The following is a 58,437-nucleotide window of genomic DNA, read 5'->3' on the forward strand; positions in this document are numbered from 1 at the left end:
GAATCTACATCGGTGACCTGCAAGTGATTTGAAGTCAGTGACCACTCTACAACGGAGACTCCTATTACATATTAGTTGACGACAAAACAATTTAATAAAAATATTTTGACCTTAAGACTGTTTCGTGCTTTACTGAATTTAAATATCTAAATAATAAGGTAAACACAATATCGTGAGAGCATAAATTACATTTGTGTATTCACTAGGGCGGCAGAACTACAAACGAAAGACGAATATGTTAAATCAATCAACAGCTTTGAATGGAAAAATAAAAATGAAAGAAAGTACACATATCTAAATAATGTATTAGAGGAAACAACAGTATAGATTCAAATAAATAAATAAATAAATAAATAAATAAATAAACAAATACATCAATAAAATAGTTAAAGCTAAACTTATAAGACACATTTTTATCTATATCTGCATCCCGTCTATCAAACAATTGTACAGATATTATCAACAGCCGTCTATGTGGGCGTTTTACTAAATGACTTGTCCGTCATTTGCTGAAGGCTAGATCATTGTGTTGATAAATGCAACTAAAGTTTAAACAGTATTTATTGGTATATCAGGGGAAAAACGTTTTAACATCGTATCTTCATTCTTGCACGTATATTCAATTTCCGCCAGAGTTTACTCCGCCAAAGAGACAAAGTCAGTATCGCCGATAATGCTTTACAGCAAATACTGGTCCGCCATTTGTCAGTACTTTATATCAAAAGTTGCACGTCCTCTTCATTTATTCCAGGTATTCTTGCAAGAACAATAACCTGGGACGCAAAAAAGTCAAATTTCACCTGAGTGGTTTCATTGTAAGCCATCAATACCAATGTTTTATATTCAATTTCACATTTACCAGGACAACTTCCGGTCCCCCTGCAAAGTAAATCATATATATTAAATTTCGGCATGTGTTACATTAAACCCATAATTTATTCAAATATGTTTATGAGTGTGTCATAATAGTGTGAAGAAAACATGAATATTGTTACGGCTTGAGGCAGACTTGAAAAAGTCATACATGAATATTGTTAATTGGTAGATAATGACCCAAAACGCATTCTAGATAAGTTTTCAGACACGGGTGGAAACTTTGTTTGAACCACTAATCTTCCATGAACATGCCTGAGAATGGAATCCAAAAAGCAGTGAGAATCATATTGTTTGAAAAAAAAGTGTAAGAATATGCTACGAATTTTAGAAATCGCGCTTCACTTTCTTGTTAGCATCTTTTCTCTATCATTTATTTTTTTCTATTTTTTCAATTAAAAGATATATTTTACCTTAAATTTATATGAACAATTACTACACAGTATTAATGAAAACACAGGATTAACATGTGCGTGTGTTTACGTGCGTGCATGTGTGCGTGCGCACGTATGTGCACTATATGTTAGGTTTTGAAAATACATGTACCATGATAAATGTATATGTAAACACGGTATGAATATACAATCACGGGTACTACACTGTGCCTATGGTACCGTCTGTACTGATGAGAAATGTAGGCACTTCGCTTCCGGTACCGCAGATACTTCGCCGATGTTGACAAAACAAGCGAGATCGGTGAGTGATTTTTTTTCATTTTTGACATTTTATTACTGCATGGATCATGTTTTCAAAACTCGGGGAATGTAGCGGGGTGTAGATGTATCTTATGTACATATCCGTGCTAAATTTAGTGGCAAATGATCAATTTCCTAGAAACGTAAGGACAAATAAGTTGGGAATGAAACGTGAATTTTTTTAAATCAGCGACTGTTTAGATTCATTTCTTTTCCCAGACCCAAACCGCATCGTCACTGCCGTCGTAAATTATATCTATAAATGACATGTGATCTGCCAAAACATAAAATGTGTCCAGAAAATTCCGAATTTGAATGTTATGCCGATTTTGGAAAAGTGCCACAGGCACCTCGACGATGCCGCAGCCCCTTCGAGGTTCCGCAGGTACTTCTAAAAGTACCGGGCCATAAATTTGGCCGAAAACTAACTATATCTCCAATAATTCGCCCTCGTACGATCACGCCAAAATGATGTTATATTGGTCAGATGCAGCGCTTCTATTTCAAGAAAATGGTATATAGGTATTTTTAGTTTTTGTCCTTCATCCGCCTTTTTGAGATTTTGCAACAGCACAAAAAAATCAAAATATTTTTGGAACAACCTTATTGAAATTTTTCTTAAACAGATTTTTTTCTAAAATCATTACCAAAGGATATAATTACCTCCCCTACATGACCATGTTAGAGCTATACCGGCGCTTGAAATACAAAATACTTATGTGATTAAGGAACATAGCATTCCCTTTGTATATGCATCCTTTTTCTACTTTCCCCTTCAACCCCCCCCCCCACCCCCCTTTCTGCCCCTTGCCCCTTCCTCCCCCTCTATCTATATTTTGCATAAAATTAAAATGTACTTGTTGGATTTTTGAAGCAACCCGTCTGTAATATTTTTCCGTTACAGCTTCTTTTTGTTGTGGGCCTACTTTGCAAATGCGTGGCTCTGAGGCTGTGTTTGTGGTGCTCTGTGCTTCCGAGAAATCTACACTTACCTATTATCTTTTGCGAAGACAATTACATAATAACATGGACAGACAAATAACAGAGAAGTGCTCCCTATGTGTCGTCCAGCGGACATAATTGGTGAGCTCGATTCATACTAAGCCGGGCTATCCCGATCACGTGACTGGTACACCGAAATGCGCCGTGATGTTTCGATCGGGCTATTTGACATATACCGAATTGGTGCGAGTGCAACTAGCCTGACTGAAAGGAGTACAAATTGGCGAAATTGGTGTACTGGGCGAAAACGGGGTACATAATCGAGCCCACCTAGTATTACATTTACTTACGTTTCATTTGGTATGAATAGGCTTACCTGTGGAACAAAACTGCTTTTCAGTGGCACAACCTACAGTAGATGTTTGTGAAAATGTGTTCGCTCATACTAATGATCGATTGTGTTCCCGCAAAAAAAGATAAAGAATACAAATAAGAAACAGAACAAAAAAAAACATAATGTTATCAGATCAATATATAGATCTAAAACCAACCAATTAGAGCCTGAAAAGAACGTGCAGAGAAGGCTTTTTTTAACAAAAAGTTTAATGTTTTCGGAAAAATACAGTTTGTTTAAACTGATCAAAAAGAATCTGGTACTAAAAAGAGTTTAAGATTACCCGTGAAGATAAACTGACTGCTAAACTAGTTGTTTGATACTTCATCAAATGTATTGGAAAGATGCGTGAATATCATTTAGGCCATACTAAATTAATTATACTTAGGTTCCTCAGAGGTTTTCAAAACAAAAAATAATTGGACAAGCCATCGTTAAAAAATGAAACATTTTCCGAAATGGAAAAAAAAATTAGACCGAACAGGGAAAAACTAGGAGCGATTATTATGTAATTGTCTTCGCAAGTATTTTGTATTTCATTGTATCACTAGGGGGTAACTATATCCTTTGGTAATGATTTTAGAACGTAATCTGTTAAAAAACGTCAATAAGGTTGTTCAAAAAAAATTTTTTTTTGTGCTGTTGCAAAATCTCAAAAAGGCGGGTGAAGGACAAAATCTAAAAATATCTTTATTCCATTTTCTTGAAATAGAAGCGCTGCATCTGACCAATATAATATCATTTTGACGTGATCGTAGAGGATGAGTAATTGGAGATTTAGTTAGTTTTCGGCCAAAGTTATGGCCCGGTACTTTTAGATGTACCTGCGGAACCTCGAAGGGGCTGCGGCATCGTCGAAGTGCCTGCGGCACATTTCCAAAATTGACATAACGTTCAAATTCGGAATTTTCTGGACACATTTTATGTTTTGGCAGATCACATGTCATTTATAGATATAATTTACGGCGGCAGTGACGATATGGTTTGGGTAAGCGAAAAGAAATGAGTCTAAACAACCGCTGATGGGAAAAAATTCACGTTTCATTCCTTGCGTTTCTAGGAAATTGATCATTTGCCACTAAATTTAGCATGGATATGTGCATACGATACATCTACACCCCGCTACATTCCCCGAGTTTTGAAAAAATTATCCATGCAGTAACAAAATGACAAAAATGAAAAGATGCATTCTTCGATCTAATTTGTTTTTAAACATTTGCGAAGTACCTGCGGTACCGGAAGCGAAGTGCCTTGAAGTTCATTTCTAATCAGCACAGGCAGTACCACAGGCACTGTTTAGCACCCGTGACAATGTCATTAAAACATTGGAAGGTTTTAAACCAATATTTGTTACTTTATCAGACATCAAATGTGAATGTGGCTACACTAAGCGAAACCTTTTAATGCACCCTCGATATTCTGGTAAAGTAGAAATATGAAATGTCTATTACACGAAGACAAATATGAAATAAAGCAAATAACCGTTTCATGCATTTTACGACCTTCACTATTTTTTGAAAGGTCATAACAAAACAGATGTTACAGTAATAGTGTGTTTGTTTCATTCCATGAGAACATATAACTAGATAATGCATTTTCACTTTTATACATGTTTGGTTCAATATCAAAACAAACTTAATTTTGTTTCCAATATATAACAGGAAAAAGAAACTCCTTTGCTACTGTCTTGATTTGCCTGTCTTACAAACAAAATAATTTCCGTTTGTAAATTTTAGACATTATTGCGATTGTTCTATGTAATTTTTAAAATGGGTTGAAGTAAGTGAATGATATGATGTCCTTGCAGAATTCGATGTTATTGAAATTGATTTTCAGTATATTTTGAACAACACATTTGTCTAAATGTACAACTGTACAATATACTATACCATATACTAAAGATATTGCAAAATGTTAGAAGTTTTGGTTGGAATATTTTTGATACCGACATAAGATGATAATCTATATAAAGATATGCATAGATAATCGTACAGTTTATAGTATAAAAACGTAAAAAATAAATAAACAAACTGAAAAACTTACACACAAGATGCATGTGGTATGTACTGGGTGGTAGGCTCAGGAGCATACCAGTAATGGAATATTGTCATATTTACACCATAGATGTTCTTCATTGTTGTCATGTTCACATGCTCAATATGCCTGGAACGAAATTCAAAAGTTTTAGCAATACTTCCTTTTAGATTGTAAAAATGTGGCTTTAAATGTTGCTACATGAATATATATCTGTTTTACCTTGGTCGCGTACATTTTACTGCAGCTTCGAAGCTTTTGTTTAGATATAATAACACAAATGATTAAAATGTTACATTTAAATATTTTCAAGTAACTTGCAAGTTCACTGTGAGTTCTTACAGCAAACGTTTTCTTTTACCCAGTCCTTGAAAACTGGCTTGTTATATCAGACAAAACCAGCTTTTGAAACTTCGATTACGATTTCAAATTCTTAAAGTGTCTTCTAAACATTGACTGGGCGCTTCTTTAAGAGTAAATTTTCTCTCGTAATTAAAACTAATATTAAAAATTTCATGCCGTCAGAAATACTAGAGAAATATCAGATTGGAATATAACGTATACGAAGTGTTTTGTCCTGCAGAAAACACCTGCGGAGATGTGTGCCATTGTACTTCTGTAAAATGTATGTACGTCATGACTAAGCGTACTAATGCAGGTTTCGAAATGAGTTTCCTCCCGTCCTTAGCACCGGCTAGACTAGATATTAAATAGGCTCCGTGATCCAAATGAACCAGAAAATGTAACCACAGTCGCAAAATGTCATTTAAAGAATGACATTTTGATAGTTCATTACATATATAAGATGCTAGTTTGGAAGCACAAAATGTAACCAAACAAAATGAAAGTAGAAACGATTTGATTAAATCTGATGAAATATGCGTACACTCTTGCGCCCCCTTGCACTGGCTTAAGTACTACATTATATTGAACTACACTACAAATATTGAATATACCCTCTGATCCAAAATGACCAGGAAATATAACACTACTTGGTTCAAGTACAGAGAGAGTTTGTATAGCCGCCAGATGGCATTTTAAGCCGTGTTTGCGGTAAAGTTTTCTTGAAACTAACTTTTTATGCAGTGTCAGACTAAGTGCGATTAAATCAAAAATTGAAAATATACAAACAAAAGATAAAGGAAAATTCTTAACGATTTGAAAAAAAAAGAAAAATTGTCTGTTATATTCAAAGACAGTTGCAGAAAATAGTACAAAAGGAGGAAAATTGTGTTTTTTTATTTCGTAGAACATTCGAATGCAGTAAAAAATATTTGGCTGGTCAGGTGCACTAAACTTACGTTGCACAACATATATCACCGTCGTCTCTGGTTTGAGGTCCCGAGTCTGTACCTTGAAGTTCATCTTTGCCCACAGCAGCATTGTTGACTTTGTCAAGCATGGATATTTCGGGCGCCGTATGGAACAGACCACTCAACGCCTTTAATAGACTGAGGTCACTGAAAGTAATAGTGTCTAAATTGGAAAGGTTTCAAATAATTATATTTCTCATCTCATTTAAAGGCAGTTCTGCACGTTCGAATCAATTGTTTTTCTACAAATTATAATTTGATTAAACCTCAACATTTTTTAAAACTTCAGGGTAGACAAAGAAAACATGGCACATATAATTATACTTAGTTAGGTCGTCCGCTTCATTCTTTGCTACACTGACTGAAAATATTTAGACGCCATGGAAGGTTTCATAATAAGAGTCTTATGGAAAATTAATATTCTTTTCGCAAAAAGATATTTTACTACGAATCAATGAAACTTTTCAGCATTGTAAATTAATCTATTTTCAATTGTATTGTCAAATAAAATGTTTAGGTCCTTATGCTTAATTTTGAGATCAACGCTTTGAGAGTTACGTAAAATCAAGAAAATTTGGCCGTATTTCTTAGAATTATTTCACTTGTCATCTAACTTATTATCATTCTTTTTATCTTTATAAAAATGTAATGTGGCTTTTTTTTAAAGTACACTCGGGATGACATTTATACATAGGATGATTTTCCCTTCCGTAAGCCGATTATCCATTAATGGAGTTACATGATGACTTCAGGTTAATCAAATGAGTAGAACTCACTTATCTGTTTTTGACATGAAACATGTCCCATTTATTGAATGTCTAACGGAAATGCCTGATAGCCAATATGAACAACGATGGTAATATACAAAATGATAGCATTGATTTATGATTGTATTTCAGTTCGTTTATAGATTACATTTATTGATATATTTCTATATAAATCTTTAAGAAGATCCCCAAAAGTATAGACTGCAACCAAGCAAATCTACTTGGAATTTGTGCGTGAGAGGTAAATGTGCAACACCCTCAAGTCCTCCATAGCACCTGTTTAGCGGAACCCTGCTATTCAAAAACTCTGAATGGACTCTATGATCCCAGTGGATTAGAACATGTAACAACACTGACCCTAAAGTGTGAAGACTAAGGTAGAAAGATACCAGTATATGTTCAATTAAAACAAAATATATCTTTCAAACAAACAGTTCAATAGATACTGGTATATTTTTCCATGAAATCTGCAGAAATAATCTAGTCCCTTATTTTTATACTGCTCACGGTGTGTGTTCCATGAAATCTGCAGAAATAATCTAGTCACTTATTTTTATACTGCTCACGGTGTGTGTTGCATGTATGTGTGACTTCTGTAGCAGGTAATAAAAAACATAATGTCGTCTTACTGCATGATATGAATACAGTTCCTGACCAAATATTTACCTATTTATTTAAGGTTTTATGCAATTAGTTATTTAGTTACAGATTTGGGTATGATTTTTTAATAACAGTTTTCTCACCGTTTAGCTAGTGTTGGGAAATCTTATAATATATCATCCGTGAACAATAGTAGCGAAAACCATATTTCATAAACACCTGTCAATTGTCAAAAAATATTTCTCACTTTTCAAATCATTATACAGATTTTTAATATAACATGTACAGAAAAATATTGAATGATGATCTATAGATAAATAATAAGAACGTACAATTTAATAAAATTATAGCGTGTGATTATGAATAAAATATATTTCAGTTTGGAAGAAATACACAATGTCAAATTCAAACAAATACTCTTCAGCTTATGATTATTGCCACTATTTTTGTTAATTTAACTATACACTGATAAACGTCTAGGAAGCTGATTTCAGCTATAAAGTTGTGCATCATAGCGCACTTAATCATTATGCAAAATAAAAAAGGAGCCATAGATTAATTTCTAATTTACATATTTCGTGATTCTCACCATCCTGCAGCTTCTGTGTATTACATAGATGCATATGAATAAACAAATTATTAAAGCTCTGTTTGAAGTACATCAAAGAACTTTTATCAAAATAGTTCAAAAGAGTTTATCAAAGTTGCTTAACATAAATTATCGCAAACTATTTTAATATCCCGCAAGGACACGCGATAAATGGAGATGAATCGAAATAATAAGTCTCCAAACTTATAGATTTAAGCGACATGTTAAATCATTGTAGTTACAGATGAATCTTTATCAAATGTTCAGGGCCCAGTTGTTCGAAACTTTAACATACTGTTAATCTAATCGCCTGTTAAATTTTGATTCAAGATTCTAGTTTTGGTGGGAAACACTAGTATGATGTTTTAATTTTACTGTAAAGACGTTTTAGTGTTCATAATCCTTAAGTCGTACATTTGTTTTTCTACGTTTTCTAAAATGTTGAAATATTATTTTAAAAGTTAATCGACTGTTAGCTTAATCAATTGTTAAAGTTTCGAACAACTAGTCAGTGTATTTCAAAAAGATACAAAATATTTTGAAAGGAGATGTTGGAGATTATTTTGAAGCCAAAAAGAGAAAATACGTTTTCCACGTGTTCCACGTTGCGAGTTTATTTCTCATTTTCAAATATCGTTTTTCTCAATTTTAGTATATCTGTACACTATTTTTTTCAACGGAAACAGACTTCTTAGTTTAATACTTTAAACCTAAATTAATAACATCTTACCTCGGAGATTCACAAAAGCCATTTTTGCAAGTGCTACAATTGAATGTTGAATGGAATTAAATCTCAATATAGATGAATTAAGAACTGCTCGTACTATCTCTTTTATAGCACGGAAATTTAAAGAATTTTTGAAGTAATGAGATATTGATAACTATATATAACCTTAGATACAAAAGCTTTGTATTATTTAAACTTAACAGCTGACATTCGTATATATTTACTAACCTTTCAAGCGTGCATGTATAAAAATGTACAGAACCTCTCAATGCGTGAATGTATAAAAAAGGTACAGACACCTCTCCAATGCGTGCACATCGTATATAAAAGGTACAGACACCTCTCCAATGCGTGCACATCGTATATAAAAAATACAGACTTCTTCCAATGCGTGCACATCGTATGTAAAAGGTACAGACACCTCTCCAATGCGTGCACATCGTATATAAAAGGTACAGACACCTCTCCAATGCGTGCACATCGTATATAAAAGGTACAGACACCTCTCCAATGCGTGCACATCGTATATAAAAGATGCAGACACCTTTCCAATGCGTGGACATCGTATAAAAGACACAGAGGATCGTTTTCTTTATTACAGTGAAGCCCTCGGTGTCCTGATTAAAGCTGGACGGAATGGTGCAGAAAAGGTCATAGGATGAGGAGGACGAACCCCTTCGAACTTACGGGAGATCATTAACCTTGAGCAAGAAGACACCGGCCACCCAGATCCATCCAACGTGAAAATTCTGACATCGGCGGCCGACAGCATTGAATGCGACAAGTGACATACATTTTCAAGCGGCGGTAAACATCGACAGTACTGCTCAATGTGGTACTTATGTGCATTGAAAACGTGTAAAATGTAAGATGTGCACTGTAAAATGGCATCATCATAACAATAAGGTACTGACCCCTGCAGCATCTTGACACAAATATTTAACTTGTAAAAATAGTATCCACAAGAAATTAGAAAATAACTGTTAAACGTGAAAAAAATGTTGTTAAAATAAAAAAAAAAGAACATTATACTTTCAAAATTATTGTTCACTTAAAATGAAAAAGATTTTTTTTTTTACTTTCACAATTACTGTTCACTTAAAATAAATAGAAATTACTATTATCTTCGGCTAATGTGTTTGGATCAATGAGTGAATTATGTCGGTCACTTGTTCACTGGTATACGTGTAAGTGTTCATGACTAGATTTTGTCATCTGTAATGAATGGAGGGTAAGCCAGTTTGTCAAAGACAGCAGTTAATTGCTTACTGACTGGGGATAGTAACTATAGAACTATTAATTTAGAGTTTAAATCCGTTAAGTACAAACCTGACTTGTAAAGATGTCTATTATTTTACTATTTTAAATTATATAAATTTTGTTTCATCCTCGTTTAATACTTAACATGGAAATAATAAATTATATTGGGCGCCAATATTGTCCGGAGCAGCAAACAACGTTGAGAATAATCAAGAAGTAAATTGTTTGAAATGATTATGGTGTGTTACAAAGATGGGGCTGGTTGTTAATCATTTAATATATTAGCTTCATAAGGACGATTGAACAGAATTCAGAATTAAAATTATGTATGTATGATTCCTTGATATTGTAATAATGCAAAATATTAATTTCATCTAGTAATACATTTGAATCAGAAAAGTATATGTTCGATAAACTTTGCCGCTGTTTCATGTGAGATAACGAAATGCAACCTTGCTAGCTACTTTGGTACGTCAGTGTGTCCAAATAAAAACGTTGAATACTTGACCTTAATCGCATATAGAATCTTTAAAAAACCTAGAATTGGAAGAGGATATATATCAGAAATCCTTCCCACCTTTTAAAGCAAGGACTGTCATTCGATCAACATTCACTATACTATATTTGTATTGGTATTAAGTTTATGTGGCATTTGATTTATGTACAAAGTAAATCTGAAATATGGTCCATTGGTGTAAAATTATCGTAGCGCCAGTCCCGGATATGTCCGCCTTATATTCATCCAATGAAATTTACTTTCTACATTTTACTGGTATCAAGTATGTACGGAAGTTAGATTTGTACAATATTACATGTATATACTCTACATGAAAAGAAGATCTGAATTGTAATGCAGGAAGTAGGATTGGTGCCGAAGCCACCCAGAGACAGTTACAAATACGACGGCCAATCCATTTATATGTATTCATTGACAAACAGGAACGGTAAAATGTGTAAAAAGCTGAATATGAAAGAGATTATGGGACCTACCCTTAAACCAACGGACAATGATTAATTGAAGGTGGTGATATATTATATTAAAAAGTTTAATTCTTTATTTGTTTTTTTTCTTTCTTTCCTTACCTGTTTGTTTGTATAAAATGAAAATTTAATTTAGTAGATGTTTCAGAGTTTTGATAACAGCACAGCTATTAGCAAGTTGTAAGTTGATATTATAATTAACATATGTAAACAGCAAGTTCGAGAGTTTTGGAGAATAACCTAAACAACATGTTATATTTTGTTATTTGTAAGATGTGCACTGTAAAATGGCATCATCATAACAATAAGGTACTGACCCCTGCAGCATCTTGACACAAATATTTAACTTGTAAAAATAGTATCCACAAGAAATTAGAAAATAACTGTTTAACGTGAACAAAATGTTGTTAAAATTAAAAAAAAAGAACATTATACTTTCAAAATTATTGTTCACTTAAAATGAAAAAGATTTTTGTTTTAATTTCACAATTACTGTTCACTTAAAATAAATAAAAATTACTATTATCTTCGGCTAATGTGTTTGGATCAGTGAGTGCATTATATCGGTCACTTGGTCACTGGTATACGTGTAAGTGTTCATGACTAGATTTTGTCATCTGTAATGAATGGAGGGTAAGCCAGTTTGTCAAAGACAGCAGTTAATTGCTTAATGACTTCTGAGCTTCATATGGGGATAGTAACTATAGAACTATTAATTCAGAGTTTAAATCCGTTAAGTACAAACCTGACTTGTAAAGATGTCTATTATTTTACTATCTTAAATTAAATAAATTTTGTTTCATCCTCGTTTAATACTTAACATGAAAATAATAAATTATTGGGCGCCAATATTGTCCGGAGCAGCAAACAACGTTGAAAATAATCAAGAAGTAAATTGTTTGAAATGATTATGGTGTGTTACAAAGACGGGGTTGGTTGTTAATCATTTAATATATTAGCTTCATAAGGACAATTGATAGAATTCAGAATTAAAATTATGTATGTATGATTCCTTGATATTGTAATAATGCAAAATATTAATTTCATCTAGTAATACATTTAAATCAGAAAAGTATACGTTCGATAAACTTTACCGCTATTTCATGTGAGATAACGAAATGCAACCTTGCTAGCTACTTTGGTACCCCAGTGTGTCCAAATAAAAACGTTGAATACTTGACCTTAATCGCATAAAGAATCTTTAAAAAACTTAGAATTGGAAGAGGATATATATCAGAAATCCTTCCCACCTTTTAAAGCAAGGACTGTCATTCGATCAACATTCACTATACTATATTTGTATTGGTATTAAGTTTATGTGGCATTTGATTTATGTACAAAGTAAATCTGAAATATGGTCCATTGGTGTAAAATTATCGTAGCGCCAGTCCCGGATATGTCCGCCTTATATTCATCCAATGAAATTCTCTTTCTACATTTTTATTTGTATCAAGTATGTACGGAAGTTAGATTTTTACAATATTACATGTATATACTCTACATGAAAAGAAGATCTTAATTGTAATGCAGGAGGTAGGATTCGTGGCCTCAACGCGAAACTAGTCTATCTGCTTCTATTTCTATATACACATAGACTAGTTTCGCGTTGAGGCCACAGATTGGTGTCGAAGCGACCCAGAGACAGTTACAGATACGACCTACAATCCATTTATATGTATTCATTGACGAAAAGGAACGGTAAAATGTGTAAAAATCTGAATATGAAAGAGGTTTATAGGACCTACCCTTAAACCGATAGACAATGATAAATTGAAGGCGGTGATAATTATATTTTATTGCAAAATTGGGAGTTTTGGGGAAAACTAAACAACATGGATCCGCCCCCCACCCCCGCGCCTCCCAATCCCCAACATGATTTTGATTAGGTTATTAATAAGATCTTGACGATACTGAACATGGTTTAATAGGGTTTATTCTTATTGTTTTAACTATAAATTTTTGTATTTATTTAAAACCAATATTGCAGATAATAACTACGAATGATTTCAAATAAAGCAGTTTAATGTTTAGATGTTATGAGTGTTGCGGAATTTAAAGCCAAGTGTTTTCTCTGTTTGAAAGGTGTGGCTGCAACAATTTTAAAAATGAACCAGTTATGCCAATTGATGATAGCCTGTGAATCAGAACTGATAAGAACCGAATACTAGGCAAATGCCTTTGAAAAAATCACTGTTCTATGCTGGTCTTAAACGCCATTTAGCCATTGAATGATGCCAGACTTAATCTGACTGAAAATCTGTTTGTATTATAATTGATTTGCGAATATGCTGATATGAGCAACGTTCTAAAAATTTTCAGATATCACAGGCCATATTTTTCTGATAACATAGTTATATATCAAATTAATAAGTTAAACTTAACTGGCATAAAATATTTCAATCTTTTATCACGTTTTTGTGAACTTGAATCCGTTAAATTGTTTCTTGCTGATCGCGATCGCGTAGTATTCATACCCGAAAGTTATCTATTTACTTTGTATTTTAGTATTAATTATTTAACGAAAGATATGAATCTCTAAATGTACAAACATTTTGTTATTACAACAGTCAATATTCACAAGTGTTGCGTTCTGTAAACTGCATTGTTTACATGTTAAGTATAATAACTGTCAACGACGTTATCATGTATTTTATTGTATTGCATTGTATTGTATTGTATTGTATTGCATTTGCATTTGCATTTGCATTTGCATTTGTACTGTACTGTACTGTACCGTACCCTACCCTACCCTACCTACCTAACCGTACCATACCGTACTGTACCTTACCTTACCGCACATAACAGCACCGTACCGCACTGCACTGCACTGCATTGTATTTTTAGTATTGTATAGATAGTAGTTCATTTGGAAGTTACGCATGACTGTTTTATACACGAGCTCTGTTTGCGAAAATCAGCGGCAATTAACGAAAATCAAAGTATCAATATTAATGTTATATATCAAACAATCGTGATCTTTCACCCGATACAATTTGAAAAGATAGAATCGCATCCCGTTTACAAGTTATGAAAGTGTAAACAAAAGCTGTTGGATAACCATGTAATTATTGCTAACATTATGATTTAATGTATCATAAACGAAAGAATCATTTATTAAAAGGGAAATATATCAGATATATATCCAATACTTGAATGATTAATAGCTTAATCCTAAACATAATTCAAAATGTTTGCTGAAGGAAATTAGTTTTGAATTATAAGCTGTAAATTCTATGTTATCAAAATATGTGACGGATTAAGTGGCATAAGAAAAGAAAAGAATGCAAAGTTGTATTATTCTTGACTTTCCAAACCTTGTGCAAACAAACGGCAGTCGTTGCAAAAATGTAGGAAAATCTTTGAATAAATGAATATGATAATTATTCATTTCTCTTATCATATGATATACATAGAACAAAAAAGTATAGATTTATCAAATTGAAACATCTTCTGAAAAAAATGTCTGATCTAGGAAAATGTTAAACAGGGAAATTTTCTTAATAACTGCGAAGGGTGTCCCAGAAGTTCATCGAATTGTTGAAAAACTTTCATAATACTTAATATTTTAAACAAAGAAATCAGCAGGATAATATTAAATATTTAGAAACATAAATATGTAAGAATCAAAAGGTTACAAGAAACATGAATCCTTAAACGGATGTACAAAACCTATCACGCAACACCCGGAGCACATACTATGTCAATGTTTTAACAAAACTTTACATTACAAATTCACTGTTCACATTGCAACACAATCCTCGCCGGTGTTTACACATTTCCGGCCTCTCCTGAAGCATTTCAGGAATGTTTCTATGTATCACACCACTCTTTGTCAAGAGTAAAAACAATTATTTGTGTGTTTTTCATAAGGTCAGAGGCTGACTGTCTTTGACGATATGGTTTTTGACCTGATAAATTTTCGAATTAAACTGTGCTAGCCACTCGGTTCTGGGGTTGTCTTCAACAGATAACCTACCACTACGGAATCGCTAGTGCTACTAGTAAACGAAATTCTTCCCGAATGGTGGAAGCGTTGTCGATCTTTTCATCAGCTTCACGGTTTCTGCTGGCGACATCTGAATGCCTATGTACATTTTCACGACACTCCGTAACTCGACGTCACATATGGACGTCATGCCGATGTTGTATTCCAACAGCGATTTTACTAAAGTTACAGCGAAATTTGAATTGAAATAACTATGGCGTTGAAATTTTCAGGAAATTACGTCAATGCATGCTGTAAACGTCAAGTAATTTCGCGGGAAATTTATCAGCCTTATAGTGATATTAACTGACGAAGTTTTAACAAAAAAATGCCCATATTAAGTTGCTTCAGTTGCTACGGATACTGATATATCGAGAGTAAGAGAAAACAGTTGCATTTTTATAATCGCAAACAATACTTAGTTTAAATATACTACCATCAAATTTCAAGCAGATTGGTGCTTACATTTGAGAACAAGGACATTATTCCCGATGTACTGGGACACCCTTCGTACAAACACAATTACCCTTGTTCTTGAGAAATCTTCCCTACTTCTTGGAATTAAAGGGGCCCGTCTCATCAAGATACGTACGGGATTTATTTGTAGTATCAAGTTAATATTCAATATAGTCCATTTAGTTTATTTAATGAAAATTTAAAAGAAAATCGAGTAGATGTAATTGAATACACTTAAAAAGGTGTATCTGCAATCTGTGTTTAAACAAAATAATTTTTAAATCTGACTATATAAATGAATTGGAAACATCTTCTCCGCTTAAAGGAAGACCAAGATTGGTCTGTTAGTAGATATTAATGAACCACCAACGAGTTTATCTACGTTTCGATTTGTAATTTGTACAGGCCATGTTTATTTAATACTCAAGCATAACTTCCATATGTATTTCTAATAAAAATTATAGTTTAAATAAGTTTTATTGCTTTTATTTCATATCTAAAATTATATTACATGTACTGCATAAAGCATCTACCAGCTTTTTAGATGAGAAATTCAAATAGTCTAACAATACACGTATTCTAAAGTGTTTCTGGGCTTTTTATCTAAACGTCCTCTTTCTTATGAGAGAAATATTTCTGCGTTACCGGAATTCTAGCTGAAAATCCTACTTAAGCCTGTTATCATTATGAAAACGGATAGTAATTAAAATATTTTTTCTATTTAAGTATCAATCACAAATCTGTTTGAATTTCAATTCTAAATTTCATTATATTCTTGTATTAATTGAGCTTAGACTGGTTATAAAAAATAAAAGTATAAACTTTTTTAAGATCAGGATTTTCAGAAAGGTCTTGTTCTATCTAATATATTCTATTGATTTAATGTCATGTATGCATAATAAATACAACGAAAGAGCGATACTACACTTAGCAAGATCTTTATCTTAGGTTTGTAATTAAGAAATGTTATACAATACAGCGGAATAATTTCACGAGAAGGTAGCCTATATGAATTATTCTACGAGGCATATAACTAATTAGGAGTGTTTAAATATGTTGAAATATGGTTCTGCTTAATATATTTTTGATCCTAGCGCGCCTGACAATTTAGGTGTAACCACGTTCTGTTATATATCCTTTCTTGTGAAATGACTGAGTTGTAGCGACACAGTACGTAATTTTCGCCTCCGATAGCAAAAACATTGACCGATATGTAATTATTATTTATGAAGTAATGATGAAACATTTTAACCTGAGCTGCTTAAATTTTATTTACGATATATTTGAATACATTATGTAAACTGTTGCTTAAAATCGGGAGGATTGTTGGGTTTTACAATGTAACGTGCATTTGTGCCCTAATAAATTTTACTTAAACGAGACTACAACATAAAACCTGTAACTTATATTAAATGGATGGCTTCAAGTAGAAATTATCACGGGGTTATATAGACTTGAATCTTTCGATTAAAATGCAGCGGTTTTAGATACGTTTTACATATTCATTCTGTGAGACGCAGGTTCAACATTAGTTTCTTTGGATTCCAGGTTTTGATATTTTTTTATAGTTAGCTGATAAAATGTTATTTGGCAAATGTCTTCATAAAAGCACGTATGTTGAAAAAGCACCTGCATATTTGTCAACCATTTTGAATTGTAAAATGGTAACTCAGTATAACAAAAAAAAAACAATAATTATAAATAAATAAAAAAAAAATATGACAGAGACCTTTGACAGAAATGTGCATTCGGTCGGGTTCTGTTGCCTTTTTTGGTTCCTTGAATTTTCGGATTTCGTCTTTGGCTGACACTGCCCTAATCATGTTGTGTCTGTTGAATAAATAATTGCTTGAGTAAAAGAGCCATTTACACGTATTTGCAAAAACTGATAACTAGAAATAAAAACAAACAAATAAGCTAACTGACTTGTTTGAAAGTTTAGAAACTGATACATATATGATTTTAAACCAGTTTTACAAATATTGTCCAATCTTGTTTTGACAAAAAATCGGGCAGGGCCAATGATTATTTACAAAACACTTGAAAGCCTTCTCTTGAATTTCAATGTAATTTTTAGGAATTGTCTCTTTTGCTCTTAAACTCTGAAGAGAGATAGGGCTATCTTGTTTTGACAAAACATAGGACAAGGTCAAGTGATGCCTATCTGATGAAAACCTTGAAAGTCTTTTGAATTTCAATGTAGTGCGGCCGGACTGAAGTACCTATATAAGCTGGTGAGTGAAAGGGCCATCGTGGTCCTCTTACTTTTATGTAAGACTGTTCTCAAAAAGAGAACCTAATCATCATTTCATGTATATTAACACACTAAGTTTATATACAAAGTAAATGTGGCTAGGTAGCAGGGTACACTTCGAATTTTGGCCCCCGTCAATATTTTATATAATTAGAACTTTGTGGTTTTGGATGTCTGTAAATTAAGGTGAGAGATAATGATTGTTAATTCTATAGGTCAGAGACCACCAATTCAAAAAAGTACAGGGAACTTATTGGGAATGAGGTTAGTGTATACCTGGGAATAAGGTAACGTCTGTGCGTTCTGATTGGTCAGTCATGTAAACAAACCCAGGAAGTGATTATTTTTTCAAAATTGATATTTTTTCACTGCATTTACAGTATTTTATTATACATTTTGACAAAATTTGCTACATTTTATGTGTAATGAAAAAAAGTTGTATCAAATGAATTTCTCCCCCCACGTCAATAATGTAAACAGGGGGTCATCTCATTCACACGAAAATTACTTAAATAAAGTATCACTATTCATATGTTTTTCGTCCGATATTTTGGTAGAACTAAGATAGTTCTTGAAAAAATTGTAATTAGATATACATGTTTGGATGTATGGAAGGCTGTACACGCCATAATGTTACAATGTAAGTCTATGGGAAAACAATTGGTGGTCTCTAACCTTTAGAAAATTTATACAGCCGGCACATGTAAAATTCTGTTGTAAAACTAACTTCTGGTAGCTTTGTATGAATCAATGAGGCACCTTTTCGCGGAAAATGCAAATCACGGAAGGGTTCTGTGCTTGTTAATTTATACTCAGGAACATTTTCGCTATTTTGTGAAAAAACGAGCTGGATGGGCCCCCATTCCGTTTATATCCTGAAGTTCAGTAAGGACTACTAAATTGAGAAATGCAATAAAATTGGCCATTGCTCTTGCAGCGGGATCATTGCAGGCTGTTCAAAAAGTGCAAAATTGATGATTTTGGCATGCTATTTTTCATGGATGGTGTAAAACTTTCGTTCTGATAACTTTCTTTATTCTTGTATGAAAATCCTGATCTTGCCATTAATTAAAAGCACAAAACATGCACGCACTTTATAAAATGGCCACACTGATTCTGCTCATAAGGGAAGTGCAATATTGCGATTCGCGACATGTAAGACTGTCCGTGCCCCAAATTTTCGAATCTAAGTGTACCCTGCTACCCTAGAAGTGTTCTGATCCGCAATGCATTCTATGATAGGCATGTGTTGGTACTAGATCTTGAAAAATGGGAAAGAATACAATTCAATATATGTTAAACGTAACATGCTGAATTATCTTCCTTGGGGTCAAATTTGTTGAATAAAATTTAAAATATGCCTCACATACGCTTTTTCAAAAACTACCGAAAACGTGTGCGCTCGAAATATCTGCAATAAAACTGCCGCCAGAAGCTTCAACGCAGTATCGATCACAAATCGCTTTCTCTTGAACTTTCTCACTATTGTATTTGGTTTTTTTCATGCACTAGTATCAACGCGTATTTGTGAAATTTTCAGTTTAAAATTAACTATCCCCGGTTAACTCAATAGGTGGAGCTAAGACAAAACAGAGGGCCTGTCATATATGCCTTGTAGTTTACACCGTCTCAAAATATGTTGACATGATTAACAAGATTAATCAGACAATATCTCACTTAAATGTAGCTCGTTGGTAACTATCGAAAGTTTGTATGTCGTACGCACATGTAATGGTTTAAAACTTCGTTCATCACCAGATTTCAAACTAAACCGGGCAGGAGATAATTTATTTTTGTGACCGGTGTCAGGTTTTGGAGAGGTAGTACGAACTGTTTGCGAGGTGTAAATATTAGCGTATTCGGGGCCATAAGTCATATGATATCAAAACAAACAATAAATGATATTGTCTTTTATGGCACTTAAACTTCACAAGAAGTGGTCTAAGGAATGTTAAAAATTCAGCAACTGAATTTTCTTGTTTGCTTGCACTTACTAAGGAAATCTACTGTGGACATGAGAGTTGATCTGTCATTGAAATATTGATGAATATGACAAGCAGATTTTAAGCCAATTGTTTCACTCCCCTGAAAAAAATAACACGAGATAAAAATTATTATGCTCAACATTTATTTAGGTTTGCTCAACATCTATGTAGATTTACTTAACATTTAAATGATTTATATGTATAATTATAGCACAAATAAATAAACAGATCCAAACAGTTCCAGAGCACAATCGGGGAATGTTTCATATTTTTCCCGAACATATTTCACAGTCCAATAAAGTCTCATTAATATTCATGAATATGTGCCGAAACCATGCTTTTCAAATAAAACAGGTTCTTCTGCAGCATTTAACATGATCAATCATCTTCATCATTCATAAACATTATCCTTCATTCACATTCATCACCATTTGTCATTATCATTTATTTCTATTACTATGTAAAATATCAATTAAATTAAATGCTAATATTTTAGTTTTTTATATGATTGTGTACATCACGAAAAAAAAATCTTTGACTTTATCTTTTCTAAACCAAAACATTACTTATTTAGTTTTACGGGATGACATAACCGTATTTCAATACATTATTTTCGGCATTGTTACGCAAGAAATGACTGCGTTGTTACGCAAGAGATGACATTGTCATGTGTTACTACAATATTTCCTACTTTGTTACGCAAGGGATGACATTGCCTTATGTTAATACACTATATCCGGCTTTGTTACGCAAGTGATGATGGCATTGCCGTGTGTTAATACACTATTTTCGGCGTTGTTTTACGCGAAGGATGACATTGTCGTATGCTAATGCACTTTTTTCGTTTTTTTTTTAACGCAAGTGATGGCATTTCCTTGTGTTAATACACTATATCCGACTTTGTTACGCAAGAGATGGCATTGCCGTGTGTTAACACAATATTTCCGGCGTTATTATGCAAGGGTTGACCTTGCCGTGTGTTAGTACGCTATATCCGGCGTTGTTATGCAAGGTATGGCATTGCCGTGTGTTAATACGCTATTTCCGGTGGTGTTACGCAAGGGTTGACATTTCCATCAGTTAGTACACTATTTCCGGCGTTGTTAAGCATGGGATGACATTACTGTATGTTAATGCACTATTGTCGGCGTTGTTACGCAAGAATTTGACATTTGAAAAAATAATACTATGCATATTTTGTAATATATTCACAATTACATATAGAGTCATGAATGGTTTGAAACTTAACGTCATTGTTATCATTGCATTTATTTATTTCGTATTTTGTATGGTGAACCTGAGTAGAAATGAATAAAGAGTATTACGTCTATATATATATTATGTGTATAGGTTTCTGTTAAAGGGGTTCGGTCCAGATCGAACAAAAAATCCAGAAATGGTCAAGATAATGAAATACATTTAGTAAGAATACTGTCTGGTCACCTTATGACTAGCCCTAACCTCTCTGACTATCCCAGGTACAGGTTCCTCGTTTCAAACTGTAGCAAAGAACTATGAAGTATAGATGTATATTTTTTGGTCATCGGGGCTAAAAACAAGTCATAATACTTCCAGTCCTGACTAGATATCTTGACTGTACTGCCCAAACATATATTCTTTCTTAATCCCTTAGGGTACCCCATTTAGATATCGGTATATGTCAGTGTAAAAGGGTTTCAATACAGATCGGACATCTATAGGCGTAAAACACTACCAGGTCCGAATTCCATACGGGTATTGATCATTGCTATCGTTAATTACCGCATAGGTACGCAAGGGTCCGGGAAAACTTGTACAGATGAGTTGCGAATAGTTTTCACTGAAACATGCCTTCTGTGAAACATTCTATAATAAAATCTGAAAAGGAGGGACTTTTTCTGAGCAGAAAATTAAGCAAACACAGCTTTTATCTTACAAATCTCTCAGATGGACGCACAGATTCCGTTCATTTAATGCCTGCCTGGAATATCACGCCGTATACACGTGGCATGATAACCCACCCAGTTATATTATACTGACACTTTCCAAGTAAAAGTAAATGTAACTTGAATTGAATACGTACTCTTTTATTACCTTATTTTAAATCAAACGACGTGAAATGAAGCGATAAAATCTGATGATTAACTTTTTCACCGTGAGCAATATTTATATTCCTACTTTGACTCGATAATTTATCTATTACTTCCTTCGTACGCTTGTACAGTATATACTACATGTGGTTAAAATACTTACGTTTGTTTGTACTGTCCGGATATTACCTTAAATTTCAGTGTCATAGGAGCATTGTGGAATTATATCAATTGACTGTTTATAAATTGTTAACTCCTTGGACACAATGCTACATTTATGATATGTTTGGATGTCCTAAAGATTTAATTGAATAGATCTGAAATTCATATATTTGTGCCGTGAGGGAATTTTACTATGAAATAGAAAACTAATAAAACAGCCTCTCGGAGGCTTCTGTATCAATTCTGTAGACGGATTCCATATGCCGCTAAATTATTTTATTTGAACGTTACACTGTCTCATAACGTAACGCTGTATATGTGAAGCCTATATTAGGTCAACATAATCAATATATATGAATGAAGAATGCAACCACAAAATACAAACTATCCTTTCTCAGCTGCAGAATTAGTTAGGAACACGGTAATGAAAAGAATTATTCTTTTAGGTAAAAAAGAATCTAAAATCAAACAACGTTGATATTCCAATAGTTTCGTGGATGTTTAACTTCTGCAATATGTTTACAACTTGGTTCATCCCATCATGAGCGTAAATTTGAAAGTTAGTCTTATTTCAGGTCAATAAAACGAACATTTTGACCTGTCTATGGCAAGCCAATTGTCCAATAATTACGTGAACCATAGTTCACGGTCAAAAACTAGGATTAACGATCGATAAACTAGGTTTTTCGAACGTAAAACTAGGTTTTTCAAATACTAACCTATATTTTCGAATGAAAACATCAGATACCGGGCGTAAACCATAGTTTACGCTGGTGAACCCAGGTTTACGGTCGATAAACTAGGTTTCTCGATTGAACTATGAATTTCGGTCGTTATCCTATGTTTACGACCGTAAATTTGGGTTTACGAACGTGAACCTACGTTTACGAGCGTGAACTATGGTTTACGACGTTATCCTATGTTTTCGCTCGAAAAAATAGGTTAGTATTTGAAAAACCTGGTTTATCTGACGTAAACCTAAGTTCACGCTCGTAAACCCAAGTTCACGTTCGTAAACATAGGTTCACGCTCGAAAATGTAGGTTCAGGTCCGTAAACTATGCTATGGTTTACGGTCGTAAACATAGGCTCACGTCCGTAAACATAGGTTCGTGTCCGTAAACCCATGTTCACGCCCGAAATTCAATGTTGATTCTATAATCTTAATATATCGACCGTAAACCAGGGTTTACGTTTGATAAACTAGGTTTCTCGACTGAACTATGAGTTTCGGTCGTTATCCTATGTTTACGATCGTTATCCTATGTTTACGCTTGTAAACCCCGGTTCACGCTTGTAAACCATAGTTAGTTTACGAACGTGAACCTATGTTTACGACCGTGAACTGGGGTTTACAATCGTGAACCTATATTTACGAGCGTGAACTATGGTTCACGGCGTTATCCTATGTTTTCGCTCGAAAATATAGGTTAGTATTCGAAAAACCTAGTTTTACGTTCGAAAAACCTAGTTTATCGATCGTTAATCCTAGTTTTTCGACCGTGAACTAGGGTTCACGTAATTATTGGACAACTGGCTTGCCATATTGTTACAAATCGGTAAACACAGTTTTACGAAGGTAAAACTGTAGTTCACGGCCGTAAATATAGGTTCACGACCGTAAACATAGGTTTACGGCCGAAATTTATAGTTGATTTCATAATCCTAGTATATCAATCGTAAACCATGGTTTACGTTCGATATACTAGGTTTCTCGATTGAACTATGAATTTCGGTCGTTATCCTATGATTACGACCGTAAACTTGTGTTTACGAACGTGAACCTACGTTTAGGAGCGTGAACTATGGTTTACGATGTTATCCTATGTTTTCGCTCGAAAAAATAGGTTAGTATTTGAAAAACCTGGTTTTACGTTTCAAAAACCTGGTTTATCGAACGTAAACCTAAGTTCACGCTCGTAAACCCAAGTTCACGTTCGTAAACATAGGTTCACGCTCGAAAATATAGGTTCAGGTCCGTAAACTATGGTTCACGGTCGTAAACATAGGTTCACGTCCGTAAACATAGGTTCATGTCCGTAAACCCATGTTCACGCCCGAAATTCATTGTTGATTCTTAATCCTAGTAATATGTCGACCGCCAACCATGGTTTACATTTGATAAATTACGTTTCTCGATTGAACTATGAGTTTCGGTCGTTATCCTATGTTTACGATCGTTATCCTATGTTTACGCTTGTAAACCCCGGTTCACGCTCGTAAACCATAGTTTACGAACGTGAACCTATGTTTACGACCGTGAACTGGGGTTTACAATCGTGAACCTATATTTACGAGCGTGAACTTTGGTTCACGGCGTTATCCTATGTTTTCGCTCGAAAATATAGGTTAGTATTCGAAAAACCTAGTTTAACGTTCGAAAAACCTAGTTTATCGATCGTTAATCCTAGTTTTTCGACCGTGAACTATGAATCACGTAATTATTGGACAATTGGCTTGCCATACCTGTCTCAGTGCTATGATTATTTACATTAAGAACTGCTGTATCCAGTATGTATTCAAACTTATGCTTTATACACACTGCAGTTCCAAACATTTTTCTTTGCCACGCTTGTAAAGTTTTAATAAATTATTTCATAAGCTTCCAGTGAGACAACTGCACTTCCCGTCTATGTCTTCAGTCATTTTGAAACGTTTCAGCAAAATTCCTTGACAGTTTGATGCTCCGGACAAAGTTTCACGAGAAAAAATAAAGCGGAGAGGATTCAAAAAAGAGAGCGTGATATAGATTTGATGCTTGGATAATATGCATTTCCACGATGTCTTTTATCTTTGCAGGAAGTTTCAATAAATTCCTTTTAGCACTTTATGAGTTTGCCTCGGAAAAGAAAACTTTATAAAGAGAGGAAGTTGAAGAAGTTAAAAAGTTGTTGACCTTGTTTAGTGCACGTTCTTTCTCCAAAGGACTAAGGTATAACACTTTTCCTTTCATAGTAAGTGCAGCATACAAGAACCATAACTCTACTTTTTTACTTTTTGAATTATTTCTCTTTAACTAATTTACTTGAAGCTTTTAAAACGAATTCATTTAATTTTCATGGTATTTAAAATAAGTGTTATTCTTGGTCACCTTTTACACATAACATTTGCTTCAGCGGGCGACATCAAACAACAAAGAAAAATATCAAACAGGGAATGCCACGCACCAAAAGCGCAGCCTCCTCAAAACGAACCCCCCAGCACGCAAACGCGTGCACCACACACACACTCAAAGCTTACACATCAGGACAAAACGAACAACACACAAACACACACTCAAAGCCAACACATAAGGACAAGACGAACAATAAGCATACACACACGCGCGCACACAAAGTCAACACACAAGGACAAAACGAACAAACAAAGGAACACAGTGGGGCACCGCCTTGGAACGGATAGCTCAGTGGTTTGCACACTGGCCTTCCAATCCTGAGGTCGGGGGTTCGATCCCCGGCAGCTACTCGGGAATTTTCAGAAACGCTTTTCAGTGTTTCCCACCTAACTAGAGGTGTACTGGTCAGGAACCCAGGCAATCCTTGCGTGTATCAGTGCTATACACTGGGCACGTTAAAGAACCAGGCTGTCTATTCGCAACGAGCTAGGCTAAGTTAGCCGGACAAGCCTGTATCTGATTTCTGATCTCTCTGTCGTGGGGGCTTTGTCTCACTCTGTCCCTCTGGTCAGATCGCTCTGTGTCTGTACTAGTAGAGGATGAATTATGCGCCCTGTGTGGCTGCATTTGAACTATGTAAAGCGCCTTTGAACGTGAAATTGATCATGAAAAGGGCGCTATATAAATCTGGTATAATAATAATAATAATAATAATAACGGTCAGTGGCAAAAACACCACTGGGGAGCTTAAACCGGTTTATGGTGCGCACCCAACCTCACTCTTACCCCCACCATGTTCCAAAGACATGGGACAGTGTAAATAAAAGTAATCCCATCCAGGTGAATCTCTAACACACGTAATGGAAACAAAAAGGCATGGCATGTAAAACACAAAAATGCTCGTGTATAAATATATAAAAAGAAAACCTTAAGAACCAAAAACGTATGTACTCAATGCCTTTTCAGAAGACAGAGCAACAAGAGAAACACCCTTAAGGGCCCGACGAAACAGGCCAGAAGACAAATATAAAAACAGTTCAGTCCTGGTAGGATTTAAAAACTTCTCATCATAGAGTCCTCCCCCTTTTCCGTCAGACGCAATCAAAGAGGGAAGTCTAACATGACTCTTGTATCTTTTGCATTCTATTCTTCTTAATGACAATGAGAGAAATTTAAGTTCAAGTAAGACTTTATTGTGTTATACAAATGCCGTTTATCAAACTGATATCAGATAATCACTGAAACAAAGACAAACTATTTCTTTAAATGATTATATTGTACGTTAAACATTGCTGTGGACAGCTTTCTTTCATAGAATACAATTCCGTTTTAAATGCCGTTAAAAAGTTTCTCGCATAGACTAAAATGAATTTAATATGAAACTAGAATAATGTGGCGGTACTTTCTTTTCAGAATAATATGTAAGGGTAATTGTTTAAGTTTATGACAGGTTGTTTTACAACACAAAACACGTTTTGGTTACTGAATACTGAACTGTCTTATGACGCTTTACACGAGCAATACCCTGGAACAACAAACAGATCAAATTCCAGTTTTTTCTTTGCAACGTTGTAGGTCAACAAGGAGTGGGTAACTGGCTCAGTTGCGCATTTACCATCACACTTTCCGCCTTCACTGTAATAAAAAACAACAATGCCATTTAAACATATTTCAGATACAATAAAGCAGTGTGCGCATGGACTGTTTACTGCTTGTCACAATTTATAGATTCCTAAAGTAATGGTAATATGAGAAATATATCTGTCTTCAATGTACTTTTGTATGTAAAATCTCTGAAATATTGTTAATAGTTATAAAGCGTATGAAAATTGCTACAATTTTAAAAATCTTTTAAAACAAGATACATATGGTTGTTTCTTTGAATAAAAGAAAGAGTTATATATAATTTTTAATAATGATATACAATACACCATATACATGTAGTTACATGTACTTACATACAAAATCCATGTGGAATGAACTGGTATTTTGGAGGCGTGTGAATAATATACTTTGTCTCTCCATACACATTTTCCATCGTCCAATATATGAAATACTTAATCTCCCTGAAATATTCATCCAACTTTATAATGCAAATATAAGGCAAGTACTGAAAGAACGAAACATGCACAATGAACACCATTGTTGTATTTTTTTTTTTTTTGTTCCAGCAACAAATTTGGAATTTTTATATAATTGTTACATATAGTGGTCAGTTTTTAAAACCGCATTTCATCTTAATTCGACCACTCCATTTACACAAAACAACCTTAGCATAATTTAAACTTTTTAAAATTATTAAGAATAAGAATAATTTAAATTTAGACTATACTTAACAAGAAGAGACAAGAAGTGTTATTTCAAAAAGAGATTAAACAGCTATCTGAAAAGATGTGTATATTTGAAATAGAAAACAAAATACAATAAAATATACTTTTGTTCAAATATAACATGATAGTTTTAAGTTTATAGCCAACTTTCTTTAAGATACCATGTCTACAATTCTTGAAAAAATAGCGAACGAATATATATTTGTTGAAAAATTCGCGAGGTTTTATTGGATTTCTCTCTTACTTACAATATACTATGATACTAATCACTTTCAGAGAACTCAGCTTTTTGTTTTTGAGATGAATTATTTTTCGCCTAAAATGTGTGGTTAATCCCTTTAAAATAGAAGTTGTATCATTGATAACATATCAGTACTGCCTTCCACGTGTAATGCAAAACAATAAATTGATCCCGTGACCAAATTCTAGTTATATATATAGTGGTACAAAGTTAACGTATTGAAAAAAGATTTTTACAAGACATTCTAGTAAAAAACAAAACAAATCACGAAGCCGGTAATAACCGTTGCAACGCTTTTGTAATAATGCAAAGTTTTTACATTTTTCATTTTTGTACTAATATCCTACTTTCATGTGCAGCTAGATTTTCATTTTTCAGAGTCATAAATATATTCTGTACTAAACTAAGTGGGAATGAACATATTGAAAAAAAATCATCCAATCTTTGGGCGAATAGCTCTTAAGCAAAACAAATAATTCAAATACAAGTAAGAAACATTGAAATTATAAACAAATTATCTTACGTAGGGCAACACACGTCACCGTCCCCTTGCCAATGTGGATTTGGATCAACTCCTTGTTTTTTAAGATATTTCAGTCTTTCCCTCTTAAACTTCCCCTCTTTCTCTGCTATCTGTTCCTTGGTATAGAACAAGCCAGGATATCGCTCCAAAATCTTTCCGTAACTAAACAAATACACGAATCGAGTACAGGTTTGTACTGGTGAAGAATCCAGCAACACTGGCTAGGCTAATTGCCTGACGTTACATATAACTGAAAAATTGTTGAAAAACGGCCTTAAACCCAAAACAAACAAAAACAAGCAAGTAATGTCCGTAACTGTTACAAAATGTATCTCGAATATGTATCATAGCTTTTCATATTTTATAAACATAGTAGAAAGTATTATCGAAAAAATGTGAGCATGAGATCACGACCTGTGTTCAATTTTGTACCGCCATGATCTCAACAATTAAATCAAAGCCCTGAAATGACTGATAGTCAGTGCTTACTGAGTGATATTTCAACCGATACACCTGAATAATCAACATTTCATCGTGCATAGACCGGTCATGATATGAACAATGTTGGAAGAGTTTCACTATATAATGCTACATGCAAAACATCTAAGCTCTGTGCATTGTGGTTCAAAACAAGAAGATTTTATATGTTTTACCTAAACTCTATGTAAGACTAAGTTTACCTCAGGTTGGGCCCAATTTCAACACTACCCCTAATCCTAAATCCTAACCCTAAACCCTACCCCAAATCTTTCGATTGTAAATATAAAGTTTCCAATTATTCTAGAATCTGTCGCTGCTTGTATTTGTTGTATAAAAAGTAGTCCTCAGTTGCTAACACACTCGCGTAATTCCAAGATTATGAAAAAAAATACCGGTCTATTTATACTCGTCCAGAATATTTGTGTGATGCGGTCACAAAGAAATAGAAGAACACGAGGTTGATACTAGATAACTGATTTAGTGCTATAGCCAGTTGCTAAATCACTGGCTGAAAAGAAGATTAAGTGTAAGCAAGGATTAATGGACATGTATCTCTGACCGTGTTGATAATTTAGATATAGCTGTTAGTCACTGACCGAAAGTCACTTTGTATTCCAAGGTATAAAGTCAATATTGTTTTGGAAAATGGTTTAGCAAAGACTTAACGTAAATCAAGATCTCGATGATAACATGAAATGTATTATTGTAAGAATCACTGTAACAGAAAAACATGAACAACGCCGTTTAAGGTGGTCAGTAACATTGTAGCAACATGTTATTACATTTTCAGTTTCCATATATGACAAAGATTTATTAAAGAAACAAAAATACCCACAACAAACAGATAGATTCCTAGTAGAAATGTACGTTTTACTGATTTTTGTAAGGTTCTGTAATTTTCTCCCTTTACATGAAAGCTTTCTTTTTTTCCTTTTTAAAAAAATCTGGGCTTTTCAGTTCATTTTTTAAAAATGTAATTTCTAGTTTTACATTTTCATTTGAAACATATCGGGATATTTCAACAATCCGACCCAAATGGAATTTAATGCTGTGTTCTCCACCTGAATTCATTTTACTCAATCAATCTTGGTTGCGCAACCAAAGGGAAGTAATAACAATTTGTCAAACTTGCATTTCAAATGAATTGCAGAAAATTGTTTTTCTAATGAAATGCAGCAAAATGTATAAAATGTATTTACAGTGTAAATCTTTAACACATATGATACAGGAAGTCTTGCATCAATGTCATTTTTTATGTAAAATATGTTAATAAAATTTAGACTTATGCTAACATAATTCTATCTTGTCGGGCAACCATGATAGGAAATACAAATTTTAAAAGTACTTCCGATGAAAACCTCAAATGTATTAAGCACTGTAAGAACATAAGTAATTACAAAAGAGCAGATGTTGAAGTTTCAAACAAATTCGCTTCTCGGCTATATCTGATCGATCACCTTAAAAGATAGACGAGCCGCGCCATGAGAAAACCAACATAATGGCTTTGCGACCAGCATAGGTCCAGACCAGCCTGCGCATCCGCGTAATCTGGTCAGGATCCATGCTGTTCGCTTTCAAAGCCTATTGGAATTAGAGAAACTGTTAGCGAACAGCATGGATCCTAGCCAGACTGCACGGATGCGTAGGCTGGTCTGGATCCATGCTGGTCACAAAGTCACTACGTTGGTTTTCTCATGGCACGGCTCAGATAGGCACCCTTTTCCGCTATAATTTTCACCAATCTGTTTCTTATTCAGAATGAAATAAAACTAAATGACTGTTCAAATAGGGGTCTCTAAAACTGCCCTCGCAGGTCTTTCCATATTATTTACCCCTAATGTGATGTTTCTAGATATTTCAGTATGTAGTGGAGACTGAGTACTATCTTCGTTTTGTTCTTCTTGGCTATTTGCTGGAAAGTTTTGCTGTTCACGTGTTGCATTGTTCATTGATGACTGTATACGTTCATTCAAGGTTTCGTGATATTGCCTCCCTACTGGATTATTGCCAAAAAGTTTTGTATATGACGGAGGCTGAGTAGTATTTTCATTTTCTTCTTCTTGGCCGTTTGTTAAATTCCTTCCACTTAGGGTATTATGATATTGTCTATTTTCCACTGGGTTATCGCCAAATAGCGCAGTATATGATGGAAGCAGATCTTCTTGGTTTGTCTGTGTCATAATTTCGCTGTCTGTTTCAGTTACAGCAGTAGATGAGACAGTGTACAGACCTTGGTCTTGTGCTGAAGTATCCTGTGAGAGAGGGTATGAAGTTTGGTCACGTGATAGAAAATCGTCATGACGCACTACAGTGTTTTGAATTCCTTCCTGGTGAGAATCTAGATTCTGAAATAAAAGATAGCTGTACAAGTTTATATAAAATTTATCTATATTCAGTAAGAAATATACGTTCAAAAGTTTAAAAATCATCGATACTTCTGTGTGAACACTTTTACAAAATTGCAGATGAAAATACGCCTAGGAAACGCTGGCTGATCGTTCAGAGTTGAGATTAGAGAGCGTAAAAATGACAGATTTATGTCTTAAGATTTGGGTTTAAATAAAAGAAAATCTCAAAAACAACAAAATAAGAAAAATGCTAATCCATATTGCGACGTAACTAAGTTTAGACTTAATACTTATCAACTCAAACAAAAACGCTACCTTATCAATTGGTTCACGAAATACCATGTTAAACAAATGTTCTTAGTACATAAATGTTTACAAACTTGCTGTTAACAGTTGTTAGCTTATAGGACCTCAACTACATGCTGATAAATGTAGATACCTCGATCGCATAATCATAAGTATGTAATTTTGAAGTAAGATTTCTTTTGAAAATTAAAATAATTTGAATTAAAATATCAAGAATATTGTATCCAATTTCCCCAAGTAGTTTTAAGCTCAACGATTTTCTTTGCAAGTAAAAAGGTAAACGTATATTCATTGATGATGAGATATATGAAGCGGAAACGTCGGGCAACCAGGTTTGTTTTTGTTTGTTTGGTTTGGGTTTAACGCCATTTTTCAACAGTATTCTAGTTATGTAACCTATCCAGTGTTCATGGAATCTGTTCCAGTACACTGTTCTTCGTAAGTAACTGCCAGCCTTCCCACATGAATCAGTTGTGGATGACGAATGATTTCAGACACACCGTCTTTTATCGAATCGACACGGAGAACGTACGACCCGCGCTCCGTGGATCCGCGCTGTCCCTATTGAGCTAAACGGGGGAGTACTTCTAGCTTGTAGTCTGATATAATTATGTTAAATTGGATCATATTTAATTTCCTTTTGATGAGCTTGTTTTATTATTCTCTAAACAGTAACATAACTCACCAGAACTTTTTTACATTCATGTCTCCTTCTGTAAATACAATACACCATTAGGATGATTAAAAACGTTCCACTGGCAAGGGAACCAATTACTATTCCAACAATTGCGCCCGTGCCAAGATTACAACCGGAACCATCACCGCACGAGTCATAGCCATTACACGCGAGGTCTTCATCTATACATCGAGAGTTGACACATTCATGGGCATAACGTGGACATGTGTCTAACGAAATGAAATGAAAGTACGAGTATGCATAATGTTAAAATTTGGAGACATAAAATCGTATCTATTACACGAACTTATGTGAAATTCCTACAGGATTTTTGCAGTGAAAAATATCAGATATCTTTGTTTCATAGCATTCAACACAAAATGGTTACAAATTGGTTAAACAATTGAAAAGATATGTGTTTGTCTTTACATGAATGATTAAAATATCAAATCACTCTTGAACACCAGACTTTACATATGCATTGCCACACCTCTCGTGAAAATATTTCATATGATGTACGCTATGTTTTCTTACACTGAACCGAACAAATACCATCTATATGTATTTAATATTCTTCGATCTTGCAAGACTTTATTAAAAGCTTTGTTATTAAAAGTTCCCCTATTGTTCCCTATTATCAAGCATTGTATATTCGAAGTCAATAAAACCCCGCTACTTACCTTCTCTGAAAGCTGTAATGATTACTGAAAAGACGTCTAAGATCTGCTGACCCTTTCGAGGGATATATTTTATTTTTAAAAACCTAGTGTCCACTGTAAACACACCTTCGGGTTTGTTTAGTCCACAGACGTCATGCTCTAATCCTGAAAATAATATAAAGGAATGATGAGTAGTTACATTTATTGTAAATAAATCTGTTTATCCCTTGCCCTGCCATTTTTCTAAAATGGACTGGTCCATTTTTCAATTTGGGCAATACCATTTGTTATTTGAAGGGATGTTCACTAAAAATTTACTGACTGAACAGCGAACAGTGCAAAACCATGATAAGACTGCACGGATCTGCAGACTGATCTTGGTCTACACTTGTCGCAAAAGCAAAACCACTTGCTACCAAATGCATTCTAAGATAAATGATAACAGAATATTCCAATGAAGATGTATTCGTCTTTTAACCATAACAACTGGATAATAATACACTCATGGTGATATGTCACAAAAAAGTGATAATCAAACTAAGGTATTGTGATATATCGACGTGATTGCATGTACATTTTAACACTAAAAACTGTTGCAATGTCACATGTATCCTTCACATTTGCGAGTGTATTATAATGGGACAAAAGTGACGAGCACAGCCAAACTGCGAGTTGAAACTTCCCTGTGTAAACCACACTGAGCAGGTTTAAGACATGTTTAAGAAAAAAAAAACATTCGACATAATTAAAACAATTTTAACAGAAGACTATTCATAGATACGTATATGCAAGGTTTCATATTTTGAAAAAGAAAATCTCCAAAAATCAAAAGCTCTGTGCTTTTACTTTTTTGTAACCTTTTGTTTTGATAAATCGTTTGATCTGATTAACCTGCTTCTGCTTTTGTCTACAACTTTAAAAGTATTTCTAACGTTTAAATTTGAAAATACCAAAGTACCCGCTTTGAAATGTAACGGATTGTTTATGTTTCAACATAAGTCGAACTTCGTTTACTCCAACCCGGATAATTCGAACGTCACCCACACTTGGTCACGTCGTCATGTCCCAGCAAAGTCGCTATATATTAAAAGTATAATTTTCGATGGCTCGAACTATTGATAACTCGAACAATTTTTGCCGGTCTCGAAGTTCGACCATACTAAGTATTATACATGCTTATTCAATATTTTAGCAGGATTGAAACGTATGTGTAAATAATTTTGTTTAATGCTCTCCTGTTGTCGTAATAATTTACACAATCCACGTTTTTTTTTTTCAGCTTTGAATTTTATAAATGAGAAATTCTAAGCGTACAATGAAATAGCCAAACACAAAAAGTGTGATCTTTTAAGCATTTTTGCGAATCTGCATGAACAAAACAGCCTTACCCGTTACTCTCGTGTCTTTGTTCTGAACAACGAAAAATTCAAGATGACCTTCGCTACAATCTAGGTTCAGATTTTCAAAATTGAACATAAGTTTGTGATAGGTGTTGTACCAAGCTTCTATTTTTAGCTCACAAGATCCACTGCCTTGATATGATGATCTTCGGCGGTCGTATATATTGTCGTCGTTCAGTTCCATCTTGACACCTTCTCACTAACCATACTAAGTTTGGAATTGCAGTACATGTCGTTGTTCATGAAATCTGCCGATTAAAAAACAGTGACTTGAAATTGATTTTCTTTCTATTTTCTTTTAAACATAAAGTGGTAAGAATTGTTTGCAAAATTGACGTGGACAACGTTGTCAAATATTCGCAGACATTCTCCGCGCAGAATTATTGACAAACAATCATCCCTGCTTTTCAACCCCACCAGGTCAAGTTCGGGCAAAATGAATCTGAAGCCGACAAAAAACAGCCGGATATTGGCCGACATACAGTGTCACTGGCATACCAAAAGGGCTTCTACCACTCAAAAGGGAGTCCAACCCACTAGAGTTCATGTGGATTGACTCAGAAAGCGAAACTTAGCGACCATATCTGGGACCACAGTCAGTGTCCAAGTTTGTTCATCGGTCGTCCATGATGATCACGGGTATAACAAATATAACAAAAAAATTGATTGGCTGACTAACTCGTGGGAATGAGATAGCTATGTCGTGGGAACGAGATAGTAAGTCGTTCCCACGACAAAGCTAACTCGTTCCCACGAGTTAGTAAGTCGTTCCCTCGACATAGCTAGCATGCACTACTCTTATTTTATTGCACTATTCTTTTTTTTTGTATTACACTACTTTTTTTATTGCCCTACTCCTTTTTTTAATGCAATTCTTTTTTTTAATCGCTCTTCTCTCTTTTTTTATGTCATTCCCACGACTTAGTAACTCGTTACCACGACATACTAAGTCGTTCCCTCGAGTTAGTATCTCGTGGGAACAAGATAAAAAAGAGAAGTGCAATTGAAAAAAAGAGTAGTGCATGTCACCTCTGCGCCACCGTACATATAAGACCAAGTCTTTCAGCATGATTTTGAAACTTTTCTGAAACATCTGATTCAATTTCCATGTAGTCCATTGAGCCGCACTACGAGAAAAATAGCATACTGCATTTGCAATAGCCTTTGAAAGTGAACAGCATGGATCCTAACCAGACTGCGCGGTCTGGATCCATGCTGATCGCAAATGCACTATGTTAGTTTTCTCATGGTTCGGCTCATTTGCGGATAGTCTACCTTATTGATAGAAAAATAATCCCCTATTGTAATCGGATTAATACTTCAACAATTTTTCTGACCGTAATATAGTTATAAAATACATGTATGAGATCAGAAAATGTTTTACGTCTAGTATAAAAATCCACATCCACTATTTAAGCTAAAATTTAGACATGTTATCTGTACCATATCACACACAAAATATAAAAACAAGAAAAAAACTCTTTTTGGACAGTATTTACGTTCAAATTTGAAATTACAGTGAAATGACTTATCTCAGTATGGCATGTCAAACGTTGCTAAGTTTGTTATTGTTATTCAATGTCTTGTCATTCATATTCTAAAAGTCATTATTGTTATTCTATATTTCGCTATTCTTATTGTATCTTTTATATTGTTATTCAATGTCGTGTCATTCATATTCTAAGTAATACCATTGTTATTGTATATGTCCTTATTCTTATTGTATGTTCGATATTCTTATGGTAAAAGTTATCATTGTTGTTCAATATCTGACAATTCTATTTACAAAACGTGCCATTCTTATTCTATGTTATGTGATTGTATAATTTGTATAGCGTCGCTGTGCTATTTATATCACGTGTGCTATTTATATCGCGGGAAATCCCACATACAATAAGAATATCAAGCTTACAAAACAATAATGAATATACAACAACGATAACGTCTTTTACAATAAGAATATCGAACATACAATAAGAATAACGACATATAGAATAACAATGGTAACACTTAGAATATGAATGGCACGACATTGAATAAAAATAACAAACATACTATAATAATAACATACATATATAATTTAGCAACGTTTGACATGCCATATCTCGAAGTGTTTCACCATATATTTAGTTCATTGTCTTTTTTAACTGGTATCATACAGGTGCGTAGATAATGTAAATGCCAGTATACAGGGGTATTATTTGTTTCATTGACTGGTCTCTAGTACTATGCGTAGGATACTAGTACGTGAATAACTACGTTTTCTATGCATGCATCAGTTACCGTGAATTTATCCACCCCTAATGTACCTTTATGTTTATTTCGCGATTTGAATGCATATTGATCCAGACCGCTGTATCTTGTTACTTGATATAGCTAGCCTACCTGTGTAAACAGTATCATATTTTCTGATAAGGTAGTTTAAAATGGAGTCTACTGTTGTGAATTTTACCAGAGCAATAAAGCAAAAGGGAATATTATCTATAATTGGAATATTGTTGTTCGCTTTAAATGGAGCATGTGATGGATGTAAGATATTTCCAATATATTGATAAGAGTTATTTATGTATAATATGTATTGCTAAAACTAGTCACTATAATGTTTAAATTGAATAATCCATGCTGTTTTGGCGTGCGCTTTTCTGTCTAAGTACCACATAAACAATCTTACCGAGGGTTCAACGCAATAAGGGCGTATCTACATATAATAATCATATGTAGATACGCCCTTATTGCGTTGAACCCTCGTAACATGATGACAGACGTCCAAACAGTAAGCTGAAGGATTATTTAGCACAAGTCGATAAAAGGTATTCGTCCATAACGAGCCATAGGTCATATAGTTGATTTTATATTGGCTTTAATATTTCATTATAACACACACAAAAAAATAACACGCTAATTTACATCATATGTGACCAGAAGGACAGCAATCTAGGAATTTTTGCTTGAACTAAGGTGGGGATTCTGTTTTTGGCAGAAGCATAAACTTTAGATATTTTACCTACCTTTTGATACATATTATCCTTTGTAACACGTTTATGACAACCCCGTGTAAAATTTGCACTGAACATCTACAAACTACACAGGCCCGAATGAATTTATTCAACTGATTTGAAATGTTTGCGAGGTATGCAAGTCTAATATGTTTTATACGATGCATTTGTATATGCTAGATGACATGGAAAACTACTGTGGCAAAGAGTTTAGTTTCATCTTGAAGGACGAATACCAGATAAAGCTCGAACTAAATGACATGTACATTTATGATAACACTGACGACTACACATACCCGAGAAGAGGATACTGTGAGACCAAGTTCGAAGCCTGGTATTCAACCTATTCCAATCTCATGTTCTATTTTGAAGATCTAGACCTCGATTGCGATAAAGGCCATCTCGAGTTTTACACTGATGATAGTGGTTATATACGTGTGCCGGGTAAGACAGTTTAAGTTTTTCTTGGAGAATAGATAAAGATTCACTTAGTGCCATTATGCCCATTTTTAGAAGCATTATGGTTAAACTGCGGTATATAAATAACCATAATTTGATTTCTGTATGTTGCTGATTTGTTATCACGGCATCTATTAATTTATTAATAAACTGGATTTTGTTGGGCATGTTTAGTGGAAACATATTTTTTACGAGAATACAAGAATGCTTTTTGAAAAGTCATAACAAAATATTCCTGCTGCAATTTATGACACTTATCCAACTGTTTCAGGCTTGGAGAGAGACATTTGTGGGTACGACAAACCACAGGGTGTATTTACTGTGGACAAACGGTATATCCGAATAAAATACGTCCCTAAAAGTAGCCAGTACATTAGTGATATATTTTCCATTATAATTACAATATATGGGGATGGTAAGTACATAGCCTTCCTATATTCCTTACCTTTGCATATTGTTTATTATGTTTAGTAAAAGGAAGTGTTTACTTTAGTAGTGGATGTCATATTTTTGCTTCTCATATTACATTAAATTGTACTAGATGACTGTTATAAAATTTGATATTAACCTTATGAGATCTAGTGATGAATCATTTAATCCTTATTAATTGTAGCTATGGAAAGCCGGAGCTGCCTTCAGTTTAACTTGACTATTCCAATAAAAGAGTTACTGTACTCGCCAATGCATTAAGCTTAAAGCCTTTTAGCTCAACTAATCGGAGAATAGGGGGGCTATTCTACTCGCCCCGGCTTCGGCGTCGGCGTCAGGGTGAGCTTACTTGGTTAAAGTTCTTCGACAACCTTTCTTTAACTTCTCATTAACATTGTTAAGCATGCAGACAAATTATGTGCAGGAACTGGGCCGATTATACCCAAGGTCAAGGTCACCAAGGTGTTATACTTATATTTAAGGTAAAAGATTTTCGGCAACCTTTGTTTTACTGTCATATCTTTGTTACTATTACTTATATCTTACTGTAACTTCACACAAACATTGTCCAGCATACAAAAAGGTATGTGCAGGGGCTGGAATCATTATATATAAGGTCAAGGTCACCCAGGTGTTATACTTTGGTTATTTTCAAGGTTAAAATTGTTCAACAACCTTTGTTTTTCTGTCATATCTTTGTTACTATTGCTTATAATTATCGTACTGTAACTTCACATAAAAATTGTCCAGCATACAAAATTGTATGTGCAGGGGCTTTGCCCATTATACCCAAGGTCAAGGCTACCTATGTGTTATACTTAGGTTATTGTTAATGTTAAAGTTTTTTGGAAACCTTTGTATCTCTGTCATATCTTTGTTACTATTGCTTGTATCTTACTATTTAAGTTCACATAAACATTGTTCAGCATACATACAAAGTATGTGCAGGGGCTGGGCCCATTATAGCCATGGTCAATGTCACCAAATTGTTATACTTGGAATTATTTTCATATTAATTTTTTTTGAAAGCTTCGTTTAAGGACGTATCTTTGGTACTTTAAAGATAATGACTTGAAATTAAAGATATTTCTTTATAATCATCATCTGCATGTGTGGTTACAATCCCCATAACCCTGATTTGTATTTTTGACCAAATTAAGCCCCTTTCATACTTATTTTTTTTTACAAACTTCGTTTTCTGGACATAAATTTTACATCTCTGAGTAGAGGGGTCTTTTTATGTCTTGGTGTATCTTGCTTTTAAAGAAGAGTTCTCTTATTGAGACATTAATTCATTTTACTGTCAAATCGCCGAATAGTGGATCGCGCTGTTTTACGGGCAGCTCTTGTTTTTCATCTTCTGTATATCTATTTATTAAAATAAGTATTGTCCCTGTTTTCATCAAACTTCAGGAGTCAGGTATCCGAACGATTAGAGTCACTTCGGTCAGTTGTTTTAATAGTGCTGGTTAAAGTTTTATGTAAAGCTTCTCAGTTTCAATAAATGTCTTCTAAATTACTGGCGCAGTTGTTAAAAGTCAACATACGTCACATAAGGTCTGGCCTTAGAAGAGACAGACACTTTTGGGATAACGGTATCTCAAAGGTCAAGGTCACCAGAGTGAAATATTGTAAAAGTCAGGTTCAAATTTTGTGACAAGCTTTTATCACATAATATCTCTCATTATATATATATATATATATCCTTTATACCCTATTTCTAACCGCCAACCAAACTTGTTCTACCCTCTCATTCCAAAAGTTATACGCAACAATCTTACGCAACCGTCCCCACAAAAATGATATTAATTAGCAACATATCTAGTACTTTTTTTTTAGTTTTGTTATACACTCTATGCCACTATTGCCACCCCAGTTACTCTCCCATTTTGTTTTCTTTTGTTCATTTCTTACTCTTGAATCAATTATAACTTACATTTTCTTATTATAAGTTTTACCCAACCCACCCCGATTCTACATCCCACTTCCCATTTTTTAATTTCATTTTACATTCCTCACACTAACTTATATCCCGTACTGTTTCTTAGACTCCCTCATACGTCAACCGCCTTAGCCGACCCGATGCACCCATTCTTGCAAACTCCATCCCAGCAAACCACAATCCCACTACCAAAAGTAACGTACAATTTTTTTATATTATGTGCTTTTTTATTGTGTATTATATATACCTATCTTTATATTATGGACATTCTTTATTTTACGATGTAGAGTTGCTATAATTATATAATGTAGATCAGAGATTATAAAAGGTAGAATTATTATCATTTGGTGTATTTTGTATGTGATATTATGCAGAGGGTCATAATATTTTATACACACATACTGTAATATAACATCTACAGCTTATGATAAACAATGTACAACAAACGATGAGATACGCCGACATAATTCTGTAACGAAAGGACACCATTCGAGGAAAATATACGTCTTATTCCGTTAAAAGATACTATAGCGCGAAGGGCCTCCGCGTATTGTCACATGTTGAAAATTCAAAACTTTGTCAACTTTCCTCATATGTATTATCGTTATCAAGAAATCAGAACTGGACATGCTCATTCTAGAAGATGATATTACTTGTGAAAAAAGCTAAAAAGCTTAAACATCACTGAGACCATCTCATTTTCAGGTTATTGTCCAAGCTATGCACACGAATGTGCCAACTCTCGATGTATAGATGAAGACCTTGCATGTAATGGCTATGACTCGTGCGGGGATGGTTCTGGTTGTGACCTTAGCACGGGTACAATCGTCGGTATAGTGATAGGAAGTCTTACTGGGTTTGCTTTAATTGTCAGTGTAATCGTCTGCTGTATCTGTTGCAAGAGGCGTAGTGGACAAACTCCCGGAATGGTGCAGGTAAAGTTGGGTTTTTTTAGAATTTATCTGAAAGCAAAAAGTTTAAAAATGATGGCAATGAGTGTGGAGTATACACCGCAAAATATATACAGCAAGGAAATAGTTGTGCTCATGATAGAATAATAGAATTCACAATTCAGTACGAACCATGTGAGTCCACCCGCTTAGCTCAGTAAGGAGAGCAAATATCTACAAATTGCGGTGTCGTGTCATATGTGCCATTTATTGCGACTGCCAACATTGTAAACACCACAATTTTTAATCATATATATAATAAATAGTATATAATATAATAATATATAAATAGTTCAATCAAGGATCTAAAAAAATACATGCAACAAGTGACTTAGATTATACATTGTGTATCGTCCTTTTTGCAAACACACACGTGATTAGAAATGTTTAATCTCGAAATCATGCATTTTTAAGTTTGGGGTATGGCAAAAGAAATTCTGAATTAAATAATACAAATACAAGTTTCAAATGAATCAATAGTCTAGCCTTCACTCTGTCAAGGATATCAAAACATTTCATCTTCTTCCCCACCAAACACTGTTCCATTATTTTCCATACCTTACAAAGTTCTATAACAGATTTTTTTTAAAGAACATTCCTTACTAGTATTTATTTTTGTTTTAATTTTAGGTTAAGGAAGACTATCCTTTCTTTACAATACAATTCTGTTTGCATTGCAGTATCATTCTGCTACTTATTGATAATAACATACCCTCATCTCAAATTATTCTTCACTTATAATCCATTAGGAAAAAATAAATAGTCTTGTTAAAGAAAAATCAGATATAGTTTCTAAATGAATAAATTAATATGTAGCTTGAACCTTTAACCCCTGCTCGATTTTGAAATGGTTGTTACATGAATTACTTACCTACGAGAAATAGCAGTTATTTTCGTAGGTTCTTGTGTCTAGCACCAGCTAAGATCATTATGCCAAATGGATGATATACGAAAAATACAGTTTCTTTTCGTATTTTAAAGCAGCATTAGATACAAAATTTGCAATTATTTATATTTTTAGAACACAGCCAATCCAGCGGTCACATATTCAACTCCAAACCAACATACATATAGCCAACCAATGTACGGGGTAAACCAAGGATCACCGTACAACCCCAGCCAATCTCCATACCCTCTTGCCACTGCACCAAACCTTCAGCCTACGGCTCCAAACCTACCGGATTACAGCCATCCGATGAATGATGTTAGTCAGGGGACACACTATCCTACAAACCAGGCATACTATCCATCCGTATCACAAACTTCGGAGACTAATCAACAACCAGTTGACGGGAAGCAATATAGTGTTCCCCCACCGCGGTATAGTGAAATTGTTAACTCTGAACAAGGCATAAATTAACACATGAATTAATGTACAAACAGCTTGTACGCAAGTTTTGTGTAATGTTATTGAAGAAAATATTTTATTAAACTCAAAAGTCTTGCTTTGACACTGAAGCAAACAGTTCTATAAAATATTTTTATTAAAATTATCCAAGCGGGTAAGGTTGATACAGTTAACATCATATTTCTACCTGTGATGCTTTGTTCATACTAATACATTTGTATTACTGAAGGTATACATGCGAGAAAGGTTGATACAGTTAACATTATATTTCTATCTGTGATGCTTTATTCATACTAATATTACTGAAGGTATACATGCGAGAAAGGTTGATACAGTTAACATTATATTTCTACCGGTGATGTTTTATTCATACTAATATTACTGAAGATATACATGCGAGAATGGTTGATACAGTTAACATTATATTTTTACCTGTTACGACTAAAATTAGGACTATTCCTAGGGGTGCTTCAGGGCTCCACCAACTTAAAACGGCGAAGTTGGCAGAAATCAGCAACCATAATTTATATTTCACTGTTATATTTCAATAATTCCCTAGAAAACATGTAATATTGATTTAGGTCATCCTCACTTGGATGATTAAAATCAATATTTTCATAAACGTCGTTTAAGTGGCATGAAGGCAGTTTCTACCTTAAGAGTCACTGAAACGAATTTGCAGACGTATTAGCTTAAGCTTTAGGATAACACCGTTCAAGACCGATATGAGAACTTTTCTTGTTATTCACATTTTATAGGGCGCATTGATCCTTTCAGGAGAGTTACTCCTGATGTATGATATCTAAAGTTTTCAGTACAATGTCATGATGGTGAATTTGTAATATTTTCATTTGGTTCATCTTTGTCATTACCATGATAATTTTACTACTCATCTACTTCACTGTGTTTGATCAATGTATAGTTGTTTAAACGTTTTATTCAAACAATATTGCTCCTTGCAGGACTGGAGCGGTCTTCTGCACATGTTCAGAAATGATTATCATTTGGAGAGCACGACAAAAATACGCAAATTATTGCATGTCCACACGCATTTAGTGTAAAACTATAATACGAGGGGCGTTCAATATGTAATGTTACTCCGTATGTAGTTCCGTAACCGCTGGTTATTTTTAGATGCGGTTTTCGGCACATTATAGAGCTATTTATTGGAAACACAATGCTATATAAATTATAAAAATCGGCAGGTTCAAAGTAAAAATATAATCATTTGAGTGAGGTGTACTCGGGTATACTGGACCATAATTATAATTTAGGTTTGTCCTGGGGATCCAAAGTCTCAGAAAAAAGAATAACTTGTAAAATCACAAAATTCTATCATTTTTCTACGAGGTACTGCAATTTGTGACGAGTCTGCGTTTGTTTTAAACTATTTATTGCATTTTTAATTTTACAACACAACTAGAAATTCTAAACTCGAATTTTATTCCATCTGGAATGGGTGTTGAGAGCGATTAATCAAAGTTGTAAGAACTAGTTCCGCAATCGAGAATTAAGATACTAGTATCAACTTAAGATACCAGAATTTTTTAAATGATAATTATCACCCCTGACAAATTTGCAGAGGGTTATTGTACACAACTTACTATTTTTCGAGTAAAAATATACACACTCAATTTAATAGTGTTATAAACTTTTTTATTTTAGTTTTCAAATGCTTTTTGTGAAGATCATGATTTGTTTTATCTCTTTAAACTGAAAATTGAACTATAGTTCTAGTTGTTGAATAGTAGAATCAAGGAATTGCATATCACAATCTCAATATTTTGGACATAAAATTGTCCAGTATACCCGAGTACACCTCACTCAAGTGATTTTATTTTAAGTTTGAATCTACCGATTTTTATAATCTATACAGCATTGTATTCCCAAAATTACTCTATAATGTACCGAAAACCGCATCTAAAAATAACAAGCGGTTATGGAACTACATACGGAGTAACATTACATATTGAACGCCCCTCGTATGTATGATATACTGACTAAAGGTTAGAATTATTATTATCAATGTTACAAAATATATACATTAAAGATACTTAGCATTCGATACACTTGAATCCGGTATATACCGTAATTTATCACAGGCGCTCCAGGTTTGCAAGGAGTCGAAGTTATATTCAAAAGCGTCATTGATTTACATTATTGTAGAATGGTTCAATATATGGCGGAGGCTTGATCGATGTCTTGTTGCCTTTTCAAACTTTTGCAATTACCATAATATATAAAGGAGTGAATGGGGCTTGGTCACAGGCTGGGGTATCATTAAGACCCACTTCTTAAATTTGTGTTCTTGCATGTCGAGAGCCAGATTCTGAACAAGAAAAACAACATGTAAATGTATATTGAATGATAAACACAACTCATAGGGTTTCAGATCAAATATCTGTGCAATTTTTCATTTTCATTTGTTTTCATTGCAATTAATAAGGTGTGCGTGCGTGCGTGCGTGCGTGCGTGTGTGTGTGTGTGTGTGATATCCAAGCGTTTGATAGAGTTTGGCAGAAGGAACGAATTTTTAAAATACGACAATATATAGAATCCCTGGAAATTTGTTAGACTGGTTAGAAAATTATTTTATGAATAGAACTCAAAAAGTTTTCTAGCTCAGTAGGTAAGAGCGTTGGTCTACGGATCGCGGGGTCGCGAGTTCGATCCTCGGGCGGGGCGTATGTTCTCCGTGACTATTTGATAAACGACATTGTGTCTGAAATCATTAGTCCTCCACCTCTGATAATTCATGTGGGGAAGTTGGCAGTTACTTGCGGAGAACAGGTTTGTACTGGTACAGAACCCAGGAACACTGGTTAGGTTAACTGCCCGCCGTTACATGACTGAAATACTGTTGAAAAACGGCGTTAAACCCAAAACAAACAAACAAACAAACAAAAAACAAAAAGTTTTCGTCGGAACTTTTTTTTCAAAGTCACAATGTCTACATGGTGGAATTGCTCGGGGCTCAGTCCTTGGATCGCTTTTATTTCTTATCTATGTAAATGATATAGCTGAAGTATAGCTAGAATATTTGCAGATGATAGTTCTTTAAACGTATTAAAAGTAGCATTGACACGACGTGAGAAACTCTTAATCATGACCTTCTAAAAACTAAGTTACAGTCCAAAAATTTGTTTGTAAATTTTAATTCTTATAAAACAGAAGTTATTTTCTTTTCCTATTGTAATAGTAACCTCCAAACTTATATTTCGATAATGTACGCCTAACATTTGTTGAACATCATAAACATCTCCGTGTAACGTGTCATGACATGAACATATCGTCAATAAAGTTTCATCTGCCTCGAAAATCGTAGGGTCATTTGAAAATGGTAAAATTTCTGAACATTTACCGTCCTATTAAGCTACTGAAGTTTTTGTTTTCTCGCAAAAAATGGCTAAGATTATTTTAGTAGCCTTACTGGTCGCAGCAGAAATAGTGACTTATATTTATTATACTGATGAATGAAGGAACAATGGTTATTTCTGGAATCCTGAAAAACTTTCCATTTTTTTCCAAACAAATACACACTACTTAAAGTTGTCTGTATTTAGTTTTCAAAATAGAGTACATTCAATGTTTACTGTAATAGAATTCAGATTATACCGGTGCTAGGGAGCGTGAGTGGTGTTGTATATTTCATTACCTCTCATGAATTGAGATTTTTTGCATAGTTGCATTCCATACAATCCACAGAAACTTCTTTTAAATGATATAAATCAACTTAATCACGATTTTGCATGGTTGCATTCTATGCTTCCAGAGAACCTTCTTAAATAAATATATTAATCAATCTAATCACGAATATTATAGACAAACGTTTTAATGGTGTACCAATAAATATATTACGTAATCACTACTGGATGCACATACCATTAAACCTGGCTTAAAACCAAGTAAAACGTCCACTAAAATGGGAAACACTGTTAATTAAACCAATTAATTCTTGCATCACTTTATTTAACAGGTTTCACAATATTAATGGGTTACATGTTAGAATACCATTAAAGCACCCTTTTTGACCATGAATCGTGCCGTTTAAAATTTGGTTTGGTAGCTAAACAAGTTAATGGTTTTGAAAAATTAATTAAATTCTGTATATTTTGATTTTAACAGGATGATTCATGGCCCTTAACTTTGATTTAATGCCCATTAAATGTTAAGGTTTTCTGCGATTTTATTTAAGAGTAAAATAAATGGCCCTTAACAGCAGTGTGATTCCCATTAAATCATACATTCTGTAAAATGTGATTGATATATTTTCAGAAGAAACAAAAAATTTTTGTTTGTTTGTTTGTTTGGCTTGCACTCGCCCCATTGAATGCTTATAATTCCAGTCCCATATTGTTCTAAAATAGACTTTAATCACAATAAATACAGACTACGCACACATCGTCTATAATATATCATGATGTAATATTTAGTTTCATTAAAAGTTATTTCCCCTTAATGCAGTTACGCCATTTTTTTCAAATGTTTGCCAAATTGTGTTCCTACAAAAATTGGATTTATTTCAATGAAATTCGGATGAAAACATATTAATCTATTTGATAACATCAATATACTTTATTTTGGTAAGGATAAATACGTACTGATGCATGGAATTTACATTATGAAATGTGTTCAGACCAGTTTAGATTTTCAAATTTTCCAATCCTTGAGTAGAAACTAAGGTTTATAGAAAAGTGAACAGTACACATGATTGTGAAGATTTACAGTCTGATTTAAATTCATTTGGGGCATGGGCAGATCAATGGCTTCTTCGTTTCAATGAATCAAAGAGTGTGTTACGCTTGATTTGGGGGAGCTACTTGTGATGCAATCCCTCAAACATTTGCTTTTAGCTGTTTAAGTGGATGCACCTGAGCACAAAGTACTGAAGGAAAGCTAAATTGTGATCGCCCATTGTGCGCTTACATTGTCTTCAACAGTTGCTTTCTGAATACACCTGACACATAATGTCTGTACCAATAAAAACATGGTCAGAATGTTTGTCAAGATAAAAATGTTGAATAGTTAAAACTACCCACATGGTCACTTGATTTATTAAACCGGTACCTGTAAACCCTTCTCAGTACAGCACAATACAATACAATATCCATTTATTTTCTCATTTCATATGAACATATGACAGAATGAGGATACAACATGACAAATGTTTGTACGAGGCTGTTAAATGTGTTATCATAAAAAATAATGAGAGAAAGGAAAAGAAGAATAAAATATTCTTCTAGCATTTTACAAAACAGTACATATGTAAAGATACTATTACATGTGTAGTAATACGTATTTTAAACCAATACAGCAGATATCAATATGAAGTTGATTATCTTAAGATGCCTAACTCTGATGGCAAATTTTCATGGCCCTTAATTTGATATACCATTAAAATATTACGAACTCATTAAAATTGAATCTGTCATATTTAGTGAGACCATTAATCATTTTTTAATAATTAACAGCCATTGACAGAGTATTAACACAATTAATGGCCCCATTAGTATTTACTAATTAATGTGGAATTAAGGGTTACATTTTTAATGGCAAAGAAATTTCATGCCAATTTAACTTTTCATGGAGTTTTAAGGAGCCAATTAACTTATTTTAATGGTTTATTTTTAGCAGCTTTTCAAGCATAAATGTCCTAATTTAACGACATCGGCAGGTAAACGCGAAATAAAAGTACACTTCAGTAGTTCATGTGCTAAACATTAAATTTAAACATAACCACATGTTTTAAAGATGAAATATGTTCTATTTATTTATTTATTTTATTGGGTTTAAGTCGCACAGACAATTATAGGTCATATGGCGACTTTTCAGCTTTGATGGTGGAGGAAGACCCCATGTGCCCCTCCGTCGTGCATTATTTCATCACGAGTGGGTACCTGGGTAGAACTACCGACCTTCTGTAAGCCAGCTGGATGGCTTCCTCACATGAAGAATTCAACGCCCCGTGTGAGGCTCGAACCCACAGTGATGAGGGACAAGTGATTTGAAGTCAGTGTTCTTAACCACTCGGCGACAGAGGCCCCCGAAATATATTCTAATAATGGCATTACACACTTCAGACAATAAGATAAGCCGTATCTGCTATCTTATGACGTATTGTAAAGACTTACCCTAAGCCCTCTTTACACAATGGAAACAATCTGTTTAGAGAGAGAAATCGTCAAACACCGTTTGTGAATCATAATCCTTTCCATATTATTTCAATGCATTCGAAAAGTAAGCTATCTACAGGATAACTTAGCCATGCATCTGACAGTCCGTAAATATTGTTATCTTTGATGCTATCGTATTTCTAGATATTTTCCCGTACTTTGACGCATATATATTGGTAGCAGAGATTGTTCTCTTTCCAGCAATAGTTTTCTTAACATATTTCATCTTGTGATATTCAGTGGGTTTTAAATTCGTCTGTTTGATGGCAAATGCCACTACAAAAATTGTCACGCTTTCCCTAGGTAATTAAATCATTTGACATTAACATATTTAATTCTTTCAAACTGCTGACCCATGCAGTAATTATGCATGATAATTTCATGTCTAGAGGTAAGAAGTGTATGGTTTGTATGATATACTGTGTACATAATCACCTAAGCCTACAATAAAAATTTTAGCGGAGCTGTCTGCATTTTTGTCAAGACATTCTACCCAGGATCATTTTTTTTTCAGCTCAAAATAACCCTTTTACAGAGAAAGACATTTTAAAGAGTTTTTCAGACTGTAGTTTGATAGAGTTAACTACAAGTATATCTAAAATAGATAGTGCTTACTTGAAGCTTGTAGTTTTAGTTCCAGTGCCTACCGTATTGTAGTAGATCAATGTAAATTGTACAGAATCGATATACGGTTATCATGCCGAAATTACTCCCGATATGAGTGTGTAATTAATTCTTTAATTAAAAATAAATCTCTTCCTTGTGATGTATGTCTGTTTCGATGTTAAAACGTAACTCAAAATCGTTATATTTTCTCTAGTATTTTCAATTTTTACGCTATATCTTCATCTTTGTGACATCCCCAGTAAAAAAAGTCATACCGGAAGTAACACCGGCTTTAACAGGATATCAAAACAATATGATTATAGAAGTAAGAAATCTCCTTATCAAAGACTGACACGTCTTTAATTATGAAAAAGTGTCAAGAGGTTTGAAAACAGAGGCGATTTACGCTCATTTCGAATTGTTACATTGCATATCAATGGCATTGTTGTAGTTATAATAAGATGTCGCATTGTTATTGTTATAATAGTAACATATCAGAATGTTACAGTTAAAGTAACATGTCACATTGTTCAGTACATGTAATAATAACATATCGCATTGTTGCTGTTGTAATAATATGTCACAGTGTTACTATGCCCCAACGATAACGCCCCAACGATAACTTGATGTTTACAAACATGACTATGAATAGACTGAAATGGAACATAGGGAATTCAACATGTTTCTACCATGTTAAAATCTAAATATTTCTAGCTTTAGTACCAATTACAAATTAGCTAAAAGGTAAAGCATACTGTCCATGTTAAACAGATTGTTGCCGTGTGGGTTCGAAACTCAGCATCGACTTTTAATTTTTATTTCAGTTTTGCATGAAAACTTTAGATTCCTTCATGTGCTGTGTGAGAAATGTCTAAAGCCGATATGGCAAATGAGAAAGGTTTAGCATCACATCAAAGATAAGATTATTTAAAAGCATTCACTAAGTGAATAATGAACGTAATATTATCATGATTATGTTATATAAAGACATGTATCAAACCCATACAAACCATCAAAGAAAGAAACGAAAACAGGAATAAAAATGAAAACGAATAGGAAAAACAAAAAAAAAGTCTGAAAAAATAATCCCCACGGAATTCGAACTCACAAAATCCAATTGTTATCTGTTTTACCCGACTGACCTATATTGCGGTTTACTAACTGCACGGTTAAAATGAAAGAATTACTAATATTTACTTGTCAAGTAATGTGCAAGCTTTATGAATTGTTATTCTATCAGTTATCATAAAATGGACTCGTCCTCGCGTTTCGGCGAGAATCACGTTATAATTGGGGATTTGTATCGTTATAATGAATTATCTTTTTGTAACTGTTATAATAACAGATCGCGTTGTTACAGTTATAATACCGTACCATTGTAACATTTCGCATTGTTCTGTACATATAATAATAACACATTGCATTGCTATTACTGTAATAATATGTCACATTGTTACCGTTATAATAGTTTTTTTTTTTGTTACTATTATAATAATAGATCGCATTGTTAGAGTTTCATTGTAACTTTTCGCATTGTTCTGTTCATGTAAGAATAACATATTGCAATTTTACTGTTGTAATTATCTGTCACATTGTTATCGTTATTATTATTATTGTTACTGTTAGAGTACCATATGATCAGGGATGCTGTATTTGGCTCAAGTGGATTTTGCAGGCTTGGACCCCACGAAGCACTAGTGCCGTTATAAAGTTATATCGTTTGGATAGTGTTTCAATAACATATCGCGTTGTTACAGTTATATTACCGTATCACAGTGTTACTGTTATAATATTTTATTTATTTTGTTGGGTTTAACGTCGCACCGACACAATTTTAGGTCATATGGCGACTTTCCAGCTTTAATGGTGGAGGAAGACCCCAGATGCCCCTCCGTGCACTATTTCATCACGAGCGGGCACCTTGGTAGAACCACCGACCTTCCGTAAGCCAGCTGGATGGCTTCCTCACGTGAAGAATTCTACGCCCCAAATGAGGTTTCGAACCCACATCGATGAGGGGCAAATGGTTTGAAGTCAACGACTCTAACCACTCGGCCACGGAGGCCCCTACTGTTATCATAAGATATCACATTGTTGCAATTATAATAACATGTCGAATTGTTACTGTTGTAGTACCATATTACAGGTCTTGGATGCTGTATTTGGTTCGAGTCGATTTTGCAGTCTTGGATCCCACTATACGCTTTTTATATCGTTTTGATACTGTTACAATAACATATCGCATTGTTACAGTTATAATACCGTATCACAGTGTTATTGATATACTAACATATCGCATTTGTTGCAGTTATATTACTTATCACAGATCCGAGATAATGTATTCGGCGCGAGTTGATTTTGCATGCCTTAATCCCAGCAGGCGCTTGTGCCGAGTGTACGGTTTGACAAAATCTGACAAATCCACTGGAGTCGAATGTATAATACTGCTTTAAAGGCCCTTCTAATGCTGAAAAATCGCTTGAACCGATGAAATTTTTGATGCATGGAAAATCGCAATTGGCATGTTTTCGTTTCCGATGGGAGTTGAAAAGTTAACACGGTTTTGTATTCATTACTGTATTTCAGACAGAAAATGTGTAGGTATATTATAATATGTGATATAGCCAAAATAAATCGCATTCAATTATTCCACAAATATGATTTGATAGATCTTACACTGTTTTCTGCAATTTCATAAAATGATTTAAATGTCTCATAAAATTAATTATGAGATATTCGATATTTCTAAATACGGTTATTTTTATATCCTATTTCGGTTACATGATATCCTAAATACATTTTATGTAATCGGAAAATACATTTTATGATATCAATAAATTATTTATAGATATCAATATAATGTTTTTGATTTTATGAATTACTAAATTCGATTTATTGATATCCATAATTCGTGCATTATAGTAACACATAAAATAATACCGTAGGAGTTTGTCTCATTTATTAATATCATAAAATGGAATTTAAGATATCTAAAATTCATTTAATGTCATATAATTGATTATCATATGATACTTTTATTCTTTTTAAATTCATTTTGAGAACTCAAAAATCATATCCAAAAGCAATTTTTCTAAAATAGTTTATCTTTAGATAGCAGTATAGTAAATAAAGTCTGCAAAAAAGATCCCTTGGAAGCATAGAATGCAGTCAAAAGAATTAATAACAGACTCTGTTTGATTGCGTCTGCTCATAACAGGTTACAGTTATTAACTCTTTAATAAGTCAATCGCAAACTGGTTTTTTGAAGAGCAGATATAGTGTAGAAAATGTTCGATTAATAGTAATTAAACGATAGAATATTTAAACATCCACAATGAACCTGGTATCTTAATGCTTGCAGATTTTGAAAAACCATTCGATAGTTTAAATTACGAGTTTGTCGTTCGGTGTCTTAATCACTTAAACTTTGGTGACTCATTCATTGATTGTGTAAGGCTATTTTACGATGATATAATTTTATGTAGTGTAGTAATTAACAATGGCCATTTATTTGAAAATATCCCCATACAACGTGGTTTGTGACAAGGATATCCCCTATCTTCTCTGCTTTTTCGTAATATGCATTGAATTTTTATCACATTTTATTGAAAAAGACGATAATATAAAAGGTATTTATATAAATGAAAAACACTTGAAACACACATTATTTGCAGAGGTTGCAACATTTTAAACAGTGGAGAACAGGAATCTTTTGAAAAACTCGTTTCGTGCAATTTTGGATTTTGAGAATACATCGGGACTGAAATTGAACAATGAAAAAACATCACTTATTATTATATAATTATAATACCAGATTTTTATAGCGCCCTTTTCATGATCAATTTCACGTTCAAAGGCGCTTTACATAGTTCATATGCAGCCACACAGGGCGCATAATTCATCCTCTACTAGTACAGACACAGAGCGATCTGACCAGAGGGACAGAGTGAGACAAAGCCCCACGACAGAGAGATCAGAAATCAGATACAGGCTTGTCCGGCTAACTTAGCCTAGCTCGTTGCGAATAGACAGCCTGGTTCTTTAACGTGCCCAGAGTATAGCACTGATACACGCAAGGATTGCCTGGGTTCCTGACCAGTACACCTCTAGTTGGCTGGGAAACAAGGAAAAGCGTTTCTGAAAATTCCCGAGTAGCTGCCGGGGATCTAACCCCCGACCTCAGGATTGGAAGGCCACTGTGCAAACCACTGAGCTATCCGTCCACCTTATTAGAGAAGGGTCTTTGTGTCATGATAAAAGTTTTTACCAGGACATCAAAGGCAGCAAACGCCATTGGTATGATATTTACAAATAATGCAGAAATGTGCCTAATTATTAAAACTGTCTTATACAACTGCAACACAGCAAACTTACACTCCTTGGAAAAGAAAAGTAACAGTAATTAATTAAGACCATTACATTGTCAAAACTTATCTATCCGATCTATCCGTTTACAGTCCAAAAATGAAAAACCAATAAAAGTCATGTAAAATTTTACATGGGACATAAACAAAGCAGAAAAAAAATAAAAAGGGAAATATTGCAACTTGATCATGACAATGGAGGGATACAAATGGTTGCTTTAAACAGTTTTTAATGCCATAAAATCCTGTGAGAAGATTTAATGAAAATAAATATCTTGAAAAAGTAGTAGGAAAATTAGTTTTTCTAAGCAATCTGAATGAAATTGACATAAATCAAATTGGTAAAACACATGACTTTCTTTGCATAGAATAGAGTAAAGCAAAATAAATGGTCGAAATGAATCAGGAAACAAGTTGTATGGAATAATTCACAGATAAAAATGGAAATAAAACTTTCTGATTCATTAACTGGTGCGAAAAAGGTATTGGATATGTGAAACATTTATTTAATCACAGAATCGATAACTTTTACTCATTTGACAACTTTGAATATATATCTGATTTAGAAAATAAGGATCTTTTAAATGTACTATCAACTAATAAACGGTATTCCTTCACATTTCAAAGAACATCTTAAAACCGAAGATATTGACCCTTCTAGGAAAAACCTAAGGCTTATAGAAAATCTGTGTACATTAAAAACGCCAAATAAATACTTGTATGACAGACAATTAAAAAAAAAATCCTAAGATCATTTCTGAAATAAAGTGGGAAAGCATTTTTAACAGAGGCAATATAGAGTGGGAAAAGTATATATTCAACCTTTGAATGCCACAATGGATACAAAAATAAGATTTTTTAAAATACAATTACATCAAGAGAATCTTACCAACAAATACAATTATTCAAAATAAAAATATGACCTACAAACTTTTGTGATTTTTGTAACATACAGTCTGAAACCTGAATACTTAGAGCATTTAATTATCCTGGGAATGTTGCCAGGTACAGATTTTGTGGAACAACCTAATTCAATTTATTAAACAGAAGGAAATTGAAGTAAAGTTCGATATGAGAAGTGTTTTTATTTTATTTTTTTTTTGTTGCAAAACAATGTAAAATATAGTAAGTATTTTACATTTCAAATTAAAATAAAGTTTCCTTTTAAAAAGGAAAGGCTTGGCTGGTTTTGACATAGTCTAATGAACTAAAAAGTCACTCAAACCTGTCCAGAAGCACTTGTTCTGCTCTTCTCCGCCATTTTTTCAAGGGTATGGTCTATTCCTTACAAAAGGTTACACGTACGAAAAACAACCCAGATTTGCCGTGGCATTCACCAGTAATTACAATACGAACACAGAAATATAAACACTGATATACATAATACGGTGGTATTGTAAAAAAATTGGTTTAATATACCTTGCAGAGCTACTTCCTTAACTTGTTTTAATAACACCCCTACAACAATAATGGAACCACCCTTAATAGTCCTGTCATTAGACAGTTCCTTTAAAACGTTATGGGATGAGTAGAAGTCGGATCGATTCCCAATTGAGGCAGTGCCTTATTTCATATTATACATATATTCTTGTAACAACTTAGAAAAAACAATTAAGACAGTGTTTTAATATAAACTAGAGACGACAAAAGCAGAGTTACTTTTTCCTACTTTTTTATTCTATTAGCAGAAACGTTCTCTTTTTTATTTCTTAAACTTCATCAGATACAGCAAATAAAATTTTTGAAAAAACATATGGTTATATCATGTGATGACTTTATGGAATAAAATAAAAAAATATATATATGAGCCGTGCCATGGGAAAACCAACATAGTGGGTATGCGACCAGCATGGATCCAGACCAGCCTGCGCATCCGCGCAGTCTGGTCAGGATCCATGCTGTTCGCTAATAGTTTCTCCAATACTAATAGGCTTTAAAAGCGAACAGCATGGAGCCTGACCAGACTGCGCGGATGCGCAGGCTGGTCTGGATCCATGCTGGTCGCATACCCACTATGTTGGTTTTCTCATGGCACGGCTCATATTGGTCGTCAATAACCCCCATTGCAGCAAGCAGCGATGCAAATGTCCTATAAGTAAGTTGTTTGAAATGATTATGGCGTGTCGCAAGAAAAGACGGAGTTGGTTGTTATTCATTTAACATGACGATTGATAAGGACATTCAGAATCAAAATTATGTATGTATGATTCCTTGATATTAAAATAATGCAAAATATTAATTTCATCTAGTAATATATCTAAATCAGAAAAGCTCGATTAACCTTCCCGCTGTTTCATGTGAGATAACGAAAAGCAACCTTTCTAATTAGTGTATCCGAATAAGATGTTGAATACGTGACCTTAATTGCATATAGAATCTTTAAAAAGAATTAGAAGAGATTATGTCAGAGATCCTTCCCACCTTTTTAAACAAGGACATGTCATTTGATCAATCTTCACTATACTATATTTGTATTGGTATAAAGTTTTTGTGGCAACGTTACTTGTGCGTTTGATTTAAGTATAAAGCAAAACTGAAATGTTCTCCATTGGTGTAAAATTATCATAACGGCAGTCCCGGATATGTCGGCTTTATATTCATCCAATAAAATTCACTTTCTACATTTTTATTGGTTCGAGCAAGTACGGAAGTTAGATTAATTTTGTACAATATTACATGTATATATGAAAAGAAGATCTAAATTGTAATGCAGGAAGTAGGACGACGCCACCCAGAGATATGACGGCCAATCACAGATAGGCCAGTTACAGATATGAGGAACTTAAACAACAGTTAAGAGTGTAAAAAGCTGAATATGAAAGGGATTTATGGGATATATGGGATATATGATTAATCTTAGGCTGTGATTTATTGTATTGCAACGTTTAATTCTTCATCAAACTATTGCTTATGTTGGGGAAGATTGTTGGGTTTTACAGTGTCACGTGCATTTTTGCCCTCATAAATTTTATTTAAACGAGACTAAAATCTAAACCTATAACTTATATTAACAAGATGGCGTCAAATAGAAATTATCGTTCATCGAGTTATATAAACTTGAATCTTCCGCTTTGAATTACGTTTTATGTATTCATTGTGCGGTATAAAGCTGCAGGTTCAACATTACCTTCTCTGGATTCCAGGTTTTGACTTTTTTTTCATAGAAAGCGGGTAAAGTAAAATATTTTGCAAAAGTCATAATAAAAACACGTATGTTAAAAAATCACCTTTGAAGTAGGCAGGAAGAAAATTTTGTCAACCATTTGGATTCGAAAAATGGTAACTCAGTTTAACAAAATACACAATGACCATTGACAGAAATGTGCATTTGGTCGGGTTATTTTGAGTTTTTGGGTTCCATGGATTTTTGGATTTTGTCTTTGGCTAACATTGCGTGAATGGTGTTGCCTTGGTTGGATAAATAATTATTGGAGTTGAAGAGACATTTACACGTCTTTACATATATTTGTAACTAAAAACAAAAACAAACAATCAAGCTTACTGACTTGTTTTAAAGTTTAGAATACTGATGTATACTGATTCGAGTCGTAAATTCGGCCACTTTTTGCGGTTTTTCATAAATATTTCCTTCTTTATACAATTGATTTGTACAGAATTTCTACCATATGTGCTTTAATACAAGCAACATTGATTGTTATCATTAACGGTCGTTTACAGAATGGTTAACAATAAAACCGCGCTTAAGATAACAGACAGGTTTAGCCTCAACAGTTTACCTTCTAGAGGATGTAAATATTCGGCCACTTTTTAAACACAAAGTTGGTTATATTTTCAACATTGTCTTGGAAATAAATCGATGCTACAGCCAAAATTGTTCTTTTTTCAACAAACTGCAATCAATTTTCAATAGCATACCTCGTGGGAAATATTTGCCAACAGAGATTTAAAAAGCCCCTGTCATCCTTCTCACACCAGTATGACGTAGTTTAATTTTTACGTCACTGTTTTTCACACATTCTAGCATAAAACTGCTGTTCTTGTTACTATTCGGGGGTGTTTTAACAGGAGGGTAAAGAGATTCACGCGCTCACGTGCTGCTATAACACCTTTTTATATAGCGCGTTCCGTGGCAAAGCATAAACGTATTACGGCCCCAAAACGGATAATTCAAAAGGAAATGACGTCAACGTGAAAAAACAACGTAGACATGGAAATATTCATTTACTTGGTTTTAACGCGTTTTATGCTAGTTACCGCATGTTCTTTTCGTGTTATAAAGTTTAGACTTGAATTAACCCTTGCCGGTCCTCAGCATAAACGAGCGCGTGCGATGACGTCACGCGACCCGCGAGACAAAATATTTGCTATTTAGAGTACACAACTTTAGAGAAGGACAACTTTTTTTCTACTCACCTCAACTTGTTGTTTTTTGCCGACTTTGTTGCTAACGCAAGTGCTTGTGATGACACAGATGCGTTCTCAAGCATCTGATTTGAAAAAAAAACAAAACTTTAAAGTGGGTTGACGAATATTTACGACCTGGCCGAATTTACGACTCGAACCAGTATAATGCATAGTCAGTTTTCCCTGTATGAAACTGGTTGCCTGATTTTGAACCAGTTTTACACACATTGTCCACATGTGTTCTTCCACAAAAGTTCCTAAGTCCTATCTGTTTTGAGAAAAAATCGGGCAGTGTCATGTGATCCCTTTATGATTATATACAAAAACCTTGAAAGCCTTTTTTTGCATTTCAATGTAATTTGGCCGGACTGTTTCTTTGAATACCTGTCTAAGCTGTTAAACTCTGGTGAGCGATATAGGGCCATCATTGTCCTCTTGTTCTGATGTAAGAATGTTCAAAGCAAGAGAACCTTATCATCATTTCATGTATATTAATACTGTAAAAGCAGAAGTTTTCGCGAGAGTTTAATTTTCGCTATATTCGCGAGGCCCTACATCTGGCAAAAATTAATCCTCGCGATTCAAGTATGATACCTTTTTTTACAATTTCGCGAATATTAAACCTCGCGAACATACTCAAAA

At 34.0% G+C, this 58,437-nt stretch overlaps 2 protein-coding genes and 1 long non-coding RNA gene across 3 annotated transcripts; 1 reads left to right on the forward strand and 2 right to left on the reverse strand.

The window, feature by feature from the left end:
• Positions 1–30,492: 30,492 nt before the first annotated feature.
• LOC123530961 (uncharacterized) lies at positions 30,493–32,322 on the reverse strand. Its single transcript, XM_045311736.2, has 2 exons — positions 32,114–32,322; positions 30,493–31,119 (listed from the first exon to the last, which is right to left on the reverse strand). Exons 1-2 carry the CDS (start codon positions 32,159–32,161, stop codon positions 30,556–30,558), a joined length of 612 nt encoding a protein of 203 aa, XP_045167671.2. The 5' UTR covers positions 32,162–32,322; the 3' UTR covers positions 30,493–30,555.
• A 468-nt stretch (positions 32,323–32,790) lies between these two features.
• On the reverse strand, positions 32,791–37,323 carry LOC128546575 (uncharacterized). The gene is made up of 3 exons (XR_008366028.1): positions 37,172–37,323; positions 34,152–34,411; positions 32,791–32,928 (listed from the first exon to the last, which is right to left on the reverse strand). It is a non-coding gene; the product is annotated as an uncharacterized LOC128546575 (long non-coding RNA).
• On the forward strand, positions 36,534–44,902 carry LOC123531802 (uncharacterized). Its single transcript, XM_045313056.2, has 5 exons — positions 36,534–36,692; positions 37,340–37,603; positions 37,890–38,033; positions 40,695–40,924; positions 41,961–44,902. The coding sequence occupies exons 1-5, from the start codon at positions 36,590–36,592 to the stop codon at positions 42,297–42,299; spliced, it is 1,080 nt and encodes a 359-aa protein (XP_045168991.1). The 5' UTR covers positions 36,534–36,589; the 3' UTR covers positions 42,300–44,902.
• The last annotated feature ends 13,535 nt before the right edge of the window (positions 44,903–58,437 follow it).

This window comes from Mercenaria mercenaria, chromosome 11 (assembly GCF_021730395.1).
Source record: "Mercenaria mercenaria strain notata chromosome 11, MADL_Memer_1, whole genome shotgun sequence".
NCBI lineage: Eukaryota > Metazoa > Mollusca > Bivalvia > Venerida > Veneridae > Mercenaria > Mercenaria mercenaria.

Bases quoted from the DNA above. Each gene is read 5' to 3' on its own strand.
- LOC123530961 (XM_045311736.2), bottom strand. From the start codon at position 32,161: ATGGTGTATTGTATTTACAGAAGGAGACATGAATGTAAAAAAGTTCTG. The intron at 31,120-32,113 runs GTGAGTTATGTT...CTTTTATTTCAG, and splicing joins ATGAATGTAAAAAAGTTCTG to AATCTAGATTCTCACCAGGA.
- LOC123531802 (XM_045313056.2), top strand. From the start codon at position 36,590: ATGGAGTCTACTGTTGTGAATTTTACCAGAGCAATAAAGCAAAAGGGA. The intron at 38,034-40,694 runs GTAAGTACATAG...TCTCATTTTCAG, and splicing joins AATTACAATATATGGGGATG to GTTATTGTCCAAGCTATGCA. The intron at 40,925-41,960 runs GTAAAGTTGGGT...TTATATTTTTAG, and splicing joins AAACTCCCGGAATGGTGCAG to AACACAGCCAATCCAGCGGT.